Below are 66,457 nucleotides of genomic sequence, written 5' to 3'. Positions count from 1 at the left end.
CGTAGCAAACTTAGCGACAGAGTAGCGACGTATGAGATCCGTTCCACATTATAGCAACGGATTATTTTGTTGCTATTGTTATGAATTCCGTGACTAATTTCATATTTCATTTCGTCGTTTTAGTAAATTAGCGATGAAAACCATTGTTGCTAATCCGTCGCAAAATATTTGAATTATTTGTGTCTGCATTTAGCGACAATCTGTAGCCTACTGTTTTCCCTCTAGCAACGACCAAAATCCGTCGCAAATCTGTCACAAATATTTTTCTTTCGATTTTTTTTAAATACACCTGTTGAAACATACTAAATACAAAGTAATAAATACCCTTAAAAATAACTGACATTCACATAAAATAATATTTATAAAAAAGATTCAAAATAGATAGCGGAATCCTAATCGTTAAGTCTAAAACACCGACAACACCAAGCTATCAACTACCAAAAGAACCCACACATCCATCAAGTATTGTTAGTGCATAATTTTGTGCTTGAGATCCAAGACCATATATTCTTCTCTTCCTTGTTCCCCCAGCAGCTTCGTAATATGCTTCACATTGATCAATATCAGACTGAGACTGTGATTTTTCCCGTAATACTTCTTGATATCTTTCTTGTAATAAGTAGTGAAATTAAAACATCAAGAATACTAATCATTCAATTTTTACCAAATAAAAAGAGAAATGAATTCCAAAGATAAGGGAGCAGATATTTATCCATTTTTCGTTGGAATTGAAGTCTCACGATGACCAACGAAAAAGAGTTTCATACAACTTGGATATAAATGATCATAGACACTGTCTCATAGTCAAGTAACAGAACATGAAAACAAAGACAATTAGAGTTCCTAAACAACAAATGTAGTATCATGTTCAAAATAAGAAAAATATTTAAAGTAAGCATCTGAGTATCAACATGAGGCAGCTCTTTCCAACAACCTTAGACTAGTAGTTTTTGACCTTTGAACTTGTTCAAGTATAACAATTTTATCTCCAGCCCAACATCAACTATTCTGCACTGTATTGCAATTTCAGTATTTTTGCATTGCATTTTTTGCATTTTCTGCACAGCTTTTTCAGCATTTCTGCGCAATTTTTCAGCATTTCTGCACAGTTTTTCAGCATTTCTGCACTGCATTTCAGCATTTCTGCACGATTTTCTAAACTGCGTTTCAGTATTTTTTTAGTGTTGTGCTTCAGTAGTGATTTTTTTCTGCACTGCGTATTTGTATTTTTGCACTACATTTTCCGCATTTCTGCACAGGTTTTTCAGCATTTTTGTACTAAGTTTCAGCATTTTAGTACAGTATTTTTAGCATTTTTGCACTGCATTTCAGCAATTCTGCACAATTTTTCCAGCATTTCTGCAGTGTTTTTTTTTTGCACAGCATTTCAGCAAAGTTTTTTTTTAAAACTTTATCACCATGTTCTCCTCCAGATGGACTTGAACATGATGATAATGCTTCCTTTTCAGTTCATCACCAACAAACTTCCTTTGTGAACTCAGGTATAGCACCCGTTCCAACCGTTTATATGCAGTAACAGTAATACAAATTCCAGCAAAACCACACCAGTAACAACATAGAACATCAACAGCAATGCAGATTTATATCCCATTTGTAACAAAAGCATACATATATCTGAGCATACATATATCTGAGCAGTAACAAAAGCATACATATATCCCATTTGTAAAAATATAAAGCAGATTAAAGGAAACATATGAAAATATAATTGCTAAAGAAAATCACCTCCAATGCATAAATATGACTGTAGTGCAGACCAGTAGTTGCCTTTGTGATAATCTGCAGATTATCGTACATTTAAGTAACAGAAGGGAAAAGGCAAAGAACCACACTTCAGTTTACGAAATACCACTGTAGTGCAGACAGATCGAACGTTACTCAATCAACTATAACTAATTATGTTGCAAACAGTTCAAACGTTACTCAATAATACAAGAACCAACACTTTTGTAGATGGGATGCAAATTAATAGTTAAGGCAGAAGGATCATTGTAGGTCACAAACTTCAGAAACAACACAATCCCAACATTCAACTTAGCAGTTTGCTTCATTACTACAATATGTTCAATGCAATGGGCAGCTGCATTGAGTAGCTAATACGAATCATAGTCTAAGGAAAGGAGAAGTTCCTGAAAGTAGAGACACCCTACAAGTGCAAAAAGAAATTTCATAACTTAAAGCACTTGCACATTGATGACTATAATTGAGAAAAGAGTCTTGCAACCAAGGAAGTTGCTTATCAGGTATACTCATGGTCATATTTTTGGACAGATATAAATATGTTGTCGACCCTTTACTTACTTGAATTCAACCTCCCTAGATGTGTGAAAAAGGGAAGGCTGAGTTTCTGCTTCCTTTTTCATCTTTCCTTGAGCCGAGGGACTACCGGAAATAGCCTCTCTAGCTTCTCAAGGTAGGGGTAAGGTCTATGTACACACTACCCTACCCAGACCCCACTTGTGGAATTACATAGGAAAATAGAATCATTGGCCTTAATGATGGTGTGGGAAACTGGCATCATGATTTTAGTCATATTAATAACATTATTTACAACGACCTTCAAGAAACTTACACTACAGGACTGGGCCATTGTTCTAATACAAGAGGCTATCCCCAATCTGAGCCGAAGACTCTAAGTGAGAAACACCAAGCCCACCTAATAAGACCCCATAGCCCAACAGAAATCACTAAGGCTATCAAAATCCTTTAAACCCTCAAAATCTCCTGGCCCAGATGGTTTCCATCCCTTATTTTTCCAAATATTTTGGAATAACACTGAGAATGTCATCCAAGATACCTGTATGACATGTTTCCAAAACCTTTCAATACCCCAAGAGCTTAACAAAACTCACGTGGCTCTTATCCCAAAAATAAAAAACCCTACCCTCATCACCCAATACAGACTTATAAGTCTATGCAACACTATCTACAAAACCATTACAAAAATCATAATCAATCGCATACGCCCTTACCTGAATAACATCATCAGCCCCCATCAGTGTAGTTTTATCCCAGGTAGAAGATCTGCCGACAATGCCATAATAGTCCAAGAAACAATCCACTTCTTCAAAAAGAAATCCAACACTAAACCAAAAATGATGATTAAAATCGACTAGGAAAAAGCTTTTGACCGACTCAAATAGTCCTTTATATATGAATCCCTCATTGCCCTAAACTTCCCCTCTAGGCTTATTACTCTTATCATGAACTGCGTTACTACTATGTCACGACCCAACCGGAGGGCCATGACGGGTAGCCGGAGCTAACGTACCGAGCACCACAAACATACATGCATCGCATAATCATACCTAAGTGGGCCATAATACTAACCATCAAATGTCATAAACCATAAGGTACACAAGCCCAAAATATATATACATACATATATGTGTCATCAAATTGTGCCCATGTATACAAGCCGATAGGCTGTCAAATATAATATGCAAAATATGGACCGAGAAGGTCATAAGAAATCTAACTATAAGAATATGTCTACGAGCCTCTACATAGAGTGCATAACATAATAGGGACGGGACAGGATCCCGTCGTGCCCATAAAAACTCAAATGAATCATACCAACGGAACTACAGCTCCGAAACAAGTGGAGTGCTCCTGTACAAACGCTGAGGAAGCGGCCTAAGGGTCTGATCCGTCTCCCTGTCTACCTGTGAACATGAACTGCGTCCACAACAAAAAGACGTCTAGTAAAGAATAATGTACCGAGTATGTAAGGCATGAGTAACAACATAATGAAAGTATGAAGATAACATAAGATAAGAGAGATCAACTTGTACCTCTGAATGCCTCTTAAGGTGGATGTCATGCATGCTTAGCTTTTTTTTAAAAAAAAAAAAACATTTTCATAGATACATGTATAATACCGTACCCGGTCATATAGGCTCGGTGTTATTATAATATCATCATCATCCCGCGTCTGGGGCATCCCGCGTCCAGGGTAACATCATAACCTGCCCACTACAGTGGTGTGCACATCTACGTGCCTGCCTGGCCGACTATAGCGCGGCTCGGTATGAACAAATACATACATATATATAAAGCATGCATGAGAGCCCAAAGAAAAACTATGACTCTATCGGAGTGACGTAAGGTCGGTAACCTCCGATTATCATTATGGATCTATCATCGTCAACATATCTCATCTTGAAGGAATCAATAATCATAAGATGAGATCAATGTCAATAAACAAGATCAATAATCATAAGAAAAGATCAATAATAAATAATCATGAGACAAGGATCAATTCATAAGAGAATCAAGAACATAAGCTTCTAGTATTTCTATGAGTGTAGTCATTGTAGATATCCTTCGTGTAAGCTTGTAGCAATGGATCATGCCATAAGAAAGAAAGGGACAACCTTAACATACCTTGTTGTCTCCTTAACTACCCAACGCCTATCCTCCCAAGATTACAAATCTACATTCAAGATGATTCATACTAAGGTTAAGTCATTGAAACTCTCATAAGGTCAAACTGAAATAATTGGTAGGCTAATGAAAGTCGGACAGCATTTCCCTTATATCATCTATTTCCACCAACTTCAAAAAAACTCCCAAAACCATAATAAAACATCAACAATATCATAATCCAAAGATTATATTCAAAGTATACTCAATTTAGTCCCTGTTAGAATATATGTCAATATATTCTGATTAGTGTAGATCTTCTATTTATGGACATTGTATATTTAGCTCCTGAATGGCAAGTAATTAGGTCCTAGTTTGGAGCCTTACCTTATGTAGCTTAGCTTGTATATATCATTGGTAAGATTGTTGTGAATGGCAAGGAAAATAACTTCTTTCATGGTATCAGATTTCTAGCAAAAGATCCTACCTCTTCCACACCCTAGCCGCCTCTCTTCTTGCTCCATTCTTTCATCTTCTTCTCCACATTCTCCATCTCCATGGGTGACTCAAAGTCCTCTTTCCACCCTGCTCTTGCTGTTTCAAACATCAAGAATCTTGTTCCCATCACTCTTGAGATGGAGAACGTTCAATATGCGACATGGGCGGAGCTCTTCAAAATTCACGCAAGATCTCATAAGGTCCTTGATCATATTATTCCTCCAGCTTCGGGAAAGGAGAAAATGCCTAAGACCGACGAGGAGAAGGAACTGTGGTCCACTCTCGATGCAACAGTTCTTCAGTGGATCTACGCCACTATCTCACATGATCTGTTACACACCATTCTTGAACCCGACACCACGGCAATGGAGGCTTGGAATAGGTTGCGTGATATATTCCAAGATAACAAACACTCCCGTGCCGTTACACTTGAGTATGATTTCACTCACACACAAATGGAGAATTTCCCAAATGTCTCTGCTTACTGTCAACATCTCAAGTCGTTGTCGGATCAACTTAAGAGTGTTGGCTCTCCGGTGGACAATAGCCGGCTGGTTCTCCAACTGGTTTCGGGCCTTACCGAGTCATACAAAGGGGTGGCCACACTAATTCGTCAAAGTGACCCTCTGCCTCAATTTTATCAAGCCCGCTCAATGCTCGTTCTTGAAGAAGCGGGACTGAAGAAGGCGACTCAGACCACCGATTCTGCCATGGTGGCCCGTGACTTGGATGATTCTCACGAGAATGTTGATCAACATTCTAACCACCGTAATAATTATGGTGGGAAACGGCACCAACACCGAAACAATTCTGGGAAGCAGCGTTCTTCGTCCGGTGGTCGTGGCGGCGGCAAAGGCAGTTCTGGTGGTAGCTCCAGTGGTGGGGGCAAAGGCGGCGGCACCAACAGGTGGAACGGTGGCCAGCAGCAAGCCCAGAATCAGTGGCTGTCTTCGCAGCAGTGGCCTTGGCCATGGATGCAGTGGGCAGTTCCACCGTGCCCATTTCCCACTGGTCCATGGGCCAGGCCTCATTTCCGACAAGGCCAACACCAGCAACCTGGGATTCTTGGACCTCGACCGCAGCAAGCCTACTCGGCTACTGGTCCGACCCCAACTGATATAGAGGCGGCGATGCACACACTCGGCATTACTCCTCCGGATCCAAACTGGTACATGGACACCGGTGCCACTTCTCATATGACATCCAGGCAAGGTAATCTTACGTCTTATTTTAATTTGAGCAATAACCGTGGTATAACTATTGGTAATGGTCAGTCTATTCCAATTCGTGGTTATGGTCATACACAATTAAAGTCTCCGCATCCTCCCTTAGCCCTTAAAAATGTTCTCCATGCCCCTCACCTTATCAAAAATTTAGTGTCAGTTAGAAAGTTTACAACTGATAACTATGTTTCCATTGAATTTGATCCGTTTGGGTTTTCTGTGAAGGATTTTCAGACGGGAATGCGTCTAATGAGATGTGACAGTCGGGGCGCACTCTATCCCATCACCACGCCATATGTCTCGTCTCATTCTACTTTTGCTGCTTTAGCTCCTTCCTTATGGCATGAACGTTTGGGTCACCCGGGCGCTAATATTTTGAGTTTTCTTAGGAAGAATAAAATTATTGACTGTAATAAATCTGGAGATTCTAGTATTTGTCATTCATGTCCCCTTGGGAAACATATTAAATTGCCTTTTCGATCTTCAAATTCTACTACTATTATGCCATTTGATATCGTTCATACTTATCTTTGGACATCGCCTGTTTTGAGTTCTTCTGGTCATAGATATTATATCTTGTTGTTGGATGATTTTTCTAATTTTTTATGGACTTTTCCGTTATCTAATAAATCCAATGCTTATTCCACCATCTTAAATTTTAGAACTTTCATCATAACTCAATTTGAACGGGAAATAAAGAACATACAATGTGATAATGGTAGGGGATTTGATAATAGGCCTTTCTGGGATTTTTGTAAAAAGCATGGGCTTTCTTTCCGTTTGTCTTGCCCTCATACTTCTCCTCAAAATGGAAAAGCCGAAAGAAAAATTCGTACGATTAACAATGTCGTTCGCACTTTACTTGCACATGCTTCGTTGCCTCCCTCATTTTGGCATCATGCTTTGCAAATGGCAACTTACCTTCTCAATATTCTTCCTCATAAGCTATTGAACTATCAATCCCCTCTTCGGATTCTTTATCAAAAGGACCCGACCTATTTACATCTTCGGGTTTTTGGGTGTTTATGTTATCCTCTATTTCCTTTAACTACCATAAACAAACTCCAAGCCCGCTCAACTCCTTGTGTTTTTTTGGGATACCCGTCTAATCACCGGGGATATAAATGCTATGACTTGTCTTCTCGGAAAATCATCATAAGTCGTCATGTGATTTTTGATGAAACACAATTCCCGTTTGCAAAGTTGCATACTCCCCAAAATAACACATATAGTTTCTTCGATGATGAACTACCCCCCTCGGTCATCCATTATCTTTCTACTGCTCACAAATCACACATTGAGCCCACTTCCCCACCTGCCCAAACCGCGCCCTGTTCTGTGTCCACCCTTCCTCATGTTAGCACAAGCCAAGTGACGCCACCCTCTACTAGCGTCCATATTCCTCCAGCTGGGCTGCCAGCCTCCACCCCTCCAGTTTCACCTGCTGGGCCGTCTGCCCCAACCCCGTTCCAGGCCTCTACCCATTTCCCTAGCAGCCCATCTCCTCCAACTCTTCCCATACCAACTCCGCAAATTCCCTCACCTCCTCGGCCTGCTATTACCCGCAGCCAAAATGGGATCTTTAAGCCCAAAAAGAACTTCAATCTTCTTTCCACGGTCTCTAAATCTCCACTGCCCCGTAACCCAGTGTCGGCCCTTCGTGACCCGAATTGGAAAAAGGCTATGGATGCCGAATATGATGCTCTTATTAAAAACAAGACGTGGGAGTTGGTGCCCCGTCCATCTGATGTTAATGTAATTCGGTCTATGTGGATTTTTGTTCATAAAGAAAAATCTGATGGTTCTTTTGAGAGGCACAAAGCCCGTCTTGTAGGTGATGGCAAAACTCAACAGGTTGGAGTGGATTGTGGTGACACTTTTAGCCCGGTGGTCAAACCGGCTACTATTCGCACAGTTCTCAGCCTAGCTTTATCTAAAGCTTGGCCAATTCATCAACTTGATGTCAAGAATGCTTTCTTACATGGTGACCTTAAGGAGACTGTCTACATGCATCAGCCTATGGGGTTTCGGGATCCTGAAAAACCCAATCATGTGTGTTTATTGAAGAAGTCTCTTTATGGGCTTAAACAGGCTCCACGGGCTTGGTACAAGAAATTTGTTGATTATGTTCATACTCTCGGGTTTTCTCACAGCACATCCGATCATTCTCTGTTTGTCTATCGGAAGGGTACATCTATGGCTTATCTTCTGTTATATGTGGACGACATTATTTTGACTGCTTCATCTGATGAGCTTCGTAAGTCTATCATTACTCTTCTTAGCTCCGAATTCGCTATGAAGGACTTGGGTGAGCTTAGCTATTTTTTGGGTATAGCTGTGACCCGTCATGCAGGTGGTTTATTTTTGTCACAAAAGAAATATGCCATAGAAATTATTGATCGTGCCGGCATGTCTTCATGTAAGTCCTCACCTACTCCGGTTGATACTAAACCGAAGCTCAGTGCTACTTCTAGCACACCGTTCGATGATCCATCCCTCTATAGGAGCCTTGCTGGGGCACTTCAGTATCTCACTTTCACGCGACCTGACATTACATATGCTGTGAAACAGGTGTGCTTGTTCATGCACGACCCGAAGGATGAACACATGCACGCTCTCAAGCGCATTTTGCGCTATATTCAGGGTACTCTTGACCATGGACTCCATCTTTATCCTTCTTCTACATCGACTCTTGTTTCTTATACAGATGCAGATTGGGGTGGATGTCCAGATACCAGGCGGTCTACTTCTGGTTATTGTGTTTTTCTTGGGGATAACTTGATCTCTTGGTCAGCTAAACGACAGGCAACCTTATCCCGTTCGAGTGCAGAAGCTGAGTACCGAGGGGTAGCCAATGTGGTTTCCGAATCTTGTTGGTTGCGGAATCTACGTTTGGAACTTTACTGTCCTATCCAAAAGGCTACATTGGTTTATTGTGATAATGTTAGTGCGATATATCTTGCCGGGAATCCTGTTCAGCATCAACGCACTAAACACATTGAGATGGATGTGCATTTTGTTCGCGAAAAGGTTGCTCGTGGACAGGTTCGAGTGCTACATGTCCCATCCCGTTATCAGATTGCAGATATATTTACCAAGGGTCTCCCTTTGGTATTATTTGAGGATTTTCGGGACAGTCTAAGCGTTCGACGACCTCCCGCTTCGACTGCGGGGGAGTGTTAGAATATATGTCAATATATTCTGATTAGTGTAGATCTTCTATTTATGGACATTGTATATTTAGCTCCTGAATGGCAAGTAATTAGGTCCTAGTTTAGAGCCTTACCTTATGTAGCTTAGCTTGTATATATCATTGGTAAGATTGTTGTGAATGGCAAGGAAAATAACTTCTTTCAGTCCCAATACTTCCTCTTATGATCAATCCATAACAACTTCAAAACAACACCCTTTTGACCTTTTCTCCAATTTCTTTTCCTCAAATCTTTAGCACAATTACCAAATAAACTTATAAGCATCAAACTAGGATGAAATCTTACCTTAAAATACAAGAACACTTCAATTCCAAGGTTACTCCACCTTAAAATACCTTCCCAAGCTTTTACAAGAAGAAGAGATAAGTTTAAACCTCCCTTTGAAACCCTAAGAACTTTAATCCTCCCTTTGATCTTTGATTTTGGCTTGGAAAAATGTTTGAATGTGTTTTAGAGAGGTCTCTAGAGCTTTCTTGAACTTGGGGTTATGTTTAGAATAACTAAAAATGAAGAGGGGTCGTCATACTTAAATTCCGGAAAATTCCACCGGCATAACATATACTGGCTGTATTTTTTTATATTGGCCGTATTTCTCGTCCGTATAAATTATACGATTCGTATCACAAATCGTATATTATACGGACCGTAACTTTGACTTTATTTTTCAGAATTGCAATCTGTCAGTTGCATTGGAAAGAAGACTCTCTGAACTTGAACTTACATAGGTTATGCATTCCGTAACTCCTCATATGTTGAGAGCGATGCATCCCTCAAGTTGGACCAAAAATCCTGTCTAAAATTCTGCCAAGTTTTCCCAAAGTTTCGACAAACTTAATTTCTTCGATTCGCTTAATCCCGAAACCTTTAGATACTTGCTTAAAACTTGTTAAAAGTATTCCTTACCCTTATCTCCGGTTTATGCTACTTTACCTCTAACACAACCAACGCGAAAATTTGCGAGTTGTAATATATGTGTGTGGGGGGGGGGTCTGTATCCTTGGCCGTATAACATTATACGGCCAACATCCTGGCCATATAAAATTATATGGTCCGTCTAATACTACCTCCCAAAACTGCCTTCTCTGAAAAAAATTAAAATCCTTAAATATGGCCCATATCTCAAAATACGGACCATATCTCAATTATACGACCCATACACTATAATTTTCAAAAACAACTTTTAACGAACCTTTCCGCTTCGATTCACTTATCCTCTAATCCTTCTGTAACTTACCACACATGAACTTAAACACTTTTAAACATAAGTTAGGCATGTCCAATCTCATAGAACCTCCGAAGACAAATCCCGATATCCAAACTAAGATAACTTACATATGATGATTCTAATTGTATAAATCCACAAGGTATAACATACTACCACCACAGTTATCCTAATAAATGGTAGAGCTACTGAATACTTTGAACCAACAAAGGGAATCAAACAGGGTGATCCCCTCTCCCCATATCTATTTACCATCTGTATGCAAGCACTAATAAGAAGAATTGACCACGAGGAAGATATTGAAAATTGGAACCTTATAAAAATTAGCTAGACTGGACCCCTTTTATCGCACCTGCTTTTTGTTGATGATTTCGTCCTCTTTGCATAAACCAATGAAAAAAAATGCTACCACGATCATAAACACTTTCAACTCCCTAGCCCACCACTTAAGACAAAAAATTAATTTCAACAAATCTAAGATTAATTTCTCTGCTAATGTTAAAACTGATAATGCCAATAGAATTTCCACTATGCTTAACATCAAAACTTCCACCAATTTTGGGAAATACCTAGGATTCCCCATCACAAACTTGCAACTCAAACTATCAATATATCCTAGATAGAATGAATACTAGGCTTAAAGGTTGGAAAGCTAAAATGTTAATTATGGCAGGAAGATGTACTCTCACTCAATCAGTCCTAAATGCTATCCCTGTTCATCCTATACAAATCAATCTCCTTCCTACTTTCACTAGGCAGCACATAGATAGGATAGGAATTTCATATAGGGTACCACAACTGAAAAACATAAAACACACCTCATCAACTGGAAACCAAAGCATAAGGCGGGACTAGGAATTAAATCTGCCATTGGAAAAAACTTGTCTCTCCTCACCACTCTCATCTGAAGGATCCATAAAACCTAAACTCCTTATGGGCTAATATCCTTCTTAAAAAATATAAAGTCTCCAACAGAAATCTTCAACCAACCACCAAAACAACCAACTCATACATCTGGAAGAGTATCTTAAAAACTAAACCATCATTTGACAAAGGGTGTGATTGGACACTGGGTCATGGCCACCACATTAATCTTTGGGCCGACAGATAGATGACCTCCAACAAAACCCTAAGAGGATCCATTCAAGGACCTCTACAAAAGCATGAATATAACCTACCCCTTTCCTCTATAATCTGCAACAACAGCTGGCACCTTGACAACCTATCACACCAACTGCCACCTGATATCACAAACCACATCTTCTCCACCTACATCCCCTTATCTCCAGACGTAAACGAAACCATTTATTGGATTAACTCAAAGGATGGCACTTGCACTTCCAAAAATGCATACATTATGTACCAATCTCAAATCCCTACCAATACCATACCACCACCTTTCCACCACGAATGGATATGGAATCTTAAAACAATCCACAAGTTAAAGTATTTCTTCTGGTTACTCTACCACAAAAGACTACCAACTGTATCCCGTCTCCATCACAGAAATATTATAAACTTAGATTACTGAGGACATTGCCCACATCTTCCTAACATGCCCAAATGCTGTCAATATTTGGAGCACTCTAGGGATATCTACTCCTACAAATGACAACTTTTTGACTTGGCTACAAACTATGTGTCTTTCTGATAAAGACATCCGCTTACCAACCACCCATAAAATCCCTCTAGCCACCCTAATATCATACCTCCTTTGGGGCATTTGGACTAACAGGAACCACAACTTCTTCAACAACAAGCATGAACACGCCAAAATTCAACAGCCATGTGACCGACCAAGCCTTAGAGTTCTACCACCTAGCACAAATCAGAGCTCAAGCTACCCCTAAGACCACCATAGAAATCAAATGGACCAAACCTCTCCATGTTCATTATAAGCTCAACATAGATGTTGCTTTCGATCCCACAACGAACCAAAGAGGGGCAGAGGGTGTCGTTCGCAATGACGCTGGACGCTAGACACTGGACTCAAAGGTTCGCAGCAAAAATCCACGCGCAATCAGCTCTACATGCAGAAATGCAAGCCCTTGTTAAGCGATTGGAACTTGCTTACACGCATATTGGAACTTGCTTACACGCATAACTTGTTTCCCATTATAATGAAAGCCGACACCCAGGTATTAGCTAAATATATTAAAAAAGGGACAGCAACAATGACTCACACGAACATACTTTATGATTGCAGGTTTCTAATGACAACAATGGGGGGAACTCCGATAAACCACATCTATAGGGAAATGAACTCAGTGACACACAAGTTGGCTGATATTGCAGCAAATCTGGATGATGATATGATGGGAGAATCATTATTTTGGGATACTCCCCCTATTTCAGTTAATCCTATGTTAAACAAAGACATTTTAGAGATAGCATCGTTTAGATCTATCTCCCTTATGCTTTCCGCAATTTAGAGATAGTATCGTTTAGAGCTATCTCAACTGTAATCCGCAAGTACCTTTATTTTAGTTATAAAATCTTCGTTTTACCAACCAAAAAAAAAAAAAAAAAGATAACCAAGTATCCTCACAATAGCTCTCCAATGATCACTACTTATATTATGATTATATCTTGACAATAATCAGCCTAATGCAATGCATAACATAGATTAAACTATCAATATCACTCTAACTAACTATCACATCTTCCAGAGTTCTCAACCAACTTGCTAGAAGCATCGAATGGAATACTAAATTCTTTAATACCAACGATTAAATTTGGAAAGAACCTTGTCAATGTAGTGAGATTGATATCAGGAAAAAAGCTCATAGTATTTGTCAAGATTATATACAAATACTTTTAAGTTAATATTTTTTTACTTACGTACCTAATATAAGAAAATAAGTAAGAGACCTACTTATTTCCTTGAAAGCATTTGTCAAGAAAATATTTTTCCATAGAAATTAAACATTTTCCTTCATACAAACACACCCTTAATTTTAAAGAATATTCCCTCCGTCCTAATTTATATGAGAATTGACCCATTTGGGGAGTCAAACAATTTTTTCTTTGACTACTATTTTCACCAATTTTTTCCATATATTTCAAATATTTAAATTTTATTATAAAATATTCGAAGAATCTATGTTTGAAATTGAGTGAAAGAAAGAGTCGTTTAACTCCTCACATACGTTAATTCTCGGGCAGAAAGAATACTAGTAATGGTACTAAGAAAGGGGACAAAAGTGTGACAGGGTGGTAATTATAGAGAAAAAAGGATGTTTAGGCAAAAATTTCAACGTTAGAAAGAGAAGAAGAAAAGAAAAACTCGCGCCATTACCGCTACTTTGTCATGAGTTGAAGCGGCAAACGCACTTTCATTTCACATTTCATGAAGACTAAAACTTGCCCCCCCTCATATGACATTTGTCATCTCACATAACACTCTTCGATCACGACACGCCAATTTGGTCTACCGGTCAGTCAGTAATTTGTCCTAACTCTAAAATCTACCTCTCTATTTAATTTGCTCCATGCAAATGTGTATTAGTTAAAGGTAGCTAGGCCAGGTTTGTCATTCAATTATGAAGTCTACAGGGAAAAAAGTTATAGGCTTCAAGGCTAAGCTCACGTTACCGTTCGTCTTCTTCCTTTGTTTCTGTTTCTTTCTCGTTGGACTTTTCGGATCCACCGTCATCTTTCAGGTATTCATTTAATACTAAGAATGGAACCAGGATTTTCAACAGACGTACCTCTTTTAAACAGTTCTAAAAGGGATCATTCTTTTTGAACAACTAAAAAGAGAAATAGGGTCACATAGACCGGAATAAAGGGAGTATACTTTTTTCAAAAAAATAAAGAATTCGAGTTGGAGACAGTGGTAATCACTGCTTTTGTAATGATTTACATAAAATCTCCGCTTATTAATATGATGTCTGTGTGTTGTGCCGTATGAACTGACTGCTTTTCTGTAGGATGTGGATAATGTTCGATCAAGGTATAGATTGCTAGAATTAGTAGAGAAAGAAATGCATGGATCAATATCTCATGGTGTTACCGGAGAGCTTTCGATTGATTCCATCCCATTCCAGGTTCTACAGCTGCAAACTTGACTTGAAGTACTCTCTTGTAATCTGAGTAATCAAATTAACTCCTATATTATTGATGTAGGTCTTGAGCTGGAGACCTCGAACTCTATATTTCCCTAACTTTGCAACAGCTGAACAATGTCACAGTATAATTCAAATGGCAAAGCCTAAACTTAAACCATCATCACTTGCTCTGCGTAAAGGAGAAACTGAAGAGAGTACCAAGGGTGTTCGAACAAGGTAGCATAAATAACATATCCTGTTAAAATACCCATTTTCCTCATAATTTATCACAAGTCTCTACAGGTTATTAATGTAACAATACTAGAAGAACTCACTCTGTATTGCTTGTGTAGCAATCTGCCAGTTTATGAATAAGAGTGGCCAACCTCCTGTAGTTATTCCTATATATCTTGAAGAAATGCAATAAGCATGATTTTGATGAATCCGAATTCTAGTAGAAAATATGATTTCCTACACTTAAAAAATTATCGAGATTTAGCATATACTGAGAACCCCTTCAACTATTACTCCTTCCATTCAGTAACTATTACTCCTTCCATTCAGTTCTTGTGTGACCTCCCTTTATTTGGGCTGTTCCCGAAAGATTTTTCTCCCTTTCCTAGATGGAATAGTCTCACTAAACCTAGTCTAGTTGCACACAGCTGTTTGTCAGCCAAGCCATGAAGAAATATTTTAGTTTGCTGCAAAATGATTCTGCAACAATGCTATGTGAATTAGTGTCAATTAACTTCATAGGTGAGAGGTTAATCTATAAACATTTTCTTTCCGGACTTCTGAATGGTACTTCTATTCTAGCATATGGAATGTTTGACTTCGATTACATGACTTCTATGTGATTTTCCTTGAAATAAACACAGAGTTAGGATCTCTTGGAGCTAAATAAACTAGACTGCAAGTATACCAGGAAATAAACTGAACGAAGTTAAAACAAAGATTTGGTAGTTTACCAAGAATTTAAAATCCCTGTCCCATATTGCTCTAAGACTAAGGATAATGAGAAAAAGGAAACCCTTTGAAGGAGAGAAGGGCCCGGAAGATTAGTGTCTGACCTTGACATGAAGTGAGATATTGATAGCGGAAACTGTGTCTCAGGTGCTTTAATGCTGAATGTTCCAGAATTAAGCCATACCTGATCCCGAGAGGCCGCTTAGGCAGGTGGATAGGCTGAGCAATGAGGGACAAACTGATTAAGACACAAAAGGAGGCACCAAGATTTCTTCTAGAAGTACCAAGGCTGGAATACCAGCCATTCAAAGTCTTTGAAACATCTAGCTAGGTTTACACAGGGACTCGAGATGATGATGTGAATGAATTAGGGAGACTCAGTTTCTAGTCTTTGGCACATTGGTACTAGTATAGCAGTACAAGCTTTCTTGTCTTGGAATTATTACCCTGTGGTCTTTCTGCCAGTATGAGTCCTCCTTACACCTTCCTAGTTATTGTGGCCGAGGATATTATTTATAGCGTGACCCATGAGTATAATCTGGGTATTAATTTTTGGAGGTATCAACCATAATGAGCATAACCAACCACCCAAAGTTGATCTGTATCGGTTGAAAAAGCAGTGGCGCATGACTGACTTTGGCATGTCAGTTTTAGAGACAGGATTTCACACACAGTAACATAATTATAACTAGAAAATGCACCATATGTGGTAATTCTATGCATTTTTTTACTACTAAATGACAAACTTCACATAATATCCAGATATAATCTGTAGGAATGGGAGCATCCTACATGCTAAGAGAGGGAGAGAGAGTTAGCATTGTTTTTTCTTTTTTATTTTTCTCTGAAGTATTGGATGAGCCAACTCTATTGTCTACTCTGTCTTCTCTTTGCCTTTGGGTAACAGTTCAGGCACATTTATCTCTGCATCAGATGACAGAACTGGTATCTTGGCTTCTGTTGAGATAAAAATTGCCAAGGCTACAATGATCCCTAGGAGCCATGGAGAGGTAAGTCATTGCATATTTCCCATTGTTAACTCTTTAAGTTACATTCTATCTATTACTTACCCGTAACAAAACCATGTTAACATCATCGCCTATAAATATGTAAGCTTGTCTAGCTCTGACTGTTGCCTTTTTGTGCTATAATTCTTGTTTGGACTTCTCTTTTGGACATACTGAACAGGAACTTGAGCAGAGACTAAACATAGAAAGCTTCTGTTCAGATCTTACTTTTGCTCGGACAATTCTGAGCAAGTTACAAAGGAAGAGCAATAATAAGGAAATAAGAACTGCAAAGGGAAATAGTTGTATTACAGAAATAAATCGAAAATTAATAAAACAAATTGCTTTGTTTACCTCGTGGAGAAACTTACAAGAATTTAAGACTTTCAAATTTCAACGACTTATGTACAATATACAAAATTCAAGTCAAATGGGATCAGAGATACAATCATTATAACTATCATATATAAGTAAACATACAGTCACATCATATGGAACTTGTATGAATCCTTCAAGAACATGGAGCACTAGCTTTGTGGTTTTTTGGAGTACGGTCACTTATCATGCTATCAATCTTTAACAATAACATTATTGTTATTTCATCATGCTTGCACCTTTTTCCTTTTTTTATTGAAGTCATAGATGATATTTGCCTGTTTGAACAACGAAAGTTGAATTAGTCAATCTTCTCACAGGTAAATTCTGAGATAGTCTGAGTAATGCGCCATATCACAATTTGCAGGCATTCAATGTTCTGAGATATGAGCTTGGGCAGAGATATGTGTCTCATTATGATGCGTTCAATCCTGCTGAGTATGGCCCTCAAAAAAGCCAGAGAGTACGTTTTCTAAAACTCTAGATGAACCTGTCAATATTGTCCTATAATTGTATTTCTTATATTGCATTCAAGGCTGGATGTTTTCAATGGCAGGTGGAAGTTGAATTCTTGAAAACTTTTGGTTTGAATCAAGCATCTAAGATATTTTAGTCTCGGCAGGGTTCGTGTCTGGCATTTAGTATGAGTAAAGAAAATGGATCTTGGATTAACTCAACTCGAAAAGATAACTCATGAGGTGAGGATTGTCTAAGACCATACCAGTATGGAACATTAGCAGTCCTAGTAAACCTCGGAATGGGTAAATCAAGAATTGAGATAGATCTAGCTCTGATACCATGTAAAGAACATGGACCTTGTGTATAACTCAATCCTAAAATTGAGTTCATGAAGTGAGGATTGTCCATATGAGGAGATAATAAAGAAAATGGACCTTGTGTTTAACTCAAGTCGAAAAGATAGCTCATGAGATGAGGATTGTCTAAGACCATACCAATATGGAACATTAACAGTCCTAGTAAACCTCGGAATGGGTAAATCAAGAATTCAGATAGATTTAGCTCTGATACCACGTAAAGAACATGGACCTTGTGTATAACTCAATCCTAAATTTGAGTTCATGAAGTGAGGATTGTCCATATAAGGAGATAATAATTCATTTCCTTAACAGTGTGAGGTACTTGACAATATTAATTGGATAGTTTTGTACATGTAAAGGTTAAGGTTGTGGGGTTTCCATTGGTTATGCGTGTACAATATGATAATGCGTTCATAGAAAGCCCACTAATAAGATATATAGGCATGTATGTTATAGGGTGGTCCAAAAAATGAAATCTCTAAGGAGTATAAGAAGGCTTATCAAAATTATAGTCACCTTTGTTTCTCCATGTAGTCATTTTTGGAATACATTATGCATGGTCCGCTTCTATAAATCCACAAAAATGAAAATGACAAAAGACTTGAGATATAAATCAAAGTGGATCGAAATTTTCTGTGACTTTTAATATCAAAATGTATGTTGGTGTGTTAATTCCTATTGAAGCAACTCAAAGCTGAATATTTTAATCTTTTACGTTACAATCTATTGCAGATCGCTTCATTCTTGTTGTACTTGTCTGATGTGGAAGAAGGCGGAGAAACCATGTTTCCACTTGAAGTAAGATAACTTTTGCGTATATATATATATATATATATATATAATCCCTGAGGGTAGATATAAGCAAATGGAAGAGAAGAAAGTAACTCAAAGGGAAAAAAGAATGTAAAAAGATAAAGAAGCATATACAAGAGAGGAGTAGCTGGAGTACAAAAAAGGGGTATTATCTACTTCATTTATTTGACAGTGACAGCTTGTATTTTCTGCAGAATGGCTCAAATAAGGGGTATGATTATGGTGCTTGCACAGGGTTAAAAGTTAAGCCACGCCAAGGAGATGGACTTCTGTTTTATTCAGTATTTCCAAACGGAACAATAGATAAGGTAAGATTTCTTGTTATCATGTAAACTTTCCTACTGCTGTTTGGTTTACCTGATTCTTCCCTTTAATGTATCCATTACATGCTTGAAACAACTAAAATCTCATTTAGTCACGTTGCATGCAAGATATTTAAATTCTAAAAAAGAACAAGTGATTTATGAACTACAGAAGCGTTACGAGATGCAAATACTCAAGCACAACAAAAACTGCATCACTACGTTTTCTCTCCACATATATCTTGTTTCTGTTGAACTTTCCACGGATGAGGTATTTTGGAGACTTCCCCTCACTACTAGTAGATCTCAAGTTTCTAACTTTTGGCAACAATGTTACAGGCTTCCCTACATGGAAGTTGTCCTGTTATCAAAGGAGAGAAATGGGTGGCTACAAAATGGATCAGAAATGAAGAACAGCAGGATTAACTTCTTTCTCCTGATGTTTCCATTGACTCCCTTGAAGGAATCTCTTTTATTTCATTTTTTGAATAAATATCAGCATTCAGTAATGAATCCTGAGCAATGCTTTACACGAGTCGATGAAAAATAAGTTGGAAGGGAAATAAGAATTTGCAGAAGTCAACATGTACACGCGAAGGTTATAAAATTCTTATGGTTAATTTTTTATGCATTTCTACAATAAAGGCAGATAATTCAATAGTGTTGGAAAAAGTAAATTTCTTATTTGTACCAGTTTGATGGACCTGTTTTTCATTCATGATCATTCCAAATGGATTTCCTCACCAAAAATGAATCCTTCTTTTCTATACTTGATCAGGTGATTTCTGCATATGGTCCCCTTCTCCTAACACTGTAAATTTGATTCCCCTTTTTTTCCTAAATCTCTGAAGAATTAATGTTGTCAATAAGCAAAACTATAGTAACTTTTGGAGCTACAGAGGATCCACAAAAGATCTCTCCTTGATAATAGGAGGAATGTCACAGTCTCATTGATAACCGGGAACCTTTTTCATTTTTCGCCGATAGGATTACACACGCAGAGAGTGAAACAAATACATATAAAAGAGCATTTAGAGTTAAAAAGTAGAATGAAGATTTAATGATGCAGAAAATCTTCAATCTAGTTGGAAGAAAGAAGAAAGGTGACACGGGTTTGTATTGATAAGTTATATAATGTTTACATCAGGTATAACGCATTCAAAGGGTTTACATAAATCTAATTGGGCTCTTCTCCTTTAGTGTCTCATTCTGTGAACAGCATATCTATGTAAATATAAATCCTTTCTGGTATAAAAAGGGCAGCCTGGGGCATCAAAGTCCCTGTGTGTGGGATCCAGAAACAGCTGGATAACATTGGGTCTATTATACAGAGTCTTACCTCGTATCTTACCTCGTATCTCTGGAAGAAATTGTTTCCCCGACTTGATCCTCCACATCACACTGCATCAACTCTTACAGCTGCACCAAGGCTCCCCTTTCTGGTCTAAATGTACACAAAATATGACAGTATCTTCTAATCCACTGTTGAGATTTCTTGTGCCAAGCTTCTAGAATCTTGTACTTTCTTAGAGTGTCCGAGTAGGCTAAGAGACGCATCATCAGCAACAACTGGATCCAGTTCAGAAGTTGCTGATCGGTCCTCAAGATCATTAGAAAGTCCCAATGGTTCTTTTGTACTAAAATGGCACCATTTTTTCTCCTTTGCATGCACTATGGCAGGGTACAAGAACAACCCTAGAATAATGACTGAGCCACTTACTATAAACGTCTTTAAAGAAGCCAGGTACATGACAAAAAGAAGCAACAAAGCAGGCGGCAGGCAAAGCACTGTTGCTCCAAATGTTTGCAACGGGACCTTATAAGGTCTGTGAAGATCTGGTTTCTTTATCCTCAACTTTATGAAGGCTGCAAACTCAAGAAGCATTCCTACTGAATAGAGGAAGTTAAGAAATTCCAAGATTTCTTGAAAAGTCATCCAAGACAGAAAGATCACGCCTGTTGCAGAGCATAAGATGCTAATAGTGGGCGTCCCATATTTTGATCTGCAAGATTTGAAGTAATAACTTGTCTAGTGATATAACAGACTCAGAAATCCAGAACGCTAATTTGTAAATTTTGTCTTTTCCTTTCTTCGGTAATGTTCAACAACGGCAACATACTCAGTGTGATCCCAGAAGTGGGGTTCGGGGAGGTTACCCCTACCTTTGTGGGGTAGAGAGGTTGTTTCTGTTAGACCCTCGGCTCGAGAAAAGTATTTTCAAAACAGGTTTGAAAAATACAATAGTAAAAAAAAGCTATGATAAACATTACCTTATCAAAAAAAAGAGCTATGATGAAAATATCGAAGAAAAGAAAAGTATTGACAGCAAAAATAGTAAAGATAACCAAGTAACATACAAGGGTAATGTACATGATATTCAAATCCAGATTTCAGTCAATGAAAACCTTAAATAACAAGTTGTCATTTTTATTTTTTTTACTGTGCCTGCACCTTTTCTAACTAGATCAATACACCGGAATCTCCAAGGTACACCTTTTTATTCTGTCACAAAATATATGCTCATGCTATGAGACTCCCTACAGTCCCTAAGACTGGATTCTCTTCTTTAATACATTAGTTGATGATCATGATTTACCTCAGTTGAATATTTAAGTGGAATGCTCTACTCATTTCCTCTTTTTATGGAACATTTGAAGCTCTAATATCACTATGTCATGCAAGGTAAAAGTTTAGCTCGTAATGTACAAATACTATTGAAGACATCACAAACAATGTAAAGAATCAATGGGAAATTTCTCAAACCTTGAAGCAAATATAGAAGGAAGCATTCCCATTTCGCTCATCCCGAGAAGTTGGAAGGCATCACTACTCATTTCAGCTTCAAACAACCCCATATTAGACATTGCAGCTGCAGCCTGGATCCACCATTTTAACCAAACGCCGCCAATCAGCATTCCAGCTTCTGCAAAATAACCGTCACTCCACTCACTAGGATTAGAATTTAAAGCTCCAGTTCCAGCAAGAAGTGGAAATATATACGACAAAACCACCAAAACTACAGCCCCGAGCAACGCCTTTGGAAATGTTCTACTAGGATCTTCAACTTCCCCTGCTAGAGTACTGGCCTTATCCCAGTAATTCAGGTTCCAAAACATGGTATTAAAGTATCCCCTCCATTCGACCTTTTTGAAATCCACAACAAACCACTGTCTTGGCCTGATCCGAGGAATCGAGAGAATTCCCATTACAAGAAACGGGAAAAGGGAAAAACTTGCAAGCAAAACAGCTGAAAAACCAACAATATGCAGACCTCTATAATTCAAGTATGTTAAAGAGACGGTAATTCCTAACAGGGCTGGAATTCTAGCAACCAAGTGATTAAAAATGGGCATCGAATGCTTTAAGTAATCGAGGAACAATACCGGGTAAAGAGCGTTATCCATGACACCACTAAACCATTTCCAAAAGCCTTCTTGGAAACCCCAGAAAGGGCCAAAAGCTGATGATATCCAAATGACATAGCCACCATTTTCAGGAAAACTAGTGGCTAACTCAGCTGTAATTAGAGCTTCAGGTATGCTCCAAAATAAAGGGAAAATCAAGAAACCAAGTAAGGATAACAAAGGGCCACCACCTGATTTAACTGAATCTTCTACACCAAAAGGTCCACCAGAAACTTCATAGAAAATTAGAGCAATAAGAGGCAATAAAGTTAGTTTTGGATTTTTCTTGTTACTCGCAGCGTTCTTGACATCACTCACCATTCCCTCCTCAGATAAACACAAGGTGGGGAGAGAGGTAAGGGAAACACAAAGTCAACACCAATATAGTAAATCTGCAGATCCGTATTCTATGCAAAGGAGTTTTTGCTCGAATTTTAATTTTCTTAACATCCCTTTTTTTCTTTTTTGTTCTTGAATTGACTACTAGGAAAAACTGAACATAGTCACATTGGGAATATGTTTCATGCACGTGGTGAGCCACAACTTGTTTCTACCCTTGACTTGCGTGCAGACATATTAGATTTTTGTACTTATTTAAGGCCAAAATGTCCTTTCTGACTTTTAAATTGTTTGTACTCTACAAACAACGGGAAAGTGGACAAGTGAATTTCCAATGTTCCAAAACTTTTGTTTCTTTTATTTTATTATCTTTAATATTTTTCCGGTGCTAGTACTTTCTTTCTTTCTTATGTTCATCATAGGTTTTGATTCTTGCATTTCTTTCAAATTTGTTCTAAAAAGTAATTTTTTTGAGCTGAGAATCTATCTGAAACAACCTCTCTATCTCATAGGGGATAACATCTGCGTACGCCCCACTTATTGAACTAGTAGTAGGTATGTTGTTGCTGCTCCGATACTTCACCCATTAATTGCCAGTCAAGTTATGGAAAAAGTTGCAGATTTCATTGACGGTAACGCGCATGCTATCAACAATTCCATTATTTTTTTGCTATCGAAGTTATTAATATAGCTCTTACGTGTAAGGTTTTGTACCATAGATGCTTTGTGATTTCTTCGTCCATGTCGAGAAAGATGAGTGAATAATCATACATTCCATAAAAACTAGAACAGTGTAGGTAATATACTACAGTAATTTTTTAGGCTAATTTATCAAATACTTCTACAACTAATAAAGAAGTCAATATAATAACCGCTTTAATCTAAGATTTAGAAAGTTATAGTTCCAACTGTCTCTTTCCTTGCCCCGTGTGATGCTTCTTCCTCCAATTAAGCTTAGCAGATAAACCAACTGCAAAATAGTCCTGAAAAAAACAAACCAATGTTAAATAGCCATCAAGTATAGGTCAATATTGTTACTCCAACTCTTTGACTGCTAGACCACCGCAAATTCGGGCAAATTATCAATTATTACTACCTTATTACATTAAATCATATTTGTTTTCCCTAAAGATAAGAAGATCTAGTAATTGCAGGTTTCATGTTCCAGTGGCATATCGAATTTTCACCTCCTATCAAATATCTGTCTCTCAAGATAAAGTTCAGATAAAAAGGCGATATTTTCCTAAGCTTTTCCCAAAGTCCATCACCAATTTAGTAATTTTCCTGGGTTATCCTCAGGAGAAAGTTTATCTAGAAAAAGATTGAGCAACCAGTGCCAACGAAACAACAAAAACAAATGGTACTAAGAGTCAATTTGTATACCTCATAGGCTCATATCATCATCTTTTTTCTGCAAAGGCGGACAACATTCTCCTCTTGTTGTCCTTTATATGGATGGATTTGAAAAGTTTCCAGTGGTGTAAGCAGAGTCTGATTAATAACTTTAACAGTCATGAAAAATTCACGACATTCAGCCAAAATGAAGTTCACTTTTTCAAGATAAGCAACCTTGTACTTGTAAACCTGCAAGGCATATAGAAAATACTGTAAGGTCATTGGTATTGAGGGATATTATTCACACAAAGCAAAGATGAATAGAGGCATACACTGGTTTCCTTATTGTTGTAATCCGCTATAGCGTGGTTAGCTAGCTCCATCAGCATATCAGCTTCTTGCTCAAAATCCAAATATGGTATATATGGCAGTGTTATCAAAAGCGAAAAGCGCAAAAAAGCTCTAAGGTCAGTTGGAGCTTGAAGCGCAAAGCGCAAATGAAGTGTGGGCTTTAATGAAAAAAAGCGCAATGGTGCAAAAATACAAATATATATATGTTTAGTCCAAAATTAATAATAATTAGCATGAATAACAAATGTATGGACAAAGAAATTGTAAAAATATTAGGATAAAGTGAAATATTAATCATCTAGTGTCACCTCTCCAAGAGAGGCTCATTGGCAAGGAAAAGTATGTCTTAGAGCCTTGATGATGACACTGAAGCGCACATAAAGCGAGGTGAAGCGCTCAACATGTTTTGAGTCTCGCTTCAGGGCTTAAGCGCGCTTAAAGCGCGCCTTTGATAACACTGATATATGGGGCTGCCTTAGCATCACCAGGATAGACGTCATTGTCGAAACCCTGTCAAATAAGCGAATAAGTCATGAATTCATATCCAGTTGTAACAAAAAGAGGGTCTAACTGAATTGCACAGATCTGTCTAGAATTTAGTTATAGAGCGATAATTTTGAGCAAAAGAAGCTGGTATTCAATCAGGCAAAGAAATCCAATAACATGGAGCAAAATTTCTCTTTTAGTATTTGGTCTATTAGCTTAAAGAAAAGCATGGGCAAATCAACGAAGAAGAGTTACTTTACACTACGACTAAAAGCACCACTAAACAGCCATGAGCTAAAAATAAACTGATATTCAACCAAGTAGAGAAATCCAATTACATGGAGCAAAAATTCTGTTTTACTATTTGGTCTATTAGCTTAAAGAAAAGCATGGGCTAATCAAGGAAGAAAAGTTACTTAAAACACTACAGCTAAAAGCACCATAAAAAAACCATGAGTTCTTATATTATTTTAAAAAGTTAACGAAGACAATAGTGACTTGTAAGCCCCATAATCTTTTCCGCCAAACTTGAGCCACTAAAAGCTTGAGGGCACTCAGACAGGGCGGAGCTTGTTGATATTCTTAGTTAGCTCAGCTAAGCATGGCATATCTGCAACGCTTAGATAGGAGAGGATGGTTAGGAAGACATTGCTGGATTTGGGAAGAGAAAGAGCTAAGAGAAAATAGCGAACAACTGTTAGAAGTTTTAACTAGGGGATGTTTGGCAGGATTTCTGCTCGTGAGAGTTTCACTTGTTACAAATAAGAGAGCAAAATAGGAGAGCGATATGTGAAATACGGGGATTTACCATGTGAGATCATCCAAAGAAAGAGGGAAATACAAGAATTAGATTATGAAGAATTGGCAGTATAATTATGCGTTCTATTTTATTTCCTCTTCTTTAAGATTAGGCAAGTCCTCCTGCGGCAGGTCATATCATCACAACAAACAAGCCCCAAAATAAATATAATATATCTAAGAAAACAACTAATATGAAATTCAACATCTAAAAATATACTCCTAATGTTAAGAATACCCTCAGTTAAGAAAACTGGCATTGCTTCTCCTATTGATGCTCCCATTGATCTAGGAATTGTTCAAACGGATTACAATTGTTAATATTAATTAGAAATTTGACTAGCTTCTTTTGCCCAAAGACTAAAACTGAAAAAATAATCCCCTAAAAGGGTACAAATAAAAAAAAAACACTTCTTAATTGCTATAAAGTTTCTTTTAACACATGGGCTCTGCTTGAGCGCCCTTGACTATTCCACAAATAAACACCAATTTATGAAGCTGTAAAGCATAGAGTTAATGGTCAAAAATACACCTACCCAGCTATCAGTTGTTCCATTTTCTTACCTGAACTATCACCATATATATATTAAAACATTAGGCCAACTATCAGCAATTCCTTTTCCGACATGAACTACCACCATCTATTCAACTAGGTGTGTTTTAATACATAAAAAAGGGCAGGCCGGTGCACAAAGCATCCCGCATTAGCAGAGTCCGGGGAAAGGTGGCAGGGGAAAGGTGGCAGATGTAGACAGTCTAACCTAATGCAAGCATTAGTGGCTGCTTCCACGGCTCGAACCCACGGAGACAACTTTACCATTACTTCAAGGCTCCCCAAAATACATAGATGGTGATAATTTTGGAAGAAAAAAAAGGAATAACCGATAGTTGGGGTGTGAAACTCAGAAAAAAAAAATAGTTCAGGTGTGTTTTTTACCATTATCTCTAAAAGCCGTCAAAGCAGAATTCCGATTAAATAAAGCAATAGAATATGTAAAGACCACTTACATCGGTTTGAAGAATCTGACGGAAGTATCTGGCATATAGTTTGCGAAATTGATCACGGTGCTCAACTGAAGCGGCTTTAGGGATAAAATCGTCATCATTCCAGACATTATTCTCATCAGCCAAGTACTTACGTGGCAGTTCCCTTTTCCAATCTTGTTCTTCTTCTTCTGCACTAATTGGTTTCTTCAAAGAAGAAGAAGGTTTTGATTCAGTTTCCGCCATGTTGATTGGAATAATTAAGTATCAACCTAAACCCTCCCTAATACCAAAAATTTCACAAACGTAATTGTATGATTTTTCTTTATGGGTGGGGTTGGGTATATATAGTATTCGGGTCCTTGCCCCATTGGGGCCCAACTCTAAAATTAATACTGTACTATATTTTCTTTTCTCGATGGCCTATGCCCGTGTGCAACGCTTTAGATTATAGTGCATCTATGTGTATGTAGTTGTCTTTGAATAGTGATTATATATATATATATATATATATATATTATGTTCAACACACGATTAATATAACATTGTAGTTTGTGCTCCGTATCTAAAACTTTATTATACTAATGTTTAAAAATGTATTAATATTTTTTAAAAGAGAAGACTTGTTTAAAAGGAAACTATTTTTCTCTCTTTGAGATAAAACAATAGCAATATTTAAGCATCAGTTGATACTTTCAATTTTAATTCGATTAATTTAAAGGTGTAAAATACTTATTATTTTTTATCAAATTTTGATTTGGATAATTCTAATTCAAATTATAAAATTAATTTTACATGTTTAAAATGAAATAAAGTAGAAATTGATTTTCTATTTAAACGAAGAAATACTATTTTTTAATTTTTGGTAAATATTCTCGGTTTAGCTCATTTTACTTGTCATGTTGTCTTTTGCATGGTTTTTTAAGAAAACGTCGATTAGAATTATAATTTGACTAATTTACCTTATTCATTATTTGATCTCCATTTGATATATTTTTTTTTACGACATTAATCTCTTTTCACATTTATTAGACTAAGAATAAAAATAAAAAAGTAATTAAATTCTATCTTATTTTAAAATATAAATATTTTAAATATATTTATTTTAGTAAACATAACAAATAAATGACATGGCGGAATAGCAAATATAACAGTTTAATATCTAGATTAGATCTCAGGCCAATATAAAAAAAAAAAATTGTATGGTTTGACTACTTAACCTTTTGAAGAAAAGCAATTTTATTTGCTCCCACTAATGGATTGATACATATACTATGTTCAAAACACGATTAATATAACATTGTAGTTTGTGCTCCATATCTAAAACTTTATTATATTAGTGAAGTATTTTAAGTATGTTGTTGTACAATAATTTCATTTGCTCCCACTAATGGATTGATACGCATGTAGCAATGAATCCATTATTATTGATTTTGTTAATATGGAGTCCACTTTTTTTTTCCCGTGAGTTTGGATGCGGTGGGTTCCACTTTTTTTCTTCTCTTTTTTTTTTAATACTGGTTGGTGTTTAATATGGAGCCCAATTTTTTTTTTTAATATTAGTTGTTGTTTTTTAATATATATGGGGCCCATGTTTTTTAATATATATGACGACCAAAAAGGAGACGGTTGTGTTGACACCCAATTTTGTCCCGTCTTCTCCCGAAATATTTATTTACGCTTCTGATATTTTGACAACTTTAAAATAATTGTTTATATTTCTACTATAATTATCAGCTCTTTTATTAATACCGGCATTTTCGTTCGCTAGCTGTTATTATTTTTGTTATTACTACCATTATTTATTATTATTATTATTATTATTATTATTATTATTGTTGTTATTACCGATATTATGACAATCCGCATTTTTATCATTTCAGTATTTTTATCATCCTATGCACACGCATCGCATTTATTTTCGCATAATTAAATAATAACGTTTATTTACTGTTGATTTTCAAAATATTATTGCACGGCTATTACGACGTATTGTAATTTCTATTTTTTATCTGAGCACTAGTAAATGCATATTTCTATATTCAATAACTATTAATTCAGTCCATAATTAAATCCTAAATTATCTGGGCTAAAGCCTAATTCGTGAAACCAGCCTACATTTTAATTCACTACTCAGCCTACATTTTATTCGTCAGCCCCATTTTAATACCCAGCCCAACTTTTAATACCCAGCCCAACTTTTTAATACCTAGCCCGCACCCATGACTCGCCCCGGCCCATCTCGTTTCTTAATGAAACGAGTAGGGTTTCCCTTACCCTTCCCTCACTCAGCGCCGCTCACCCTTCTCTCTTCTCTCCCCTTTCTCTCTTTCTCTTTCTGTCGTCTTCAGCAAAATAGCAAAGCAACAAACGCCTTTTACCTTCCCCAGGCCTTGTATGGCCATTTTGGGGAAGGCATTAATGTTTGTACCCCTCCGCGTCAGTTTTCAAACGTTGAAGTTTTGTCTTCTTCGTTCCTTCTCCGCTTGCGACCTGAAAGCTGTAACGGCTTTCGTCCCTTTGTGAAGGTAAACCTGTCTTCTTCATCAGCCTTTTCATCTTTAGGGTACAAGATTTTAATAGATTTTTGTCTCTTCTTCTGGTTTTTCTGATCGATGACAGAAGGGGTTTTTAGCGTTTTGTGTTTGAAAAGGGTTCAATCCCGCCCATTTTGTGAAACCCTAGCAAACCCTAGATTCTCCTCCCCTATAAATAATCGCCTTGGGGTTCGTTTTAAGGAGAAGTTTTTCGGATCGAAAAATTCCCCTCAAAAATTAAGAATTCTGTTTAGCCGAGAACCCCCCCCCCCCCTAAAATTGAAACAAGTCATTTTTTTTTTACTTTCCTTTTCAACCAAACAAAGCATAAGTTTAAGCTACTTAAAAATAGTTTATTTTAGCAGTGGTGGCATTGTCTGATATCGAAAAAATCTAAATCGTTTTCTTTGTTTCCGCATTTGGTTCTGCTGGGTTCGAGGAAATAATAACTCGGCGGGTTCGAAGTGTTTCGAGGTATATCGGAAGCTCGAGCCTCACTTCGCTGCACCCGAAGAAGGTCAGTGAACTATCCCCATTTTATTTATTTTAGTATTTTACGTGTTTAGTTTAATTTGGATTTGCGTGTCAGCTAACATTTGTGTTGGTGTTCATTTAGTTGAGTTTAGTCTTAATTCGTGTAGCGCCGCATCAATTAATCATATAGTTAGTTTAAGAATCACACCTGTTAGATTCGTTCATTCATCGATTTGTCCTACGGGTTGGAAGATAGCCATGTAAATCGCTGGTTCAGGACATATTATGTGTGTTAATTGCTATCTTTATTCAGTTGTGCTTATTAGTTTTCAAGCATGTTCACATATGTTACTTGGTAGGTTTTAAGCTCTGTTTAAGTTCATTTGTATGGTTCAGCTGGTAGTTTAGCATCTAATAATTTTAGAGCAGTCCCTAGCATGCCTTGGTTCCGAATTCATCCCTGTTTAGGTAGTACTGTTCTGTTAGGCTGAGATTCATGCTTTAAGGATTCATGTGATCTAGATATGTGACAGTTGTATGTATTATTGCATTAATCGCCTTATACATGGTTAACTTGGGGCAAATGTTCAGTTAAATAGATAATAAGCTTACTAAAGGTTAACATAAAGTTCCGTTCTTTGTTTGAATCTGATGTATTATAAAAGAGGCTGGTAAGAATTTGTTTTATTTTTGGACCCATATTAGCATCATGTTAGGGGGCTGCCATGTGCTTGTTAGTTTAATGTATATGAATTGAGTTTGCCTTTGCTAGCTTTGCTTCAAATTTCTTACCGTCTAAATATCATTCATCTTGCACATTACCTTTGATTTAAGGTCTAGTATGCTCATTGAGTAAACGACATTTTCCCTTTGTTTGGATCTGTGCATTAGCCGAGTGAAATCATAATCACGTCTCGTACACTGTTTAAGATTGATCTGAAGCATGTTCCTCTAATCCATGGTTGACCAATATGCTAGTACGAGTGTCTACAAACCTGTGATATGTGATATTTCTCCCCTTTAAAATGGTGGTGCTTGTTGAAGTTGGTTCTTAAGATAAAAGAATGGCCCAGGATCAGTCTTTGAACTTGTTGTCATGTCTGCTGTCAAAATGTACTCATATTTCTGTGTTAATGCCATATTCTTGTTTGTTTGAAACTTAGTAGTACCTATACTGGTTTCTAGTTGTCTTTACTGTGTATTGGTGGTGTAGTATGGCTATTTTTTGGTTCAAAACGAGACTTATATGTGCATATGAGAGTTGAGTTAAAAGGCACTGGTTTGGGTGTTCGTAAGGGTCAGTTCTTTTCATATAAAGTTTTTCACCTATTTCACTATCATCCTAGACAGTTATTTCAACTATTAAATAATGATTCAATGTTGAATATATCACGTGCTCCCCTATTATCTTAAAGTAACTAATGGCTGGATTTTGTGTTAACTTAATTCCTTAAAAGAATGATGGCTTAGATTCGAGTCTGTTGCTTTCTCCTGTGTTTAATAGATTGAGTTTGTTTTGGACCTACTTCACTGTGTTCTTTTGTGTTTCTGACGTGTTTTGGGCCTGCCCCTATTTATTTTATTTTATTCTATTTGACTGTTAGTTTGGTATCTAGGCTTAAGTTAGTCAGTAATATGAAATGGATCACGTGGACTTCAGTCGTTTCTTTATCATTGTCTTATTTGGGCTTGAACATTCTCTAATTGTTCTATTGTTGCGTTATATGCAAATTCAATTTGCGTACCGAGTTTCTTTATTTATGTCTTAGTCCTTTATTATATACTAATTCTTTTCCTTTCTTTTGCATGACTACCGCATACGAATACGAGTCCGAGACACTCGTTCTTCGCCCGCATTCGGAGTCGGGCTAAAAGCCCAACATAATCTCCTCGGGCCATCTCTGCCCAGCCCAATCCGCAGCAAAAACCAAAAAAAAAAAAATGGAAATTCTGGGCCAAGGCCCAATAGCGTGAACAGTTCTCAGCAGTCCAAAAAGTGGGCTGAGCCCACTCCCAACATCGGCCTGATTACCGCATCAGCCCATTTAAATTATTTATGCCTCTGCTTTATTTTGTGCATTCAATTTGTATTACTTGACTAACCCCCTTACTTTGCTTATTTTATTAACTTAGACGAATTCTAGTAAATTAGTGGGTTAGTTTAGTGTAACGGGTAGTTAATCAAAAAAGGAAACTGGTAGTTATTTCCGTAGGCTTCTAAATTACTTACATTGTCTATAATATTTACCTTAAAATTATTTACATCATTTATAATATTCACTATTACTAGAATCATTAATTTCCCAATAATGAGAACATGTGCTTTGAATTAGAGGAGTACCGTCCGTTTCCTTATTGCCTTAGCGATTTAACGTATTATGGATATGAAATATCTGAAATTAGGTATTGTAAGTTGAATTAATTACATATCCTCCTAATTGAGCATAGTTAACAAAAGATAAACTCATTAGTTATATTTTGTATTTTTGTTTATATTCCTAAAATGCAAAAATCAATTAATACCTCGCCACTTGAATTATCTCAAATATTTACTAAAGCGCTGCATAAATTCACTTTCTTCTACTTATATATTTTATGCAAATATTATTTTAAATAGCCTTTTTTAGTTAAAGCCTTACTAATATTTATAAGTTTCATTGTAAATGGCATTTGAAGTTTCCTTTTATGCTAGATCATTATATTTGATACAAGCCTTATTCTAAATTGCATTTTTTTAGCCTTAGCAATATCTATAAGTATTATTTTAAATAGCACTATTATACTCTTTCTTTAACAACCTTTATAAATCTTGTTTAAAATAGCCTTTTAAGTCTTCTTTTATTATATTTTCCGTAAATCTTATTTTGACCAACATTATTTTTCCTTTAAAACTTTGGCAATATTTATAAGCTATATTTTAACCTTAATTAATTAACCTAAGTTTTGTCGGTAAACCGTAGTTAACGGATCTTAGAGGATGCCTAACTCCTTCCTTTTAGGATAATTAGAACCCTTACCTAGAATTAAATTAAGCAGACCATTAACGGGGTTTAGTTAGCTTTACCTTAGTTAATAATTAGGTGTCCTAATTCACCTTAAAAACTAATTAGGTGGCGACTCCTTAAAATAAAGCAAAATAGGAATCTCCAATATGTTGTACTCTAATTTGACCCGATTAAAATGGGGTATAACAGGTTGGACGACGAAAAAGGAGCCCAACCGCCTCTTCTAAATAGTTAGAATTAGGTCTAGGACAATTATTTTTTTGACATAATTTAAATTTATATCTATCTATGTTTATTTTATTCTATATTTTGTACTCGAAAGCTCCAATCCCCTTAGGGATTTTTTTATTTTTATTTTTAAGAAACCACTAAGTAAGACTTAGTGGAGTGATATTTGTTAATAATAGTAAAATTTTAAAAACGACAAAAAGGAAATAAAGGTTCCTCAACAACACGAAGCAAACTAATGCCAGATAGGATCTGACACAACCCGAAACCCTCAATACACAGATTAGGAAAGTTCTCTACTGGACTCCGACTCCCGCCACTGCAAATACACCTCAGGTCAAGAAGATGCTTTTTCCAATATAGGTTTACTTCATTCTCGCACCACAAAGCTCTCACCGGTGCAGTACCCTTAAAGAAATATGTTCGGCTTTTTATCTTGTTTTTACAGAACTCTGAAATCAACCCAAAGTGTTGTTATTGAATTTTTCCATATTTGAACTATGAAAAAACTATTATTTTCTCTGTCCTAAATTATGTGATACTTTCCGCTTCCCGATATTCAAATTGCGTCAACTTTGACTAACATTTAAGATGTACGTATTTTTCACCAAATTGATAGGAGAGAAGCTACAACTTATAGTACTTTTCATGTGGTTTTTAAATATATAAATTTTAATCTTAAAATATTTAGTTGATTTAATCCAATTTAACTTCAAAATTTAATCAAATTAACTCTCGAAAAGCGAAAAGTATTACATAAATCGGGATGGAAGTAATATGTAGGAATTTAAAATAGAGTAAGTTTTGTTTATATGAATCCCTTCAGTTGAAGCCTACTATAGATATACCACACATTGATTTTGTTAATTTTCTTTTTACCTAAACAAACGAACAAAATCTTATTCTAAGGGTAAGAATCCATGTGGTTACAATTTGTTTCCAACATGAAATGATTTAGGTTGACACTCTTCAATAAAAAATAAAATTGTATATATATCCTTTTCAAAATCAAAGAGAGCTAGGACTATCGGCGGTCTCATTATTAGAAGTTCAGTAAATAAATTAAGTCTTCTTTGAATTCATTGAAAGGTCTGCATGAATTGGTTGTTCTGTATTCTTGATGATTAAATGAATTTTGGTGTAACTTAATAGATCTATTGCATGCTTTGTATATGTGTATAGGTTTTAGGTGGGAATTTTGCAATGTGCAAGTTAAAAAATTCTCATGCGCATCCTTTACATATTCAATTTTTTGGTTGCGGTTTTTGTGAAGCATGTCATGTCTGAATTGCCCTCGTCAATGATAGTTGCAATTCTATGTAGCGGCAAGTATATGTCACGTTGGACTTAAATCAACATGTTATGTTATAATAATATGATTATAAAATATTTGAATAATAAGTAGAATTGCAATTATTGCACTTTTTTCATACGTCAAAAAGATCATAGATATCACTTTTGTTGATTTTACTGTAGATTAACTATAAGCCTGTTAGAACCATTAAAAAGCAAGCATTTGCTACTGTGAAGAGGTAAGAAATTCAGCTTTGTATTTAATTTATATTGGTATAGGAGTTAGGAAACTAACGACAACATACCCAGTGTAGTAAGCAAAACTTATTCTTACCTTTTGAAGTTAGCAAACTACTATGCTTATTTCTTATGTGTTTGTGTTTCCTTGAATGTAAATACGCAGTAAGTTATCACATGACACCATAACTTAAACATCTAATGATATCCTTGACATTTACTTTAAGGCCAAAAAAAATACTCCCTCCGTTCAGTGGCGGATCCAGAATTTTCACTCAGGAGTTCGAAAAAAGCAACAAAAGCTAAATATAAAAAATAATGTTGTCCCTGCGTATCAAACCTAGGATGCTAGAGACAATTTTGAACACCCTAGACCACTTGAGCTAACTTTTTGCATTTGTTTAAGGTATTCAAAAGTTAATATATGTACATAAACACATAAAATCTACCCCATATATGCACTGTAATTTTTTGAACACCCTCGGCACCCTCTAAATCCGCCCCTGCCTCTGTTCACTTTTATTTGTCCACTATGAACTTTGCACACCCTTTAAGAAATAATAAACGGAAAAGGGCCAAATATGCCCCTGTACTAGCGAAAGAGGGCTAAATATACCCGTCGTTATACTTTGGGTCCAAATATACCCCTCGTTATACTTTGGATCCAAATATACCCCTACCGCTATATTTTGGCCACAAATATACCCCTCCTCCGTTAAAGTTGACCAAGATGAACATTCAATCCCACGTGACATTAATATTTTAATGAGGCAGATGCCACATGGCATCCCCGCGCCTCCATATCCCATTTCATAACCACCGGAGACTTAAGAATATCTGATATTATAGGGAGCAACTGTTTGCTCCGATTAATTTGGGCTTCAAACACTAAAATCTTCATTAATTAATACTATTGAGTAAAATCTTCTTCCTCCTAACTGTTTGCTTCGATAATCCGATTAATTTACCATGATACACATATTAATTGTACATATTTTAATGAATTTTGAAAGATGATTTGAAATGAGTAATTAATACTATGGGTAAAAAAGAAATTGTTTTCTCTTGATATGCTAAAAGTACCAAGTAAAAGTGAAAACTTATTTTTAGAATACTAGACAAGTAAAAATAAACGGAGAGAGTAATTATCTACCGGAAAGGAGCACTATTGGTCCTAATTAATTGTTTAGGTCATTTGACTTTTAAGTTTTGGAGTTTCTATTTTTAATAGTATAATACAAATATAACCTGAATGCTGTGAAGTCAGAGCTCTTAAATTTGTGTTTCTTTATACCTTTGAAATTTTTAAAATTATAATCATCTCCACTTTGCACAGGTACCTGATAAACCTCTTCTTGAGTAAATTTTCCATTTCTTAAAAGCAGTTCTTGTCCTTATTTTTGCTCTCTCCACTGGTTTGCTGTTTTAGATTTTCGAACATGATACAATATGAAATTTAAGAGATAATAGTTCCATGACGAAAATGATTTGCAGATATGGTGCATGTTCCTGAATCATTTACGCAAACAAACCTGGGTCCTAGCAATACTAGAACTTCAATACCGATCTGGATAACTATTCACTGATGCATTTTTTGGACTCGTTAGAAAAGAATCAAAAATGCTTTGAAGGAAAAGTAACACCTATCATTTTTGTAAAGTCTAGATGTATCAACTGTTGAACTTCCAGTGTAGGAACGACGCACAGATAAAAAGAAAAAAAGGGGTAATGTTGCCATATCTAGATAAAGAGGCCATGATCCAAAATTAATATTCTCTAACCTTTTTTCCTATAGGACAAATCAATCTAAAGATAATCATTGAACAGCCAAACATCACAGGTATCAGATCGAAGATGAAATGATTAGTTCCTAGAAGTAGAACCGTCTGCTCTGTTATCTGTAATTTGTATACACTCCATTGCTCGTAAAGGTGGAGGCTCATTAAACTTCAGTACGTAGGCAGTGAAATGAACAGACTGCAATGGCATTATTACCTCGGCATCTAAATATGCATTGCAGGAGAAACACCAAACTGATAGATCACTGCTCCAGCAAAAGAAAAGAAATCCAGTAAAAATGTATATTAACAAAGACAAATAAAATGACGAAACATATTGACGTATTGTCTCATAATAGTTACCTAAAGCTGAGCGCTAAAGAGTGATCCATCAGCTTGTAATGCTCGAGCATGTGCTTATTAACAAATCGACTGCAAAGAACCTCCTTGCAGCCCAAACATAGCCAGTTCTCTGCTGGATGTTGGCACCTTCAAAAAAGGTTTTGCACAATGCCATTAAATTCCTTTGCTTCCAACCAGAATTTCCATATCAATTTAACAAACTCTCACTGGTATAGTAGGTTTAATAATGAAGTCTAGCAAATTAAATTAAAACCAGTCTTTTCCTAATTTGGAATAACTACAAGTGTCTATACATATGGGTGGAAGTGTATCAGTAAATATCACTAAATGCCTATGTGCCATCTGAAATCCAAAGCAATGAATGGGCTATTAATTCCAACATATAGACTTAGAAACTACAGAATTGAGAGGGAACTGACCAGTGATTTCCTTAAGGATATACAGTAATGAGTATGAAATAACACACAAAATGGGAAAAATACAATTTAGAACCAAAAAGATATTACTGTATAAACTTTAGAGGAATACAAATTTATCTTTCCTTCTTAAAACATAAAAACAGAAAAAAAAAAAAAAAAAAAAAAAAAGGTCCTCTAAATATGTTTATTCAACATTGAAAACCGTCCATGCTTCTTCTCATTCCATATCTTTGAACTTCTCAAATTGGGACTTGCTAACATTTCTGACATTCTATATTCCTTATATTTGGTGTAAATTAACAATATGACAAAAAGAGACCTGGTGTAAGGTCCTAGAAGAAAAGGAAGAGTTCCTAGTGCCTCTTTACCATCACTGTTGAACATGATTCTTAAATTTTTTTTGACTTCTTTTTTTTTTTTTTAATGACAAGGGAACCTGCAGCCGCTACCCTTCGGGCGGGCACAGGGTAAACCTCACTCCTGTGCAATAGCCTACAAACCACACAGGAGAACATGATTGTTAAATTTGTGATACTTTAATCTAGAAACAAGTTTTGAATAGCTAAACATGGAGCATCTAATAGAAATGAAATTGCTTATTATATTACTTATGGCATAGAACAATTAAACATAAAATTAACCTCATTACAAACTCAAAAAAGAAGGAAATAAAATGAAACAAAGACAAATGTACACTTGACAACCAAGTGTGACGGGAAATACCATAATACCACACGATATAATATGATATGTACGGGTCTCTATGAGTTTGGAAAGGAGAAGAAAGTATAGGGTTGTAGTAAGATGAACCTGTTGCAAGGAGTATCAGGAGTTGGAATGTGGGTGAGATCAGAGGACAAAGAAGCGAGGTGATCACAGTTACTTTTCGGCTCAACCCAACCCGATTCAGACCCGTATAGCATCAGTATCTCATCTTCTTCATCAACAGGAAGTGAAGACGATGAGGAACCTCCAGTTGCCATGGACCTGGATTGATGAATTACGATTGTGTTACCACATGTAACAAATTTAACTAAGGGCTCTTACAACAAAGAAGACTTTGAAATGCTATATCGATGAGGGAATTCGATGAAATCTGAACATGGAACCGATGAATTGGAAAAGAACACACAGAAAATATCAATGAATTGTTTGAATCTTTTCAGAGAAAAGAAGAATATCCCATTTAAGAGTTGAATGACATGAGTAGATAAGAGAGAAATAAAAAAGAAGAGGGGCATAGATAAGCATTGAAACACAGCACCAGACGACAGCAAAGTTAAGCACTCTAAAACAACTAAAGTGAAACAAGCAAGAAAACATATGACACCAAAAGATATACTTAAGAAAGAAATTATATGATATCGATTCTGCTAAAATAGAAAGAGTAAATGCACCAAAAAAGTTGAACAAACATAAGACTAAACTGAGTTTAACTAGTGCATATCAAGCTAAAGATGCCAACTTGAGCATTATTCAATAGAAAGGTCAGTTTCTCAGAATCCAGTAATCCCGACTAGAATTCCTTCTAATCAACTATTTATGAATTTCACTAGTGTTTTACTTTAGCCACAGTACTATCACCATACTAATGCCTTCCTCTTGAAGCACCACGGTACCCCGCAAAGGATCTCTCCCACAAAGATTGAACATTTACTCTGATTCTTTCTGCTTCAATTTTAAATCAATTGCTTACGCCTCAATACCAAATTAGTAGTGTTGAGTTATATTCTAGTCCCATATGAGTGGCTTCCAAAGGAGTTTATAAATGTCATTGGACACAACAATCATTGCTTTAAGGTTTTTGGTTAGAAGATAATCTTTTATCACAAGCTTGGATCAGCTATAATCTTCTGTATCCATTCAGAATTCAAGTCCCACATCACTATAATACTAAGAGTCAGTTTGGATGGGTTTATAGCTTTTGACTTATAAGTCAAAAACCATAAGTTTAAGAATTCTAGCTTATGACTTTGGGCTTTTTTTTGTTATTTTAGCTTAAAAACAAGTGCTTGAAAACATTTTTTTATTTTACCAAACACTACAAAAAAGTGCGTAAAAACTATTTTGGCCTAAAAGCACCTCAAATAAGCCAATCCAAACAGGCTCTAAGTATCTCCTTCATCCCAAAATAAGGGTCATCTTAGCAAAACTCACGCCTATTAATAAATCAATAAATATAATGTGGAGTTTACTAAACTACCCGTATTTATTAGATTTCTTTTTTTAGATTTAAGCAATATTAAAGAGTACGAAGGGTATAGTTGGAAATATTTGTCAATTTTTATCTCGAATTACTAAGGTGGCACTTAAATTTGGATAATTTTTTTTTTTAACTAAGCTGACACTTATTTTGAGCTTCTTAACTACCAAGACTAAATTAGGGGTTTTAAGCTCCCACGGTAATCATTAAAAAGAATTTCAAAGAGAAACCAAAAACTATTTTGAGTTCAACATACAAAATCATTTGAAAAGCGATTAGGGATTTCGATTACACACTGCAAAGATGAGAGATACCTGAGACGACAACAATTCCGACGACTCGTGGTATCGATCAATATTAATTGGTGGGCTGAAGAGCAGAAATAACCACTTTTAAGGTGAGTGACAATATTGGGTCATTGGTATTTATGTCTCTATTTTGTGCCAGTCTTTAATTTTTTTTCCCTCGTAACAAATAACTTTTTTGCGAAGTATTTTCGCATCATAATATTCTACTACTCTTTCTGTCCCAATTTATGTGATATAATTCGAATTTCGAGAGTCAAACTTCTTTATTTTGACCGTGAATTCGGATATAATCTTTAATTTTTTTGAAAAATAATTTACATACTTTAAAAACTACATAAAAAGTACTATAAGTTACAATAATTAACAATTTAAATTTTTAAAGGGCATATGAATAAATTCCGGTCAAAAAATTTCTTGTTTGATTCTCGAATGAATTTATGTCCCGCATTACTAATGAATTTATGCTCGCTATACATAAATCAATTGCTAAAGGGAAACAATCAAAGACCAACCCTTCAAATGGAGAGTCGTTGCAATTTCTTTGAAAATATTAGGTTGTCAAAATACGATTCGCCTAACCCATCCAAATTTGTGCGGCTTAATGATTCGCCTATTTATTAGTGGGGGCTTTGTATAAAAATGAATTCATATTTACAATAACTAGCAACACTATTCAACTTTCAAAATATAGCAACAAAATCTTTACAATAGACATACAACCACCAACGAATCCCACAAAGCTAGGGATTTAGAGATGTTATCTTTCTTCTTATCTTCTCTTTCACACAAATCCTAATCGTCTCCCCATCCCACCCCCTTTCATTGTCCCTGCAGCCATCGTTAATCCGCTGAAAAATTATCAGAGCTTCGCCAAAATTCAGCTAACTTTTTTTGTTGCTTTTTTCTTCCATGGATTACCGGAGCTTCTCCAAGAAATCAAATGACTTTTCCCTTTGCTTTTTTCTTCTCCGGATATTTCTTCTTCGCTAGAGTTCTCTCATATGACTGTCACAACTTCTTCTCTCCAAGTGTATGTCGTATGTGTATACGGTAAAAATCGGATCAATTTGTGACCGATAAAATCGGAGCAAAAGACAGGATCAAATGGGCACGTATACGTTCGGTCTTGCCCCACACCGGGGTGTTGTACCGGACACAGCGAATCCGAGCTAAAATAAGCGTATCCGTTAGTCCGGATAATATGAGCCCGAATGTGCGTGTCCGTTGGTCCGGACAATCAGTTGTGAGGCTGCCACGCCTCATAAAACCGTTCCGTCATTTGCGTTGACAACTGTACGAGTGTCAGACCGTACGGCTGGGCCTTATCCATTTTAGGATTTTGAGAAAGGCTTTTTAACATTGTACTAGAGGGCCCATTACCTATAAATAGAGGGCCACACTTCTCTTTATGGGGTTAACTTTTTTCTCATATTACAACATTGTAACCATCTGAAATATTATAGCTCCCTTCAAGCATTTTGGTTCGAATTTGTGGTGTTCATCCAAAACTGAGCTAATCTTACATATTGTTTGGCACTTTCAATCTATCTCATTATCATTATTTAGCACACATTTAGCACATATCATCCGCTTATATATATATATATATATATATATATATATATATATATATATATATATATGTAATCGTATACATATTCATTTAGATCTCATATTTACCAAAAGATTAAGTTCATACACATATTCTATTCACAACTTACAAATTTAATTGTACTCGTAATTCGGGGTAAACAGTTTGGCGCCCACTGTGGGGCTTAGGATAATAATGGTGGTTTAATCTTTGCTGCTTCTTCTTTCACCTGCTGATTGAAGAATTTGTGGATTTGCACAAAAAAACGTATGAAATGGCAAGCAGCGGTCACTCCGTTCATGTGAACAACAATGAGATAGTAGCTGAAAACGAGAACAACAGTGGGTTACGAAACCTACCTGCGGATCCAGCCGATCTAAATGCTGTCAACTCGAGAGAAGGCCTCAACCGACAAAACACCGTCAATCAGGAGAATGCCACCTTTCCGGCCACCGATCTTTTGAATACTCATAACTCAATTACTTTGTCTCGAGCTCAAGGCCGGAAAACACCAGATATGCCTGATGAGATTAACTTACATTTAATATTTGAAATGTTGCAGGAACAAGGGACCGCCATAGCCGAACAGGGGATTGCCATAGCTCAGCTTCAGAGCCAAGACGACAAGGTAGCTCCGGCAAGGCCAAAAGGGGTTACCGAACCAAGACGGGAGGAAGCACGGATAGTCTAGAGCAACTGATCCAGAGCCGGTTCGTCTACCGAGGTTTTGAAGACACTTGAGACCTTGGCAAAACGGGTTGATTCAACGGAGAAGAGAGTGGAAACATATAACTCTCGGGTGGATCAAATCCCGGGAGCACCACCGATTTTGAAAGGGCCGGATTCAAAGAGATACATTCAAAGGCCTTTCCCTCCGAGTGCAACTCTGAAGCTGATCCCGAAGAGATTTAAGATGCCGGATATTCCGAAATACGATGGTACGACGGACCCGCAGGAGCATGTAACTTCGTACACTTGTGCCATAAAAGGCAATGATGTCAAAGAAGATGAAATTGAGTCGGTGTTGTTGAAAAAGTTCGGAGAAACACTCTCGAAAGGGGCGTTGACTTGGTATGACCACCTGCCCGAGCATTCTATCACTTCTTTCGAAATGCTCGCTGATGCGTTTATCAAAGCTCATGCCGGAGCCAAAAAGGTACAGGCCTAATAGGTGGATATCTTTAGAATCGCCCAAAAAGATGATGAACTACTACGTGAGTTTGTAAACCGCTTCCAAAGGGAACGGACGAAACTGCCTCCGGTTCCGGAAGAATGGGCAGCGCAAGCTTTCACCAAGGGACTCAATCCCCGAAGCTCGACTGCCTCATTCAAATTGAAGGAGGACTTGTTGGAGTATGAGACTGTGACCTGGGAAGATGTCCATAACAGGTACGAATATAAGATTCGGGTAGAGGACGATTAGCTTGAACTCACCCCGAACCCAATAAATATGAGCAAGAATTCTGAGAGATCGAGAAAAAATTATGATCCGGAAGCTAGACCATCGAGGGAAAAGTACCGACCATATTCTCAATCAGAGAAGCCTAGCTTCAGGTCAGATAAATCGAAAAGCGGCCTCAATCACTTCTCTAGTAGGGGCGATAAACGAGTTGACCGTTCGTCAAACAATCGAGGCTTGTCATTTAAAAGTGACACCGGCAGTTCAGCTAGTAATAAACACATACCGAGGTTATCGAAATACAACTTCAACATCAATACCTCGGACCTGGTTTCGGCTATCGGGCGTATCACGGAAGCTAGGTGGCCAAGTCCATTAAGATCTGACCCGGGTCAACGGGACCCGAACTTGATGTGTGAGTATCACGAGACTCATTGGCACAGAACTGAAGATTGTCGTCAATTAAGGGAGAAGGTGGCTCGTTTATTGAAAAATGGCCACCTTCGAGAATTTCTAAGCGAACGAGCCAAAAGCCATTACAAAGAAAGGGAGAATCACAAACGAGCCAAGCCCATGGAACCTCAACATGTGATCAATATGATAATAGAGGGAATGGATGCTCCACGAGTACCGGTGATGAAAAGAACAAAGGTCTCAATTGTACGAGAAAAGCGGACCCGGGACTACGTACCTGATGGCTCCATCTCTTTCAGTAACGAGGATGTGAAAGGCATCATTCAATCGCACAATGATGCATTGGTAATTTCTATCCTTATTTTTAAATCACAGGTTAAACGTATTTTGATTGACCTAGGTAGTTCAGCCAACATTATCCGATGGAGAGTGGTGGAACAACTGAAGTTACTAGACCAGATTATCCCAGTAGCTCGGATACTCAGCGGGTTCAATATGGCAAGTGAGACTACGAAGGTTGAAATTTCTTTGCCGATCAACATTGATGGGACCATACAGCAGACAGTGTTCTACGTCATCGAGGGAGATATGAAGTATAATGCTTTGCTCGGTAGACCATGGATTCAAAGCATGAGAGCAGCACCATCGACCCTACATCAGTTGCTGAAGTTCCCAACCCCGGAAGGGATAAAAACTATCCGAGGCGAACAGCCCGCAGGAAATGTTCGCGGTTGAGGAAGCACCCCGCTTTTCAAAGAAACCAGGTCAAAAAGATGATGAATCAATCAAAGGCAAGGACACCAAATAGCAATTAAAGAATACGGGTTCAAAAGCGGAGCAGAAGGAAACGGACCCGGCTGAGGAAGAAGACGATTTTCGGGTGTCTAGATCATTTGTATTACCAGATGATTCGGACACAACCAAATCTACCGTGGAGGAGTTGGAGCAAATCATTTTGTTCGTGCATCTACCGGACAGAAAGTTATACCTGGGCATGGGGTTAACCTCGGAGCTCAGGAACAAGTTAATTAAATTTCTTCAAGCTAATATCGATTGTTTTGCGTGGTCCCATATAGACATGACAGGTGTGCCACCGGAAGTGACAACTCATAAGATCAGCCTCGATAGGAAGTTCACCCCGGTGAAGCAGAAAAGGAGACCAATGGCCGAGTCAAAACATGTTTTCGTAAAGGATGAGGTAACAAAGCTTTTAAAAATAGGCTCTATCCGGGAGGTAATATACCCAGACTGGCTAGCTAACGTAGTCGTGGTGCCAAAGAAAGGTAATAAATTTAGAATGTGTTGATTATAAAGATCTAAACAAAGCATGCCCAAAGGATTCATTCGCCATGCCCCACATCGATCGAATGATTGATGCGACAGCCGGGCATGAGATGTTGAGTTTCCTCGATTACTACTCCGGGTACAACCAGATCCGGATGATACCAGAGGATCAAGAGAAAACTTCTTTTATTACCCGGTATGGGACTTATTGTTACAATGTCATGCCATTTAGGTTAAAAAAAGTCGGGGCAACTTATCAACGCCTAGTTAACGGAATGTTTGAAGAACAGATAAGGAAAACAATGGAAGTTTATATTAATAACATGCTAATCAAGTCCCTGGAAACAAAGGACCATTTAAAATATTTACAGGATACCTTTGATGTACTTCACAAATACAACATGAAGCTGAATCTGGAGAAGTGTGCCTTCGGTGTCCGATCGGGCAAATATTTGGGTTTCATGGTATCAAACCGAGGGATTGATATTAATCCGGAAAAAATCAAAGCCATTGAGGATATTGAAGTAGTAAACAATGTCAAGGCAGTACAAAGACTAACTGGAAGGATAGCAGCTTTGAGCCGGTTCATCTCGAGGTCATCAGATAAGAGTCACTGTTTCTTTTCCTTGCTAAGAAAGAAGAATGACTTCGTTTGGACACCGAAATTCCCAAAGGCCTTGCAAGATTTGAAACGGTACCTGTCCAGCCTGCCCTTACTACACACGCCGAAGGCAGATGGACATCTATTTCTATACCTAGCAGTATCCGCGGTGACGGTAAGCGGCGTTCTGGTCCGAGAGAAAGCAGGTACGCTATTCCCAATCTATTATGTCAGTAGGACCTTAGGAGATGCGGAGACCCGTTATCCGCACCTCCAAAAGTTAGGCTTTGGCATTGGTAAGTGCTTCGAGAAAGCTAAAACTTTACTTTCAATGCCATCCCATATGTGTAGTAACTACTTACCCGCTAAAAAATGTCATGCATAAGACGGAGTTATCGGGTAGATTGACCCAATGGGCCGTAGAGATTAGCGGATATGATATCGAGTATAAGCCTAGAACAGCTATCAAATCTCAAATCTTAGCCGATTTTGTAGTAGACTTTACCCCTGCCATGATTCCCGAGGTAGAGAAAGAGCTTTTGATAACCTCGGAAAAGCTTCGGGTATCTGGTCTTTACATACAGACGGGGCATCGAACCTAAAAGGTTCCGGGTTAGGCATTGTTCTTAAGGCCCCTGCCGGTGATGTCATTAGACAATCAATCAGAACTATAAAATTGACTAACAATAAAGCCGAGTATGAGGCTATGATTGTAGATTTAGAATTGGCTTGAAGTTTGGGGGTCGAAGTGATCGAAGCAAAATGCGTTTCTCTCCTGGTCGTGAAATAAGTCAATGGCGTCTTCGAGGTCAAAGATGAGCGAATGTAAAGATACTTGGAAAAAACTCAAGTGATATTACATCGTTTTAAAGAATGGACTATGCAAGACGTGTCGAGGGAGCAGAACAACGAGGCGGATGCATTGGCCAACTTGGGCTCCTCGGTTGAAGCGAGAGAGTTTAATTCCGGCATGGTCGTCCAATTGATGAACTCGGCAGCAGAAAATGGTCATACCGAGATAAATACAATGGGTCTGACATGAGATTGGCACAACAAATACATCGACTATTTACGCGATGGAAAACTCCCAAATGACCCAAAAGAATCAAGGTCTCTGCGAACTAAAGCGACCCGATTCTGTTTGGTGGATGATAAGTTATATCGCCGGTCTTTTTTCGGTCCCCTAGTTAAATGCTTAGGACCCGGAGAAACGGACTACATGATGAGAGAAGTCCACGAAGGAACCTGCGGTAACCACTCCGGTGTCGAAGCCTTGGTTCGGAAGATCATCAGAGCCGGGTATTATTGGAATTGGATGGAGGAGGACGCAAAAGGCTTTGTCTGTAAATGTGATGGGTGCCAAAAGCATGCGCCAATGATACACCAGCCGGGGGAGTTACTGCACCCGGTCTTGTCCCATTGGCCATTTATGAAGTAGGGAATGGATATCGTCGGTCCTCTGCCATAGGCCCTAGGTAAAGCTCATTTTATCTAATTTATGACTGATTACTTTTCGAAATAGGTTGAAGCGCAGGTTTTTGAAAAAGTTAGAGAGAAGGAGGTTATTAACTTCATATGGGATCATATCATTTGTCGGTTAGGCATCCCGGCCGAGATAACTTGTGATAACGGTCCTCAGTTCATTGGCAATAAAGTAAATAACTTTCTCGAAGGGTTGAAGATCAAAAAGATTATGTCAACTCCGTATCACCCGAGTGCAAACGGACAGGCGGAATCCACGAACAAAACCATAATTCAAATTTTAAGGAAACGGCTAGAGACGTCAAAGCACGAATGGAAGGAAGTGCTACCAAAAGTATTATGGGCCTACAGAACGACTTCAAAGTCAAGCACGGGAGAAACGCCATTTTCATTAGTCTACGGGGCCGAAGCTCTAATCCCGGTAGAAGTTGGTGAACCGATTCTACGGTTTCGGTACGCCATCAACGGGTTAAATGAAGAGGCTATGGCCGTCAAACTTGACTTAACGGACGAACTATGTGAAAATGCGATGGTCCGTTTAGCAGCTCAAAAGCAGCGAATGGAGAGGTACTACAACCGAAGGACAAACCTTCGACATTTCCTAGTGGGGGACTTAGTACTCCGAAAAATTACCCTCTACACTAAGAACCCCGATGATGGAAAATTGGGCTCGAACTGGGAAGGGTCGTATAAGGTAACCGGAATAACGGGCAAGGGGTCGTATCAGTTAGAAACCATAGTCGGCCAACGGCTACACAACAACTGGAACGTGGCTCAATTAAAGAAATATTATTGCTGAGAAGTCATGTCGAGATAGAATTCGAAGGTATTAGAACTAGGTCTGAAAACACGTGTTGCACTCTTTTTCTTAGTCCGATTTTATCCCGAAGTGGATTTTTCGACAAGGTTTTTAACGAGACAACAAGTATAATGTTTTACCCTTTGAGACGAGACTAAGTGCCTATAAGCCCGAGTCCAATTAATCACAGGGTATTGGATAGTGTCTCCTCGCTTATACTTCACAGACAAACACTAGGGGACTACTATACCCACAAAAAGACCGAAGAAAAGCTCATCGAAGCAATTTGTGTTTCTTGTTTTGTGTAAGCCCGAACCTTCTGTCCTAGATTTCAATGTAAGGGCCAAACGATCAAACGAATCGTGCCTGAACAGTATTTGCTACGACAAGAACAGAAGGGATCGGATAAAATCTTTAAATCGTGTACAAACACTTGCGATATGAAATAGTATTGTTGAAAAGTATGTCTTGGATATGTTTGTTGACACCCAATTTTGTCCCGCCTCTCCTCCGAAATACCTGTTTACGCTTCTAATATTTTTGGCAAATTAAAAAATATATTTATATTTTACTATAATTATTAGCTCCTTATTAATACCGGCATTGCATTATCCTGTCATTATCTTTTATTACTGTTTATACTACCATTATTATTATTATTATTATTATTATTATTATTACCAGCTTTATTATAATTCACATTTATGTTTTATTTTATTTTTATCATTTCATCATTTTTACCACCATACGCGCACGCATCACATTTGTTTTCGCACCGTTAAATAATATCTTTCATTTACTGTTGAACTTTAAAAAATATTTTGCACGACTATTACAATGTCATATAATTTTATCATCCGAGCACTTATAATTACATATTTTATATTAAGTAATATTTAGTCCGTGTTAATTCAGTCCATAATTAAATCCTAAAACTATTTGGGCTAAAGCCTAATTCGTGAAACCAGTCCACACTTTAATTCACTACTCAGCCTACATTTTAATGCCCAGCCCATACTCTAAACTCACCAGCCCACATCTTCAAACCACCAGCCCAATACCCGTCACCTAAACACTACCCGACCCGACCAGCCCACTTCACGTTTTATCCCCTCAACCCAACTTAACCCTAACATATCCCTCATTTCTCCTTCAACGCCGCACACCCCATCCCCACGCTCCCTTCTCTCTTTCTCCTTCATCGTCTTCATCACGCCTCTGCCACTTCCACCTTTCTCTGTCCCCGACGCTCCTCTCCCCCCCCCCCCCCCCCCCACTTCTTTCTATCCCCCCACGCTCCTCTCTCTCTTCCACTTCCCTTTGTCCCCGCCCTTCTCAAACGAAAACCCTAATCCGCCCTATAAATAATCGTTTTCTCTTAATTCATAGGAGAGGCCTGGAAATCGAAGAATCCCCCTACAAAAACGAGTTCTTGAACCCTAAAAATCCACTCAAAAGAGAAGTTTTCAGCCGCATAAAACCCTCCCTGAAAAACAGTTCTTCAGCTGAATACCTCTGAAAATACAAAGTCTTTAATCGTTCAAATTCCCTTTTAAAATATTAGTTTCAGTTTTCTTGATATTATCTCAAAAATACTAAATCCATTCTGTTTTTGCTCGTTCGAATCTGAGTGCCAAGAACTCGGAGTTTTTGAAGTGTTCGAGTGTATATCGAAGGCTTCGCACCCACTTCGCTGCACTAAAAAAAGGTAATCTTCCCCTCTTTTTCTTTCTTTGTTTCTTTTCTGCAAACCCTTAATCGTTTAGTTATTTAGTTATCTGTGTCAGATGCTTTTATGTGTTAATTTAGCCTGAATCTGGTTAAAAATGCTTTTTCTCGGCTGTTTAATTTAGTTCATGCAGTATGTTTTGGTATGTTAATCTTGATCAAAGTTTTGTTTAGATCTTATTAAATCTAGTTTAATTTATCTTAGTTGGACGAAGCTTTATGTATTAGATTAGTTTAGCATGCATATAGGTTATGTGTCAGTTAAATAAAAAATGTCATATGTCTTAATGTTGTCTAATGGTAGAAACTCATCTTCGCGGAGTGGCTTAGCTTGGTCCTGCATATCAATTTAGCCTAGTCTTATGCATCTGTCATGTTAAACAGGGTTTGGTTTAACCTGTTTGAGCCAAGCCTGTTCTTTACAAGTGTTATTTTAGTTTGGTTAAGCCCTCTTATGAAAGCATGATTGTTGTTAGCGTCCAGATTAAACTATGGACCTAGAATTTACTAATAATGTTGCTTGTCTATTGCCATGTTCAAAATATGATTTAGAAACCTGCCAGGTATATTGATACAGTTAGTCTCATCATGCTTAAGTTGTCTTGTTGGCTGTTTGCATTTGATCTCCTACTCCTGAATGTTGGTCACATGCTGTTTGGTTTAATCCACCCCAATTAAGTGTGCTTTTATGTACAAGCTTAGTGTGTTTAAGTATGTTTATATGGCAGCTATACTAGATGAGTAATGCCTCTCTGCCTTAGTTAATGCTTAGTAGTTGGACCTGTTTACTTGTTTTGACCCTTGTTCATGGCCTTTTAAATGTATTGTGTAATCCTGTCAAAATATTATATGGTTCGTGTATTATGCTAGAGGTATTCTGATAGCATTACAAAGGGGAATAATACTAGAAACATCTTAGTGATTGAATGCTAGCCTGTCTTGGATCATACTTGACCAATGCTATGTTCTGTTAGTTTAGAAGTCTGCTTATATGCTAAGGGCATCTAGGTTCATATGATTAGTGATCTCGTTGATTGTTTAGGTAAAATGTCACTATGTGTGCCCCCCCCCCCCGTTTTTGCATCTCAGCTTGCCTGCTCATGCACACTTGCTTATCTTGTGCAACACTTCATCTGAAACAACTCTCACCATGCATTTAATCATCTACACTGTACTTTATCATGCCTCTCTCCTATTTCAACCTAAATACAAAACTATTTGGTAAGCATGCTTTGGATAAGATGCCTATAGGGGTTGACCATTATGCTAGCTATGTCTGCATCCCATGTATGCCTCTTGTTTGAAACCAGTTCTGCCTTCTCTTTGAACTGCCACCTTACTTGAAGGATTTTTGAATATCTGGCTTACTTATTGTTGCATTAGGTGTGTGATCATCCATGTCCTGTGTGACTCTCTATGCTTCTGTCCCCTGGAACATACATGCCTTAAGATCATTGAATGATTGTCTGGGCATAGTAAATCTTACATTTCATCTAATTAGCCTACATGATTCTGTGGCTTGAAACTCCAAAATCCTACTTTTCTTTGGCCTGCTATGTCACTAGTTAAAGCACCATTGCTCAATGGCAAATTAACCATGCTATGCCTGCTCTTATCAGGATGCCATACTTGTTTTATCCATTCTTGTCAAAATCCTGCATGTTTCTTTTTTTTTTTTACTTAAAATATTTGTCCCCTTTCACCATGTTTATCTTGTTCTGAGAGTTTCAAATGCTGCAAGTTGACTTATTCCTGGCTATCTGTTTTCAAGGTTCATTTGAGTATTTAAGATGTCTTCTTTGAATGTCATTTTTTATCTTAACAATGCTTGTAAGTTTTATTTCATGCAAGTTATCACATTTCCTATAAATCTTATTAAATAGTATCTTTCATTTAAGGCTTTATCAATATTTTCAAGTCTCATTTAATATTTAGAATCTTATTTTACACAAATTATTATGTTTTCTACAAGTATTATTTTAAACAACACTATTATACTTTCGTCTAAAACCTTAACAACATTCATAAGTCGTGTTTTCAAAATGACATTTAAAGTCTCTTTTATACAAATTATTGTATTTTCTGTAAATCTTATTTTAACTAACATTATTTTCTTTTAAAACTTTAGCAATATTTTAAGTCATTTTCTAAAATTTAAGCATTGTATTTAGTCTTAATTAATTAACCTAAGTTTGGCCGGATAACCGTAGTTAACGGATTCTAAAGGATGCCTAACCCCTTCCCTTTAGAATAATATAGAGCCCTTACCTGGAATCACATTGGTTAAGCAGACTATTAACGGAGGTTTAGTTTTAACTTTACCTTAGTTAACATCTAGGTGTCCTAATTCACCGTTAAATTAATTAGGTGGCGACTCCTTAAATAAAACAAAATAAGAATCACCAATATGTTGCACTCTAATATAACCCGGTTAAAATGGGGGTGTAACAATGTTTTCTTATTTAATAACCCCTACCGGGGACTATCGTCAAAAAATCGACAAAGGCAACATTCTCACAGTAAACCGAACCCAACTTTACTAACAACCTCGAATGGGGACTGCTGTCATAAGATTGACAAAAGGGAAAATAAACAGTACAAAATGCCCCGGACCTAGTCCACTACAAACAAACAGTCGAAAGAAGGTCAAATAATTAAAGACCTCGACCTAAAATGCCTGAGGTGATTCGGAGACGTCTGAATTCACGAAGCATAAATAAGCCCCGCGGGCGAATCATTCAATAAGTCTTCGGTCAAAAGGCAAATCGAACAAAGTAAGGCTCGTAACCGCTGAGCTAAAATAGACTCAATTCGGATAAAAAGCTTAGGGCCAAGCTCCGACCACTCATTACGAAGCAAATGTTCAAAGCAAATATCATAAATTATATTCGATTCAAAGATCAAATAAAATGATGGCAAAAAAGAAATATGCATTTCATATATGGCATAGCAAGCCGAAGCTTTACACTTAGGATTTTTTACATGATGAAAAACAAAAAATAAAAAAGGCTCGTACAGGCCCTATTCTACTCGGTATGAAATGAACCCGAGTTCTTGGAAATGTCTCCTCAGAATCATCTTTGGAGCTAGCCTCAAGAGCTTTCTTAGCCTTATCCTCAATCATCCTCGCATCAAGTATGCGAGCCGGAATATTTTGCATACCCCGTTCAACGTGCTCGACGGTCATCCTCCGAGATTTTCACCGTTCATACTTAGCTACGAGCATAGAACGAGCCTCGGTGGCCACTACATCATTAATGGCCTCATCCAGATCAGTCTCAGTTTTCTTCAGCTTCTCTTCCAGCTCGGATTTCATGTTAATTAGAGTGATTCGAACCTCATTGACAAATGTAAGCTCGGTTTGGAGACAATCATTGGCCGCAATAGCTTTCTCGAGCTTGCCCTTAAGCTCATCACTGATCCGGGCACGAGTCTCGGCCTTTTCTTCAAAAACCCTCAACTTCTCCTTCTCAACAGCTCTCTCGGCTTCAAGTTGCCTGGACTTTTCTACCGCCTTCTCGGCATCAACCTTGACCGAGTTAAGCTCACCTCGAAGTTGGGCGATGGTAGCCTCAAACTCACCGAGTTTGGTAGCAAAGTTAGCATTCTCTCAGCTAAGTTTGTATTATCCTGATTCAGGAGCCGGTTCTTTTCAACCGCATCATCAAGTTTGGCTTTTAGATGGAGGTTATCAGCTTTAGCAGCTTCAAGCTCGAATTGAAGGCTCGGAGGAGCGACTAACTGGTTCAGCTGGTCCGCTTTTTCCTGCAAGAGAAGCTTAAACTTCTCGGTTTCTCGGCTCTGAGCATCGAGCTGGCCCTTCAAGTCCTCTGCTTCGTGTTGGGCTCGGATGAAGCCTTTATTTACGAGCATAACGCTCTGCAAATATAAAACAAACTAAGTTATAAAATCGATTAGCAAAAACGGGGAATCGTATATCGATGTTGTAGAAATGCATAAGAACACTTACCCAGTTGCCCGCATGCATCCCCTCGTTTATGAGACATTGCCATGGGAGTCCCTCCATCTTCTCCTTGTCTGAATCTGAAACAAGAGGTCTTAGATAACTTGCAACCCCCACGGGACGTGATAAAAAGCTGCAGTCCTTGGGGACGGTGACCACAGCTAGACTTAGTCCTCTTCGGTTCTACACTAGGGGCTGGGAAAATATGAATAAGTTTTGACCTCGCACCTATTTCAGTGGACCGGCTGGTAACCCTTGTGGCTTGTGGAATACGGAGGTGACCAAACCCCGAGGCTTCGGCCGTAGCAGGAGGGGTACCGACAAGCATATCATCGAGGTTATCCGGTTTCGAAGAAGGAGCAAGAGGAGAAATCGGAGAAGCTCCAGCAGTGTCAGCAGTTGATGGTATCTTGGCCTCAGTAGCTAGGTTGATTCTAGACGACGGGTCGGTTGCCGCAGTAATTTCAACCTCTGGGTCTGTTTCAACTCTTTGGGCAGCCTCGGTTTTCAAGATTGGACCTAACCTTTTAGGCTTCTTCACTAAAGGCGCCGCCTCGGGTGAAGCATCACCTGAAATGTCAATAAATTCAATGGACCTTAGTGGAATTGGAGCTTGGAGATACTCGGTTACAGGAGGAAAAGGAACCTCATCCTCCCCACTTGTAGTCGAGGTTGGAATAGCAGCTTCTTCCTCAGCAATGGCAGCGACGGTGGGACCCGCCATAACTTTTTTAAGCACAATGTCAGGCTCGGTTTCGTCCCTCAGGGTTCGAACATCTCTCATCGACCTCTTTTTTTTCTTCTGACCCTTAGTCGAGGGTTTTCTTTGCCTCTTATCGGCTGCGACAATAAGTCGGGATGATCGTGCCGTATCAAAGTCTGAACCCGGTGTTGCAGGATCATCTGTTGGTGCAGGTCGTGGTTCCAAAGAACCTTTGCCCAAACCTGGGCATCGAAAATTGAAAGAAGAAAAAGGCAAAACGAAAAAATATGATCAAAATCGAAGAAAAGATTACCGTGGTTCTATGCAACCCACCGGTCACGGGATAAGTATGCCCATGTCCGTTCTTCATGTAAGTGCTGGCTGATGATCGCCTCAACCCACTTGGGGCAATTCCAGACGGCGGAAGGCATCCATGCCTCGGCTGTGAATTTGAACAAGGTAAAAAAAAGGTTCGAATACACGCAAAGGAAATACATTCGAAGAACTCACGTTTGTCGTTCCATTTTTCTGGGAAAGGCATGTACTTCCCCGAGATAATATCCGCCGTCCTAACCTGAACGAAATGTTCAAGCCACCCTCGGTCTCTATCCTCGTTAAGACAAGAAAGGATCGGGTTTCGACCTCGTTTAGAGACCTTTATCACACCCTCACGAAAGATCCTCGGGTAGTATAGCCGAATTAAGTGAGCCAACGTGAACTTTTTATTGACGTTATTTGCCAATAGACGAAGGCAGGCCACGATCCTCAAGATAATCGGCCCAATTTAGGCAAGACACACATTGTACGTCTGGCACATCTCGAGAATAACCGGATTAATAGGAGGGCCGAGCTTGAGAGTGAATGGGTACATATAAACGTATAGAAATCCTTCCTTATAATCGGTGATGGATTTGTCATCACCAGGGGAAAACACCTGCACCGAACGTTTGTCCCATTAACATTCGGCCCGAACCCGAGGGAGGCGATCTTCTTTAATTGATGAGAGATAACGTCTCACGTCGAAACCCCTATCCGATACTTGCATCCCTTTTTCAACTGCAAATTCGTGGTTGTAATTGGGCCTCGACGACATTATGTCTGTGGCCGTCGGTTGAGGAAGTGTCTTACCTCCGGATTTGGGAGCAGGTACGGTACCCGGAGAAGAAGTCGAGGGAACGTTCTGGAAAGCAGTCGGTGTTTGTTGACATTTTGATCAAATATGAAGATTTGAAGGCTGAGATGAAAATATGAACTTGAAGCTTTGAAGATTTGAAGATTCGAGTTGAAGATATGAAGGTTTGGGTTAAAGAGATGAAGATTCAAGTTGAAGGTATGAAGGCTTTGATTCAAAGAGGAATGAAGATCTGAAGAGTAGGCAGCTGAATATCAAGCGAGGGATCGGAGATAAGAAAAGTTGAAAGTGAAAAATGAAAGGTAAAAAAGCAACTATAACTCTTATATATAGACGTTTCACCGTCGCGGTTACCGAAGCCAACCAATCGGGGGACGACACGTGTCCGAGAATTAATGAGATGTGATTTGAAGCGACGTGGCTTGAGGAGGTTTCCGAAGTTGGCCACTCGGAATGGGACACGTGGCCGAAGTCAGAAGGACATAACATAAGTAGACGATACAGTTTCCGCCTATTTTGAAGATAAGAACGAACTTATGAATGAAACCACCAGTTTGAGACTTTTCCACTTCCCGTCACTCCGGCGAAACTACGATCCGGAAAGTGTGGGGACTATCTGTATACGGTAAAAACCGGATCAATTTGTGACCGATAAGATCGGAGCAAAAAACAAGATCAAATGGGCACGAATACGTTCGGTCTTGCCCTACACCGGGGTGTTGTACCGGACACAGCGGATCCGAACCAAAATAAGCGTGTCCATTAGTCCGTATAATCTGAGCCCGAATGTGCGTGTCTGTTGGTCCGGATATTCAGTTGTGAGGCTGCCACACGGCATAAAATCGTTCCGCCATTTGCGCTAACAACTGTACGAGTGTCAGACCGTACGGCTGGGCCTTATCCATTTTAGGGTTTTTTAGAAAGGCTTTTTAAAATTGTACTAGAGGGCCCATAAAGGATTACCTATAAATAGAGGGCCACAGTTTCCTATATGGGGTTAGCTTTTTTCTCATATCACAACATTGTAACCATCTGAAATATTAAAGCTCCCTTCTAGCATTTTGGTCCAAACTTGTGGTGTTCATCCAAAACCGAACTAATCTTACATATTGTTTGGCACTTTCAATCTATCTCATTATCATTATTTAGAACATTTAGCACATATCATCCGCTTATTATATACTATATACACACACACACACACACACACACACACACACATATATATATATATATATATATATATATATATATATATATATATATTTGTTTAGATCTCATATTTACCAAAAGATTAAGTTCATCCACATATCCTATTCACCACATACAAATTTACTTGTACTCGTAATTCGGGATAAACAGTATGTATGTCACGTGTATATCGTATATAATACTGACACACGTGACATACACGACACATAAACTTTACAAACAAACAACATAAAGTAATGTATACACCGCAGAAAGTTTGGGAGCTCGATTTTGAGGTACTTAAGAAGGAATCTTATTTCCATGTTTGGGGTGGATGTGCCTTAAGATTTATCATTTGAAAATGAAATTTGATAGATGAATTGGGATATTTTAACATAGATCCTAGTCTCCCCAAAATCAATGATATGAACACCAAATATGCTAATCAAATGGGAATCTAAACATAAAATTTGGTTCGTGGGGTTATGTGTAACCCAGATTTGACTTTGGTCTCGAGGTTTGGTATGTGAGTTCTAGAATGACTTTGACTTTAATCGAGTCTTAAATTATGAAACTGAGTACAATAGTTTTGTTTAATAATGCTTTTGAAGAAATTATAATCGTTTAATTTGATGGATTTTCGACGGAAAAGTTATTTTAAAGCTTAGCTTGAGTCGAGATAAGTTAAAGCTTCGACCTCAATGAGAGAAAAAAAAAATTAAACAAGAATTGGTTTACATATACTATGTGTAGAAGGATACCAAATATATAAGGTGACAGAGTATGTGTATACCATGGTAATGTACGTTGAATTACATGGTTAAACTGAATTGTCATGCACCGTATATACATATAGGGTCAAATTTCGGCATAAAAAATGGGTCACATGAACAAATGGTCACCCGACTAAACTCGATATATTATGTATATAATTCTTAAAATATATCTCGATATATTATGTATATAATTCTTAAAATATATTTAATATTAACTGAAGGAACGCATGGTCAAACTAGACTGAGTGGAGCGCTTGCACTGGTTAAGCGCTAGGTTTAATCCCTTAAGGTCGTGGGATCGAACCCAACTAAATGCACTTCTGTATTTTTTTTAATTTTATTTAAAATGGTGAACCCATCCTCTTAAAATCCTTGATTCGCCGCCTCTGTATACATATGTATGATCATTTGCATATGTGATTCAGTTGATATGTGAGATTTAGTTGATCAACATAGTGTCATCCATGACTTGGATGTCAGCGGTTTGAGCTTTTAAGTGTGTTCATTCACGTTGCGCTTATGATCAGTTTTGGATGCGTGGACTGCAGGATAGTGTGCGCGCATGTTTAATAAAAATGGTTATGTTAGTTAAAGCTTAAAGTAGGTGGTGTACAAACAAAACCGATAAATAGCACTAAATCGATAATTCGAGACAAATCGAGAAAAAAATTCGACTAGTGATTTGGTTTGACTTGGTTTGGTATTGAAAAAAAAAATCCGACCATAATTGATTTGGTTGGTTTTAACTAAAAAAAAAAAGTCAAACCGAACCGAATATAACCCTAGTCCTCTAGGTAAATAACTTAACCTTCAACCAAGTGCACCACCTAGCCTTTCTGTAGCAAAGGTTCCAACAAATAGCATTATACTAATTTTAAAAAATATATAAATAAAATACCTAGTTTTAGGGAGAGACCATGGATTCACGTGCCCTAAATTTATTACCTAAAATTGCCCAGGCCTAACATAATGCATCCCTACTTGTAAAATGAAGAGGCAAATTCCATTGAAGTACTATTATATCATGAGTCTCCAGTCATAGTGTCAATGCTATGCGAGTTGAGTAAAAGCTGAGAAAAGTTAGAGCAAGAACACTCAATCTTTCCCTCAAATATTATCATCCCTCTACATTTCACCATGCAAGTGCCACTGTCATCCTCTACATTTCACCATGCAAGTGCCACTGTCGAAACTCTCGACTTTTTTGTACTAATAACGAGGTAGAACTAATTAAGTTTTCAGTCGATTCCTTTTCTTTTCCTTTTTCCTTCCCTTCACCTTCAAGAAAAGTCATATTTAATTATATTCGAGCGACTTGAACTTCCAATCAACTGGTAAAGAATACTCTCTTTGAAACCAAAAACATGCCCCAAAAGATTTCAAAGCATAGATGATAATAGCTAGTAAATGGTGATCAAGTAAGTAAGCTGATAAAATTTGGACCTAAGAATTTTTCTCATTAGTATTTTGTTCAGAAAAACAGTCTGAGAAGCTTAGTATCATTTCCTTGTTCATTTTGCTGGTAAACAAAACCGCTTTCAAACGTTGTTGTATCAGATTCATCTGAATTCAAAGGTGTCGTGTCTCTTCTCTTCTCCTTTAGTCGGTTTACTTTGCCTACTCCCGTCATGCCTGAAAACTCCGGTAACGCCTGTAACACACCTCCTTGAAGCACTGTCTCTACGGCCGACTGGCAAAGGTGCCAGTTACCTGTCCATAGCAACCCTACAACTCCGTTCACCGGGTTTATTGTCCTTCCGCACGCTTCGAACAACAGCGACTGGAATAAAGCTGCACGTAATTAAGCAAAGCAAACTCCTCAGTAAAAGTTGATTGAATTGGATATGGGAATTTAAGAATCTAGTGGCTTTAAACAAAAAAATGTGTTTAAGATATTAAAATACACTTTGAATATTGTGATCTTAATTATGCCATGTCGATATCAGAATTAAAGTTACAACTAAGTATAAAAAGTGAAATTTTTCTGAAACAGAGTAAAAATAAATGTAGAACACAAATAATTAAACCAAAAGGAGTATATCTTTTCGTATTAGTGAAAAAGGGTGAAATCATATGATCAGAATAGGATTCAGTTAAATCCTCTTCGTCGACAAATAAAATTGTGCAAATAAGATAAAATAATTATTTTGTATATATATATACAAATTATAGGGAAAACTTTTACTGTATCACGAAGAAGACTTTGTGAAGAATGGATTTTGGGTCTAACTCAACCCCAAAAGCTAGCTCATGAGAGGGGGATTGTCCAAATCCATATAAGGAACCACCCATCTCATTAACTACCGATGTGAGACTTTTTCTTTCTTCAATAGACTTAATTAAAAGTTGCTATAAATTGCATCAGCAGATCGATATTCAGAGGCGTATCTAGCTTACAAGGTAGGGGTTCAACTGAACCCCAAACTTTCGACGCGAAGCCTAAATTTATGTGTAAAAAATTATTAAAATTGTAATAAATAGTAGATATGAACCCCTAACTTTGAAAATATAATGAGTTCAATGCTAAAAATCTTAAGATTGAACCCATAAAATTAAAATCTTGAATCCGTCTCTGTCGATATTATGTGTTCCATTTTTTGAATTCTCTTATATAATTAGTTGAATGTATACATATTGACAGTTTGTGTACTATATAAAAATTTAAACTTGTGTTATATATTATAAATACCTGATCTTTGGGAGTCAGGGACGGAAGAAAGGAAGGATGTGAGGCCAGCACGGCCGAAGAATTTAGCGACAAAGACAGTGGCATTGGCTTGAGCTCGAGGGCATTCAATGCCCTCTAAGCTTTGTTTGAGTATGCAATTTTCATGACAACCTTTTCGGAGAACTCGGCACCCGTTGCAACTCATTTTCACATGCAATTAAGTTTGCAGAACGAAGAGACAATTGTCTGGAGCAAAATAAATGAATATATATACTATGGGATTATAGGGTATGTTGTTGTGGGTTTTGGAATGAGAACAAGATGAAAAGTGAAGTTCAAAGTGGAAAGGAGTGTTGAGGAAGAGGAAACTGAGAGAAATATATAGAGAGATAAACGAGATATGATAATATGTGGATAAAAGAAGAAAATTATCGAAGGATGTGATGTGAGGGAATTAATAAACTACATGGTTGGTTCTTTGTCCACTATTTTAATTTCTTAAGCGAATTAAAGTGTCTTTTGTACAAAGTGAGTGGACATAACCTTTTGACTTCAGCTAACATCAAGATTCAATATAGGCTACAATTCCAAAATACATCAATATAATGTGCAGTATTGTGACTAGCATTACAAAAATGTATACCTGAGAAGACTTTATAAATGACATAATAATTAAAGTCTTTTTGGGTGCAAAAGTATTGGGTGCATGTGTTGAGAGTAGTTGAGAATTTTACCAAAATAATCCATTATTTAAATCGATTAACGAAAATAATATATTTGTTTGAAATTTTACAGAACTAGTATAAACGTATTTCCCAGTAATGTATTAGACATTATTTTATTAAAATATTTAACGGACAAAAACTAACGGTTGACGGAGCAAACGGATATATATAACGTTACTGTCGGTAACGTTTTTATAATTCGTTACTATGAGTTACGTATTAAGGCTAATACGTTACTAACAGTAATGACTTATACGTGACTTTATTATGTCTTCACTTATTGATATCACTAATACGTGTTTCCTAATACATCTGCGATAATCAAGTATGAATTATATTATTGAGTTCATACATACGTTATGGTCGGCATAACATACTTAGACTTAACATCACCAATTAATATAATCTCCCTAATTTAAACTTAGATTCTTATATATGACACGAAAAATATCTAGAGCATTAACTTTTAATCTCATATATTTTTGTAAGATAATTGATATAATTATCCTCATATGAAAAATGAGTAATTAAATAAGGTCAGTCTTCCTTCTAAATTTATTTACCTTATAGGCTAGTAAAAGTTCATCCAATTAACTTTTGGGACATGACTTAGTCACCTATTCCTTTTAAAACAAGGACCCTTTTCATAAAAAATTCAAGATCCGTGTTCAGTTATGTCCTTTGTACGATAGCGACGATTAGTTTGATTTCTAAGATATGTAAATACTTCATATGACTAAAATTATTAGAATATCAGACGACGTTTCCGTTGAAAGTCCATCGGAAACAATTACCACGAGTACGATTCTGATATATTTTTTTTTTACAAAGAGTCCCTCAAAAATCTACTTTCTAGTAGTGTCACCTGATCATATATGATAGAGCTGGGAATAAGAGCAAAATATCATATAGTAAGCTATAAGGTTTGCTGGATTAAGGATATAAATTTTATTGGTTCAATATTTAAAGCTCTTAATATATTAAACCCATTGTACTTTTAAAAATTGGTTCATATTTATTTAATGCAATTTTAATAAAATTTTATATATAAATTTATACTCCAAGTTAAAAGTATTGGGTGATATCAAAAAGTGAAGACATAATAAATTCACATATAAGTCATTACTATTAGTAACGTATTAACATTAATACGTAATTCACAGTAACGAATTATAAAAACGTTACTGACAATAACGTTTTATATATCTGTTTGCTCCGTCAGCCGTTAGTTTTTGTCCATTGAATTTTTTGAATAAAATAATGTCTAATACGTTACTGAAAAATACGTTTATACTAGTTTTGTAAAGTTTTAAAAAAATGTATTATTTTGTTAATTGACTTATACAATGGATTATTTCGGTCAAAAATTCGAGAAAGGAGAAGGTTGAACAATGGGAACATGGAAGATAATGTAATATTGTCCTTTCAATCTTTATTATGTGCCTTTTGAATTTTTATACATTCAATAGCATTAATGATATAATTATTTATCTAAATTATTATTTATATCTTTAACATCTCATTTCTAATTGAAATAGTAAAAGTAATTTGTAAGGTTTGGGGGGATTCCAAAGTGTTGGGTAAGAGCGGCTCTGTGTCTCCACGAATGGTAACTATTTGACCACTAATTTTCTAGTGCTGCTTCGAATATTTTCTCCGCCCATTGTTTTGGAGATTAAACTTTGTTAAAAGCGTCAACTTGTTAGTACTAATTAATATACTCTCCCACGAATATTTTATTTTTATTTTCTCGACCTAGTTGAGGGACAAAAACTAAAATCTAACTACTTGACATTGGTTATATTTCTAAAAAAATCACTTACTATATTAACCATACTCGAATCTAGAGTTACTAGGTTAAAAATAATCCAAGCTATCATCGTTTTGTGAGTTTCATATCTAAATAATTGGGTGTTCACAGAACCCTCTAAATTACCATGAACTCATATTAAACTATCATTTGGAGGAATATGACATGCTCCCTCTGAACAACCATGAAATCAATGTACCAGATGGGCTCATTTCTAAGCCTTTTCTCATCTCACGCTCCTCTCAACCAGGGGAGCTCAAGAAATATGATGGCCTAAAGCAAGACTTCAATAAGAGGCCTTATTATTCTGTTAAAAAAAATCATATAATGTATATAATTTCAGTTGAATTCTATTTTCTAGTTTTTTATATGCAGAATTGTTTTAAAAAAAAACATGTTTAATCGATTACTCCTGATAATTTTTTTTTTCAGTTTATAATATATCAAATTCTTATAATCTCTCTTGAAGCATATTTTCTAATTTAAGGTGTTTTTTGTTGTAGAAAATTTAGCAACAACTCCTTCTTGGGAATGTAATTAAGTTTCAATCTTTCTCTTTTTTTGTTTTTGAGTTTTGGATAATCCTGTGATCATTGACATTACACGCCTATTGAAAGAGATTTTGCACAAAAATGTTATATTTGATTTTTCAAAAACAAATTAATATATGAGTATAAATTATATAACTGTCAGTGTAAACAATTGTTACACCATTAGATCATATTTATATTGGTTTAGCAGGTACATATCTTATTTTTAAGATTTTAATTCTCACATTTTAAAGAGGTTCGCCTATAAAGATAGATTAGATGACCTAATAGTATAAGAAATTTTTTACATTGACGAATGATGATCTATAAAATTTAAATACTATCTCTGTCTCAATTTATATGATTTTTTTTGCTTTTCGAGACTAAACTTCTTAAATTTGACCGTGTGCTTGAAATAGATCTTTAAATTTTTTGAAATAAATTTACATATTAGAAAAATTACGATTAAAGAGTAAGTCGTTTGACTCTCGAAATCTGAATATCAACACATAAATTGAACGAAAAGAATATAATATATACACATGCTAGAAATTTTGGGGCCCCCAAAATTGGGGGGCCTAAAGCTGCAGCTTTAGCTGCTTCAGCCCGCCTTACTCTTAGCAAATTATCCCAAACATTTTATCACATATTTAATCAAGTTTGTTTTTAATTTAAGCGAGTTATAGTCCAAGGGAATAACGAGAACACCCAATAGTTTACGTATGAAACTCGCAAAATGATGATAGTTCAGGAGGATTTTAACCTCTACTCTAGAATTTATCATATTATGTACTTAGTAATAAGCAGAAAAATAACATGCATTTTCCTAAGTTTAAAAAGTACGCCAGGGAATGTACTTTAGCTCAGGGCGTGATTTTTTTCAAAGGAGCTACAATGTCTATGTATAATTGAGCTAAGGGGCAAAGAAATTGAAATGCTATTGTCAGCAATTGCAAAATGTCCTTTCAAGAACATGTAAAGATCTTCCCATTTCTGTGGCTACTTTTACGTATAAAGATTCCCTCTGCTTATTTGTCTGGGAACTTATGACTCATCCTTCACTACTACATCCCCACTTCACTTTTCTTTATGTTGAATTATATTTATTTGTTCTATGGTCACTTGATCAGTACCATCCTTCTATTTGATTTCAATATTAGCGAAAATATTGATGCAACGTAAGCTTGAAGGATCAATAATTGAACATGTCCATCCATTAATTAATGATGATTAGTATATACTCTTAAGCTGGCCTTTGCTGATTCGAAGTGTGGTTTGAATTGAATCTACAAAAATAAATTATTAAATCTGTGAATTAAAGAAAACTACGGGAAAAACAAAATTGTGGACATTTTCCGTTGGTCACATAATTGATAGCTGAGGCGGCATGTTGATAACTTAGCTAGGGATGTACATGAATTGAGTTGGTTTGGGAATAACAAATCAAACTAATTGCATTGAGTTTTTAAATCTATAAATCAAACCAAACCAATAAAAATCGAGTTTTTCAACCTCAAATTTTTTCAGGGTTTTTTTCTGTTAAAGTCTTCATACAAAATATATAACTTGTACTTTAATTTTTTCTTTAGTTCTAGTAAGATACGACTATCTAATTAAGATATTTTAAAGAAAATAACACAAAATGTGAAATGAGAGATGACATTGTACTAAAATATTCAACAAAAGAAAGTAATGAAATCGCATAAAATAAAATGATCATAATCTAAAAGTACTAAGTCATGCTATAATAAATACGGCTAATTTGTAATGCATATAGAAAATGATCATAATCTAAAAGTACTAAGTCATGCTAAAATAAGTACGGCTAATAAGTATTAATTACGTGACTAAATATTAAAGAAAATAATAAAATTATATTATTTATTTTCACTGTCTAAACCAATATAAAACTAAAGAATAGATATTCAACATTACTGTTATTCCTAGTGTTAGAATTGATTTTTTTTTTTTGCTATCATTAGTAATGATTTGATATTTGTTGGGTTTTATTTGAGTTACTCATATCTATGGGCTATAAAACTTATTGGACCATTCAAAATTCTAATTTCAAGCTTAAAATAATATGTAAAGGCAAAAAACTATGAAAAAGTTTAAGAAATAATTATAAATAAATATTTTTATGTATAAAATATCATTGAAATTTTATACTTGTAATGTCGGGTTGGTTTGATTCGGTTTAATTTTTTTTTAGCTAAAACCAAACAAAACCAAGAGTGATCGGATTTGTTTTTTTTAAACCTAACCAAGTCAAACCAAAACACTAGTCGAATATTTTTTTCTAAGTTTGATTAGAATTATCAGTTTGGTGCGGTTTATCGATTTCCTCTATACATCCTACTTACGGCAATGAATAGAATCACGAAAAATATTAAGAGCCCGTTTGGCTTAGCTTGAGTGTTTGGTTGGTCAGCTTATAGCCATTTTGTGCTTAAAATAAGCTCCAAAAACCCGTTTAGCTGAAAACAGCTTATAAGCCAAAAAAAGAAGAAGTTAAACTACTCCAATTTTTTATTTTTTTTTTGGCTTATAAGCTATTTTCAGTTTATAAGCTATTTTTTTAAGCTCATCCAAAGAGGCTCTAAGTCATGAAGTTTGGGTACTTTTCAAGCTGTGCTCTTATAACTTCTCAATTATTTAGAAAGCCTTTGGGCAATATTTGGATGCAATTGAAAAAGAAGATTATTCAAAATTGAAGTTAAAAAAGAGTACTTGAAAGTCTTCTTGAACATGAACTTCATTTCGAGAAAAGATTGAAGATCATGTGTCTGAAGACCGTCTTTTCACTTGAAATACTCCTCACATTAATATTTCACCAACATTTCAAGCAGTTTAATTATTTGCAAATATTAACGGCCAGATCAGTATCCACAAATACTTAAATTCAGCTATTAAAAACCTAAATTATTTAATACCAAACAAGATTGTAATCTATGTCCGAAACAAGCCCCTTAGCGCTACATCATATAGAAAGCAATCTAAGACAAGACAATGCCGGTTATGGGTCGACTTTCAGCAATTCTATTTACTGTTTTGAATTGAAGTTTATCCATACAGCTAACAACAGTAGACTGAAGAAGAAGACAAAGGAGATTCATTGGAAGTTACAGTTGTTGACCTGATTTACGTGGCATCTTAATCCAAATCCTGTTGTCATAGTCTGATGTGGACCACAATCCACATAGAGGTTTGTGCAAGTTCCATTACACACAAACGATGTTTCCTGAGAATGAGATTCCAAACCAAGGAGGATACTCCAATTAAAATAATGGGGTAAGTAGCTTTAGGCTGCACCAATATAAAATTTTATTGGAGTTATGGATTTATAAATTATAATGATACATGATATTTAAAATTTAATGATTTAATTAATTTAAATTTGTGTCAAATAGGTTCACTTTAATTTAGATTTGTGTCAAAAATAGGTTCACTTAGGAGTAAAGCAACAACCTCTAACAAAATGTTCTATATTAATCCCAAGACACAAATTCGAGAACTTTGATTTAGGGTGTGTTTAGTATGAAAAAAAATGTTTTCTTAAAAATGAGTAGTTTTCTATTTATTTTCTGATGTCTGATAAGTAAGCAAAAAGTATTGTATCAAAAATATTTGTATATAATGTAAGTAAACACTATGGAGATGGAAGTTTGTGTACGAGTGTCGAGGTGGTGGAGATGGGTGTGGGGTGGTTGGGATGGGTCCTGTAAGGCTGGGGCGTCAGGTGGAGTGTACTCGAGGTAAAGGGGAGACAATTAGTGTGGAATGTCACTTATAAAACTTATTTTTTTATTTTTATTAGAAAATTATTTTTCTTATTTTTAAGAAACTCATTTTCTTAGAGAAAATATTTTTTAAAATTTTGAATCAAACATAAGAAAATTGTAAAATTCATTCCAAAAACAACCTAAAAGAAAACGAATCCCAATCATTCTTAGCTTCCAAGAGGACCACCTCAATAAGTTGCGCCGACCATGGAAGATTAAAGATGATTCCAGGTTACACATTTGGAGGATCTTTTGGATTCATCCTCTGATTAATTATAAAGCTAATAATACTACCAATTAACTTTTTCAATGAGTGTCCCTCCATTGAATAGAGAGCCAATTCGTATTTTAGACACCCCAGGGAGCCACTCACTCATCAATTTATATTCTTTCAACTTGTTTATTAGTTTAAATGAAAATTTTAATTTCATATTTGTAATGCTTTCCTAAAATGTTTTTGAATA

General features: G+C 36.8%; 5 protein-coding genes and 1 long non-coding RNA gene across 7 annotated transcripts; 2 read left to right on the top strand and 4 right to left on the bottom strand.

Annotated features, from left to right (window-relative positions):
* Window positions 1-13,822: 13,822 nt before the first annotated feature.
* Window positions 13,823-19,679, top strand: LOC132606486 (probable prolyl 4-hydroxylase 9). Its single transcript, XM_060320011.1, has 8 exons — window positions 13,823-14,203; window positions 14,474-14,590; window positions 14,670-14,827; window positions 16,464-16,566; window positions 17,306-17,401; window positions 18,489-18,554; window positions 18,764-18,877; window positions 19,211-19,679. The coding sequence occupies exons 1-8, from the start codon at window positions 14,084-14,086 to the stop codon at window positions 19,295-19,297; spliced, it is 861 nt and encodes a 286-aa protein (XP_060175994.1). The 5' UTR covers window positions 13,823-14,083; the 3' UTR covers window positions 19,298-19,679.
* Window positions 19,680-19,964: 285 nt separating this feature from the next.
* LOC132606485 (probable polyamine transporter At3g19553) lies at window positions 19,965-22,817 on the bottom strand. The gene is made up of 2 exons (XM_060320010.1): window positions 21,636-22,817; window positions 19,965-20,874 (listed from the first exon to the last, which is right to left on the bottom strand). Exons 1-2 carry the CDS (start codon window positions 22,595-22,597, stop codon window positions 20,346-20,348), a joined length of 1,491 nt encoding a protein of 496 aa, XP_060175993.1. The 5' UTR covers window positions 22,598-22,817; the 3' UTR covers window positions 19,965-20,345.
* Window positions 22,818-23,367: 550 nt separating this feature from the next.
* Window positions 23,368-26,892, bottom strand: LOC132606484 (uncharacterized). The gene is made up of 4 exons (XR_009569909.1): window positions 26,594-26,892; window positions 24,283-24,811; window positions 23,999-24,199; window positions 23,368-23,598 (listed from the first exon to the last, which is right to left on the bottom strand). It is a non-coding gene; the product is annotated as an uncharacterized LOC132606484 (long non-coding RNA).
* Window positions 26,893-35,967: 9,075 nt separating this feature from the next.
* Window positions 35,968-39,577, bottom strand: LOC132606483 (uncharacterized). 2 transcript variants are annotated; one of them, XM_060320009.1, is made up of 4 exons: window positions 39,421-39,577; window positions 37,714-37,890; window positions 36,485-36,610; window positions 35,968-36,387 (listed from the first exon to the last, which is right to left on the bottom strand). In XM_060320009.1, the coding sequence occupies exons 2-4, from the start codon at window positions 37,884-37,886 to the stop codon at window positions 36,207-36,209; spliced, it is 480 nt and encodes a 159-aa protein (XP_060175992.1). In that variant the 5' UTR covers window positions 37,887-37,890; window positions 39,421-39,577; the 3' UTR covers window positions 35,968-36,206. The 2 variants fall into 2 exon arrangements, with proteins under 2 accessions (XP_060175992.1, XP_060175989.1); XM_060320006.1 differs by lacking the exon at window positions 39,421-39,577 and adding an exon at window positions 39,363-39,385.
* A 1,702-nt stretch (window positions 39,578-41,279) lies between these two features.
* On the top strand, window positions 41,280-43,553 carry LOC132608053 (uncharacterized). Its single transcript, XM_060322130.1, has 2 exons — window positions 41,280-41,633; window positions 43,194-43,553. Exons 1-2 carry the CDS (start codon window positions 41,280-41,282, stop codon window positions 43,551-43,553), a joined length of 714 nt encoding a protein of 237 aa, XP_060178113.1.
* Window positions 43,554-57,901: 14,348 nt separating this feature from the next.
* On the bottom strand, window positions 57,902-59,599 carry LOC132605205 (LOB domain-containing protein 37-like). Its single transcript, XM_060318423.1, has 2 exons — window positions 59,168-59,599; window positions 57,902-58,269 (listed from the first exon to the last, which is right to left on the bottom strand). Exons 1-2 carry the CDS (start codon window positions 59,349-59,351, stop codon window positions 57,950-57,952), a joined length of 504 nt encoding a protein of 167 aa, XP_060174406.1. The 5' UTR covers window positions 59,352-59,599; the 3' UTR covers window positions 57,902-57,949.
* Between the last annotated feature and the right edge of the window lie 6,858 nt (window positions 59,600-66,457).

The sequence above is a fragment of the Lycium barbarum genome, chromosome 8 (genome assembly GCF_019175385.1).
Source record: "Lycium barbarum isolate Lr01 chromosome 8, ASM1917538v2, whole genome shotgun sequence".
Taxonomy (NCBI): domain Eukaryota; kingdom Viridiplantae; phylum Streptophyta; class Magnoliopsida; order Solanales; family Solanaceae; genus Lycium; species Lycium barbarum.
This window is presented reverse-complemented; position numbering and strand designations above follow the sequence as displayed.

Bases quoted from the DNA above. Each gene is read 5' to 3' on its own strand.
- LOC132608053 (XM_060322130.1), top strand. From the start codon at position 41,280: ATGGCAAGCAGCGGTCACTCCGTTCATGTGAACAACAATGAGATAGTA. The intron at 41,634-43,193 runs GTAGCTCCGGCA...TTTAAATCACAG, and splicing joins TTCAGAGCCAAGACGACAAG to GTTAAACGTATTTTGATTGA.
- LOC132605205 (XM_060318423.1), bottom strand. From the start codon at position 59,351: ATGAGTTGCAACGGGTGCCGAGTTCTCCGAAAAGGTTGTCATGAAAAT. The intron at 58,270-59,167 runs GTATTTATAATA...AATTACGTGCAG, and splicing joins CCCTGACTCCCAAAGATCAG to CTTTATTCCAGTCGCTGTTG.
- LOC132606486 (XM_060320011.1), top strand. From the start codon at position 14,084: ATGAAGTCTACAGGGAAAAAAGTTATAGGCTTCAAGGCTAAGCTCACG. The intron at 14,828-16,463 runs GTAGCATAAATA...TTTGGGTAACAG, and splicing joins ACCAAGGGTGTTCGAACAAG to TTCAGGCACATTTATCTCTG. The intron at 16,567-17,305 runs GTAAGTCATTGC...CACAATTTGCAG, and splicing joins TCCCTAGGAGCCATGGAGAG to GCATTCAATGTTCTGAGATA.
- LOC132606483 (XM_060320006.1), bottom strand. The intron at 36,611-37,713 runs GTTCATCTTACT...CCTTTTTTGAAG, and splicing joins CCTGATACTCCTTGCAACAG to GTGCCAACATCCAGCAGAGA. The intron at 36,388-36,484 runs GTAACTATTATG...TTGCTGGAGCAG, and splicing joins TCTTTAGCGCTCAGCTTTAG to TGATCTATCAGTTTGGTGTT.
- LOC132606485 (XM_060320010.1), bottom strand. From the start codon at position 22,597: ATGGTGAGTGATGTCAAGAACGCTGCGAGTAACAAGAAAAATCCAAAA. The intron at 20,875-21,635 runs GTTTGAGAAATT...CAAATCTTGCAG, and splicing joins CCTTCTATATTTGCTTCAAG to ATCAAAATATGGGACGCCCA.